Source organism: Sus scrofa, chromosome 6, assembly GCF_000003025.6.
Source record: "Sus scrofa isolate TJ Tabasco breed Duroc chromosome 6, Sscrofa11.1, whole genome shotgun sequence".
Lineage (NCBI taxonomy): Eukaryota > Metazoa > Chordata > Mammalia > Artiodactyla > Suidae > Sus > Sus scrofa.
Window position 1 is genome coordinate 113,675,683 of NC_010448.4, and position 72,089 is coordinate 113,747,771.

Here is a 72,089-nt window from a genome sequence, read left to right on the forward strand (position 1 = left end):
AGACACCATCAAACTCCTGAAAGAGAACATAGGCAAAACATTCTCTGACATCAACCTCATGAATATTTTCTCAGATCAGTCTCCTGAAGCAACAGAAATAAAATAAAAAATAAACCCATGGGACCTAATCAACCTGAAAATCTTTTGCACAGCAAAGGAAACCAAAAAGAAACCAAACAAACAACTTACAGAATGGGAGAAAATAGTTTCAAATGATGCAATTGACAAGGGCTTAATCTCTAGAATATACAAGCAACTTATACAACTCAACAGCAAAAAAGCCAACAACCCAATGGAAAAATGGGCAAAAGACCTGAAGAGACATTTCTCCAAGGAAAATATACAGATGGCCAACAAGCACATGAAAAAATGCTCAACATCCCTGATTATTAGAGAAATGCAAATCAAAACTACCATGAGATACCACCTCACACCAATCAGAATGGCCATCATTAATAAGTCCACAAACAACAAATGCTGGAAGGAGTATGGAGAAAACGGAACCCTCTTGCACTGTTGGTGGGAATGTAAGCTGGTACAACCACTATGGAGATCAGTATGGAGATACCTTAGAAATGTATACATAGAACTACCATGTGACCCAGCAATCCCACTCTTGGGCATAGATCCAGATGAAACTTTCCTTAAAAAAGACACATGCACCCGCATGTTCATTGCAGCACTATTCACAATAGCCAGGACATGGAAACAACCCAAATGTCCATCACGGACAACTGGATTAGGAAGATGTGGTACATATACACAACGGAATACTACTCAGCCATAAAAAAGAATGAAATAATGCCATTTGCAGCAACATGGATGGAACTAGAGACTCTCATCCTGAGTGAAGTAAGTCAGAAAGAGAAAGACAAATACCATATGATATCACTTATATGTGGAATCTAATATAAGGCACAAATGAGCCTTTCCATGGAAATGAAATTTTGGACTTGCAGAATAGACTTCTGGTTGCCAAGGGGAAAGTGGAAGGAGTAGGGTGGTTGAGGAGCTTGGGGTTAATAGAAACAAACTATTGCTTTTGGAGTGGATTAGCAATGAGGTCCTGCTAGGTAGCACTGGGAACTATGTGTAGTCACTTATGATGGAGCATGATAATGTGTGAAAACAGAATGTGTACATGTATGTGTACCCAGGTCACCATGCTGTACAGTAGGAAAAAAATTGTATTGTGGAAATAACTATTAAAAAAACAAACAAAAAAACTGTAAGACAAACACCATCAAACACCTAGAAGAGAACATAGGCAAAACATTCTCTGATATCAACCTTACAAATGTTTTCTTAGGTCAGTCTCCCAAGGCAACAGAAATAAAAGCAAAAATAAACCAGTGGGACCTAATCAAACTGACAAGCTTTTGCACTGCAAAGGAAACCATAAAAAAGAAAAAAAAAAGACAACCTATGGAGTGGGAGAAAATAATTTCAAACTATGCAACTGACAAGGGCTTAATTTCTAAAATATACAAACGACTTCTACAACTCAACAGCAAAAAAGCCAACAACCCAACTGAAAAATGGTCAAAAAACCTGAATATCATTCTCCAAATATGATATACAGATGGCCAACAATCACATAAAATAATGCTCAACATCACTAATTATTAGAGGAATGCAAATCAAGACTACTATTAGGTACCACTTCGCACCTGTCAGAATGGTCGTCATTAACAAGTCAACAACTAAAAAATGCTGGAGAGGGTGTGGAGAGAAGGGAACTTTCATGCACTGTTGGTGGGAATGTAAACTGGCACAACCACTATGGAAAACAGTATGGACGTACCTCAGAAAACTAAATATAGAACTACCGTATGACCCAGCAATCCCACTCTTGGGGATATATCTGGACAAAAATGTCATTGAATAAGATACATACACCTGTATGTTCATTGCAGCACTATTCACAATAGCCAAAACATGTAAACAACCTAAATGTCCATCGACAGATGAATGGATTAAGATGTGGTGTATATATACACAATGGAATAGTACTCAGCCATAAAAAGAACAAAATAATGCCATCTGCAGCAACATGGAAGGAACTAGAGACTCTCATACTAAGTGAAGTAAGTCAGAAAGAGAAAGAAAAAACCATATAATATCACTTAAATCTGGAATATAATATACGGCACAAATGAAACTTTCCAAAGAAACTCATGGACTTGGAGAACGGACTTGTGGTTGCCAAGGGAGTGGGAGAGTGAGTGGGATGGCCTGGGAGTCTGGGGTTAATAGATGCACACTATTGCATTTGGAGTGGATAAGCAATGAGATCTATATCTAGTCACTTATGATGGAGCATGATGGAGGATTATTTGAGAAAAAGAATATATGATGGGGTCAGTTTCCTTTACAGTAGAAATTGACAGAACACTGTAAACCAACTACAATGGAAAAAATTATTTAAAAAAGAATCCTGTTTCTTTAACACTGATGGGGATATTCAAAAGGTCTATTTCTTATTACTGGATTTGTAGCAGTTTTTGCTTTTTGAAGAATTGACTCATTTCATCTAAGGTCTCAAATTTTGTGTATATAATTATTCCTATCATTCCTTTTTTTTTTTCACTTGCTGTCCACAGAGTCCATGGTGACAGTCCTTGTTTCCTTCCCAACATTTATGACATAATTTGTTGAGAATTTCTTTAGGTTTATCATGTTTGTGGCTCACTTAATTTCCTCAATCTTTTGCCAATCCTGAGATGTTTCAGTTTTTATTTTTGAAAACTTCTGTATCCCCATGCTTTTCCTCCTGGCCTTCAAGGATTCTGCAGACCTGAATGTTAGATCTTTTCTTATGTTCCAACTTAGCACTGCAGCATTGTCAACTGTTTACAATATGTTATTTTTATATTATTCCATTTTGATTTTCCTTTTTCTATTCATAATTTAATGATTTTATATCACCCCTATTTGTTTTCCTTTTACCTAGCTTTCAAGTATTGTGATGTGGTATATATTTTAATCTTCTTTCTAAAAGGAAAAGGACATAGTGTTTTATACTCATTGCATCTTTTTTCATTTTTCTTGGATAGAAATTAATGTAAAGAGAAAAAGGTACTATATGTTTTTTTCTTTTCCAGCTACCCCACGGCATATGTATTTCCTGGGCCAGGGATCAGATCATAGTCGCAGCTGGACTTATGCTGAAGCTGCAGCAACGCTGGTTCCTTAACCCACTGTGCCAAGCTCTGGATCAAACCTGAGCCCTAGCACTGCAGAGACACAACCAATCCCACTGTGCCACAGTGAGGACTCCACTACATATTTTCTAATATATTGCCTAAATAATTTCCAGAGAGTAAGTTCAAATATATCACAGTTGTCCAGCTAGGCTGTAGATTAATTCACCTGGAATAAAGCAAAAAGCCTTGATTCCAGAAAGGAAAAAACAAACAGGAATCTGACCTCTCAAAAAAAGGTGATTTTTTCAATCACTGAGTGATTTGTCAAGCCTTAAACAATGTGAAATTAGGGTGCACCTACATCATGAAGAAAAAAATGAATCAGAAATTCCAAGAAAATCAAGAGAAAGAGTATTAAAAATTTGGGTTTCAAAATTGTTTTAACTTTACTGTTGAGTTTAAAAATAAAAAAAAAATATTGAAAAATTTACTTTGAACACTGAATTATATATAAAGTATAAAATATTGCTTATGTGCAGAAGAATTGTAATGGTAGTTGTTTATTCTTTAGAGATCTAAATATTTAAGTAAAATATCAATTAATCATATATAGTATTTTTGTGTTGCAAAATATACACTTTAATGAAGCATAATCTTGCTTTTTTCTATTATTTTTAATTTGCTGGGAATAGCAAATGCAAATTTTACAGAATACTTATAAAGAGAAAGAAATTCATAGATGGTGGTAAAATAATTTGTATCTGCTTTCCTCATATAGCAACATTAAATTCCACTGTTGGTTGTGCAAGATGGCTCAGCATAGCAAAACTATGAAACACCTTTAGGTCAGTGATGTGCTGACAGGTACAATTAATTATGGCACATCTACTACAAAGAGCAATAAAGATACCTTGCTGTCTTTTGAAATCCTGTGTAGAGATACATATATATACACAGTATTTTAGAATTATGTACCCTATAGATATTGTCACAGTACATACATAAAATATAAAATACATTGTGCAATTTAAAATACATACATATATTTAACTATATATATAGATATATATATATATATACTATTACACACACTTGAATAATGGACACATTAAACAATGTCACATTGAAAAAACTCTGTCAGTATGCCAAAAATTGGTATTAGCTAGGTTACAGAATTACCAATGGTTTGCATTAATTATTTTTTGCTCAGTTCTAATAGAATGGAATATGAAAATAATAAACACTCATGTAAATTTTCCCAAGAGAAAAAAAGTCAATGTGACTGACTGATATTTGTGAAACATAAACATAAATAAGCAGTCAATTCAAAAGTAAAGCAGGAGTTCCCGTCATGGCGCAGTGGTTAACGAATCCGACTAGGAACCATGAGGTTGCGGGTTCGATCCCTGGCCTTGCTCAGTGGGTTAAGGATCCGGCGCTGCCCTGAGCTGTGGTGTAGTTTGCAGACGCGGCTCGGATCCCGCGTTGCTGTGGCTCCGGGGTAGGCCGGTGGCTACAGCTCTGATTAGACCCCTAGCCTGGGAACCTCCATATGCTGTGGGAGCAGCCCTAGAAAAGGCAAAAAAAAAGAAAAGACAAAAATAAAGCAGCATTTGGTGGTCCATTTCCAATGTTACTATACCTACTATTTGAATTATTTGATTTCAGTTTCTTTCTTAAAGTAGTGACAATAACTTTGGGCAGTTTGATAATTCTCAACCCTTCCATTTCATCTTCCCTGAAAATTCCCATTACATTAGATTCTAAATTCTCAGTGTCTGGGAGAAAAAGATTTGGAAGGAGTTAGTGGGAGAAGTTTAGAAATCACATAAAATATATTTTAATATAACTCCATTTGTCATCACCACTGTCAATTCCTAATATTCAGAAAATTGGAAGAACTGCTTTGCCACACTGTATACATTTAATTGAAAACCCTAAAACTAAAAATTTTTTTGGCTTCATTGTATGTAAGAATCACCTGTGCTGCCTGTTAAAACTAAAAAGAGAGTCTCTGCCCTGGAGATTTTGTTTATATAGATCAAGGTTCAGCTCTAAGGATATGCGTTTTTAACAATTAAAGGATTCTCATGTGAGTTCCTGGCTGAAAACATTATAGTATCATCCTTCATTTGTAAATGAAAGACAGATTAAAGAATAGTTGGAGAAATGAACTGCTTCTCTAAAATATTTGGTTAGAAATATGCTTTCTGGAGTTCCCGTCGTGGCGCAGTGGTTGACGAATCTGACTAGGAACCATGAGGTTGCTGGTTCGATACCTGCCCTTGCTCAGTGGGTTAATGATCCGTCGTTGCCGTGAGCTGTGGTGTAGGTCACAGACGTGGCTCAAATCCCGCATTGCTGTGGCTCTGGCATAGGCTGGCAGCTGCAGCTCCGATTAGACCCCTAGCCTGGGAACCTCCATATGCCGCGGGAGTGGCCCTAGAAAAGGCAAAAAGACAAAAAGAAAAAAAAAAAGAAATATGCTTTCTTCCCCCTGTTTGCATAGTCTTATACTACTGATGCTTACTAATATTTTAAATGAGTTGGTAAAAAAATAACAAGCAACTGAAATGGAGAAGTGATTTTTTTCAACATTTCTGTCAAGTAAATTAATTTTGATTATATTCCCAATTTATTTTCCAGATCATGAATCAATAAATTCATGTGGTCATTTTTTCCTCTTAAAATCATCTGATTCATAAACAGTTGTTTTTAAGTTTGAGAATGCAAGATGCGCATTAGTTTTATGCCGGGAAGACAAGAGGAAAAACACAAAATATGAATATTTTTCAATCAGGCTTGATCACAAAAGTAAGTTTAGCAAGACCACGTATTTGCTCTTTAGTGCCATTTAAAAATGGGTACTTTAGCCTCCAAAAAAAAATGGTTATAATGTTGGCAGTGAACATAGTAATTATTCAAGGGAATGAGAAGATGAGAGTGGTTTGCCTCAAAACTTTAAGGGAAAGAAAGCCCTGCAATTAAAGAACATGCTTTTAACAGAAAGGTGTATTTATTTCGTTTTTTTTTTTTTTTTTTAAATCATAACCTTTGAACAATGATTTGCTCCTGAATGTTCTTAGCACAGGTGTTCAGGTGTTCTGTATAAATGATTTGTCAAGAGTAATTGGTGGGTTACATTACCTTAAAATAGTTATTTCACTGGTGAATAGAAGAGGAGGTGTGCAGGGGAAGTTTTATATTCTTCTCAGTATGTTAGATTTTAAAAAGTCATCCATAGATTACACAATTTCCCAGTATATTCGTCACTGTAATTTAATATAAAATAGGTAACATTATTTGATTTTGCAGTTTCTATATGAGAAAGTTTTCTTAGGTTTTTAAGGATATAAAGAAGCCTTTAAATTAAATACAAAGCTGATATAAAGTAAATAAGGAGTTTTTCATAGTGACTGCTATTTTATCTTAGTGCTATGCATTCAATAAACCCCATTTGCATTTAGGAAAAAGTCTAAAATAAAGGAGGTGTCTCTGTGTGCTTTGTCATACTAGCTTGATCAAATTGCATTCTTATGTAATGAATTTGTAAGTCATAAGCATCTTTTCATTTGCCATGTGTGGACCTTATGAACTAGCCTTATGCCATTTAAACTGGAAGACTTCTAAGTCATGTGATATGTTTTTTATTTCCAATCGCGCTTCCGTACATCTATGTACATTTGAAATGTGATAGAATAGGGCAAGGTATTTTTTAGAGGGGAGCAAACTAAACTCTATTTTATACTTCATATGTACCCAAAATCAACTCTAGTGTCCAAAACAGTACTCCAAGTTTATATCATCTTTTTTTTTTTTTTTTTTTTTTTTTTTTTTTTGTCTTTTTAGGGCTACATCCACTGCGTAAGAGGTTCCCAGGTAAGGAGTACAATCAGAGCTGCAGCTGCCAGCCTACACCACAGCCACAACAACGCAGGATTCGAATTGCATCTGCTACCTACACCACAGCTCAGGGCAACGCCAGATCCTTAACCCACCTAGCGAGGCCAGGGACTGAACCGCATTCTCATGGATGCTAGCAGGGTTCATTAACTGCTGAGCCACAACAGGAACTCCCACCGCATATTTTTACATATATAGAAGGTGAATTATTATTAATTCAGTTCTACGTGAAAAATAAAAGGGCTTAACATACAATAGGCTTCTACATGAACAAATATTGTACCATTATTTTATTTAGGAACAATGTTGTATGGTGTTTCCTTTTCAGTATATAGTACAAATTCCAAACTACTTGTCTAAATTCATGTTTTTATTTGTATTCTGTTCTCTTCAAATTCTGAAATCAGCTAGCGAATTTTTTTGTAAGTGACCTGACATATTAATCCAGTTATAATCACTTAAAGTGAAAAATGTGCCCAAACCTTCCTCTCATCCAGTCATATTCATGAAATCCAGTCTTACAGATATGCATTCTAGTAATATTAAATCTTCAATTATCTGAACAACGAGAATTAAATCTCTTCATTTATAAATTTACTCAAAAGAAATGATTTCTCTTTTTCTCTACCCTCTTCTCTCTCTCCTCACTGTCTCTCTTTTTCTTTCAACTTAGGACCCTTCATTCAAATGTAAGGTTTATTTACAACAGTATGTGAAAAATAAAAAAGTGGAACCAGTGAGCTGGTTGAAACATGCTTAGAAACCCAATTCCCTTCTTCTCCCTTTTCTCCACACCTCCAGGTCACCTCCAGAGGAAGGTCTCTTTTGCACAGTTCAAATTCCCTGATCTAAGACTAATGAAAAAAAATAGTGAGGAAAAAAGTTAACACACTTGCTTCACACTTTATTTTCCTTTCAGAAATTTGAAGCCCGAAGTGATATGGAATTACCATAATTTTAAAATAATCTTTAAAAATATAGATAAATAAATGTAGAGTTTGAAAATACTAAAACAAAAATAAATTCTCTACATAAGTAATCAATAGAGGAATTTTTCTGTTTAAAAAAATATATGATCACATTCATTGCTATTTTCTTACCAAAAGGGGGTGCTATTTGACTATTTGGGATATGTGTGCATACAACTATATATATGTGTATATATACACACACTACACTGACAGTTGTATATATTTATATATATATATACACACACGTATATAAACTATATAAATATATGTATATATTTAAATAAACATTTATGTAGCCAAACTGATAATGCAATCTACTTTTGCTATTTGTGTTCACACAAATACAATCTAGAAAAAAAGTGACTTAAATTTTAACAAGCAATATTAACTGTCAGTAGTATAGAAATCCCTTAAGTAAATCCACACATACGTGGTCAATAAATTAAAGGAGGCAAGACTATACAATGGGAAAAGCATAGTTCATTCAACCATGTTGAGAAAACTGGACAGCCACATGCAAAAGAATGAAATTAGACCACTATCTTACACCATACACAAAAATTAAGCCAAAATGGATTAGACATAAATGTAACATCTGAAACATAAAACTCTTAGAAGAAAACATAAGTGGTAAACTCCCTGACATTGGTCTTGGCAGTACATTTTTTGGATATGACTCCAAAAGAGAAAATAAACAAATGGGACCCACCCAAAATCATTTGCAGAGCAAAATAAACCACTCACAAAACTAAAATGCAATGTACTGAATGGGAGAAAATATTTGCAAATAGTATGTCTGGTAAGAAATTAATATCTAAAATATATAAATAACTCATAAAACTCAAAAACAAAAATTAAAAAAAAAACACGATTAAAAATGGGCAGAGCCTCTGAATAGACATTTTATTCCAAAAAAGAATGCATGTAGCCAACAGGCACATGAAAAGATGATCAACACACTAATCAGAGGAAAATGCAAATCAAAACCACAAGGAGATATCTCACACCTGTTAGAAATGCTATTATCAAAAAAACAAGTAAATATTGGCAAGGATGTGGAGAAAAGGGAATCCTTTTGATCACTGTTGGTGGGAATGTAAATTGGTGTAGTCATTATGGAAACAATATGGAGTTTCCTTAAAAAAATTAAAAATAGAACTACCATAATATCCAGCAATTCTACTTTTGGGTAAAGAAAATAAAACACTAATTTAAAATTATATGTGTACCTCAATGTTCACTGAAGCATTATTTGAAATAATAAAGATATGGACACTTATGCTAAGTGAAATAAATCAAAGTCAAATATATGATTTCACTTTCACATGGAATTTAAAAAACAAAACAAACAAACAAAATGAAACTAAACTCAGATATGGAGAACAGATTTGTAGTTATCAGAAGGGATGGGTGTAGAAATGGGTGTCCAGAGGTACATACTCCCAATTACAAAATAAATACGTCAAAAGGGAGAAAGCACATCTGTCAGTAATGTACCTTCTTTGTGGTGATGAGGACAGAAGGCAGTCTTTATAGTTAATTCCCTATAAATTAAAAACTGAATAAAAACACGTTTATTTTAGACTTAAATAATTGTTGACAAGTTGAACTTTGTATCAATGTACTTTGTTAGTAAAAGTGTATGATAGGTACTGTACATAAGTTCCTCGATTTTCTATTACATTATTGACCTTACGGTTTATTGAAGTTCTGCATAATTTGTGGATATGAAACAAGCTATGATGCAAATATTTTCTCCCATTCTATCTTTTATCTTTTTCTCTATGTGTGGTATATTTTAAAAATATACATGATTTTAAAAATAATATGCTTCAATTTATTAACATTTTAATTTTGGCTTTTGCATATTGTTTCATATTTTTAAAGATTTTTACTTTCTAAATGCCGTAAGAGTATTGTTCTATCTCAATTTTTTCAATTACTAACAATCCTATATTTTTCTGATACTTTGTAGTTTGGCTTTTATATAGTTCTTTATTTGAAATATTTGGATTTTAATTTTTATGATTATCTGATTAGGAAATTAAATTATAGTTACTCTTTTCAATGCAATTTCCAATTTTTCTACCATATTAAAAGTTTCTTCATTTTCTCAAAGGATTAAAATACCACCTTTGTCATATACTATAACTAAACAGATTTAGTTCTGATCTTGTAGTCTATATTTTCATCAATTTATTTATTAAACCACAGTTTTATAATATATTTTACCATCTGATAAAGTTATCTTGTTTTAAAAATTTGTAATGTCAGGCACATACCACAAATAACTTAAAATACGTTAAAACAAATACACAAACATGGATGTTCATTAGCCAAAAAGGGAAAACAACTCAACTATCCATCAATACATAAACAGCCAAACAAATTCCAAAAAAATAAATGAAATAATAGTATACACTGCAATGTGTATACATTAATGCTGCTGAGTGAAATTATTCTGCTAGGTGAAAGAAGTAAGGCACAAAAATTCATATATTCATAGAAATATAGTAAATCCATAGAGGCAGAAAGCAGACTGGTAGTTGACAGGGGCTGGGGAGGAATGAGGAGGACATGTTTAGTGGGTATGAGGTTTTATTTTGGAGTGATAAAAATGTTTTGGAACTAGATAGAGGTAGTGGTTGCACACATTGTAAATGCAGTAAATGCTGAAGTGTTCACTTTAAATGGTTCACTTCATCTTGTGTGAATTTTACTTAAAATATTAGGTATAAAATAAGCTATAAGGATGTATTACACAACCTGTGGAATATAGCCAATATTTTATAATAAATAGAAGTAGGGTATAATCTTTAAAAAAAAAAACTTTTAATGCCAAAATTCGTATATAGTGTTTTCCAGATTTATTTTGCATTTTCCTTGATGATTTGCATTCAAATTGTACATGATCATATTATCTTTGAATAATAATAATTTTATATCTAATTATTATTTTTACCTTTTTTGTCATATTTTGTTGGCAAAACCTTCTAATTAATGTTGGCAAAAGTAGTGATATTGGGAAGTCCTTTTCCTGATTTTAAAGGGAAAAGGCACTGCACATTTTGTATATGTACTGTTTAGTGTCCCAGTCCCCTGGGACAAGTATTACTTTAGATACTATTATTATTAGTTATCTAATAAAAAAGTATTACTTTAAATACTAGAAGTTTAAATGGAGGGACTTTGGTTAGAGGATTAGTTATAAAATGCTATGAGAATAGGAGGAGCCAAAGTAAAATACAAGATGTTGCTTAAATGTCTGAAATGACCTTAGAGTATGAGGAACAGAGGAAGAAAGTTATGTTACATAAAGCTGAATAAATACACTCATGACTGAGCCAACTTTTAATTTATGCCTTTAGAACTGCCACTTCACACCTGAGCAGAAATCTCAGAGGCAGTATTTATAGTATATAATACTGTCCATTAAGTGTACTATCCAATACAGTCCTGAAAATTAGAGAGAAGGCATATGGAAAAATTTGGATTAAGAGCCAACAGACAAATCAACAGCAAACTTCATGTCTTCAGTTACTAAGCAATCTTATGCATGCTTCTACCCATATTTAAACCTCCATAAAATAACATCAGTGATAATTTCCTTAATTTGCATGATGAAAGTATTCCTCAGGCAAAGATGCACAAACACTTCTGAACAGAGGCTAATTACAGGTGTACTGGTCACTAAATGCATTTCTGGGTAATGTTAATTCCTATTTTAATTAAATATTCAGATATTCTGGACCTAAAAATACACTGTAAAATTAACCATGAAAAACACTCCTTATATACAGTAGTAGGAAAAATGGTAAGTCAGAAGAATTATGAATGTCTACAAATAAATACCAAATAGCAAGGAAGCCAATATGCATTAAATGCCAGTCTTCATTTCTGTAACTAGAAATGAGTGAACAGTTGACATTTATAAGTTCAAGTCTAACATTCTTCTCTTGTCCTCTTTGCCCTCAGACAGTACCTAAAACTTATCATAGTTCTTAACCTGGTGAAGTGACCAAACCTTGATTTTGAAGGATCTGCATCTTTGGTGGTCCTGATCTTATTAGGTTGATGGCATCTTGCACTTATTTGTTACTAAACATGGAAATAATAAGAGAACCTCCCCCCAAAAAAATTTTTAAGTTCCAGGTATAGGCCTCTCAGAGTCTACTGGATAGAGCCAATCCTATTTTTCCTCTTTAGGATTTAACCTTTTCTGGGCCTGTTGATTCAGTCTTATATGGAGCCCAATGGAACCATTAGGAGCTGGAATAGCTCCTCTGGAAGGAGCATTGAGATATAAAACCTCTGAATTAACATCAGAGGCCAGAGTTAAAATATTAGGCACCAAGTATTTTGTGAGTAGCTTATTAGGTGTAAGTGAAACCAAGTAGGGCTCTGCGGGGGCCCTCCAATTTCTCGTTTGTAGGAAAAAGGCTTTCAGCCTCCTTGACTTTCTCAGAGTTACAAAGGGAAGATTCAAATAGTTACTAATTAGAAGAGTGAGAGAATGAAGAAACAATAGTGCAGCATGGGCCCTGGTCCTGCTTCCTCCTCAGGGGATGTGCATAACAATTTGATACATATCTCAGAGTTCTTCTGCAGACATTAAGGCTTCCAGATGGTGGAGATGGTAACTTCAGGTTGAGCACAAGCATGTAGACTCCACATTGGTTGGAACCAGAAGAAGGCTGATGATTGAGATTTCTAGAATACCAACATGTTACCTCTCCACTGAGCAATCAGATGAAGGTTCCATACTCTGCAGCTCTCCCTCTAAATTTTGTCTATAAATCTTCTTCCATGAAACCCATGGGAGAGTTCAGGTCTTTTGAGCAGAAAACAACAATCTTCCTTGCATGGCTCTTGCAATAACCTTTTCGCTGCTCCAAACGCCAATGTTTTGGTTTGTTTGGCCTCACAGTATGTTGAGTACACTAATTTGAGTTCGACAGCATACATAAGACATTATTACTTTGTTTTAATTAGGTGGCTAAGACACTATGGGAAAACAATGGCACCCCAAGTGTCACTGTTTTTGAGCAATGTATACTTATTTTTCCCTTTAAATTTTACAAATTAGTTACTTATTTAATTATTGTGTGGCTTAGGGCTCTATTTCATGCTGATGTCATTCTGGAATCCAGATTCACAGAGTAACTACTCTGTTATATTAATATATGCAATGACAGAAGGGACAAAAGGAAGCTATGATAAATGACAGTTTGAATCCTAAAGAAGTGACATGTGTAACTTTAGCTCACATTTCATTGATCAAAGCAAATCACATGCCTGCTCATAAATTCTAAGGGGTCAGGGAAGGGTAACCATGCCAGATAAATAAAAAATGAACTGGAAATGCCTGGTGAACACAACTGACTACCATAACCTGCCCTCCTGATAAACAAACATTTGTTTCATTTTTCCTTTCACTGTAAAATACACTTACTGTTTCCACAAATTCATGGTATCAAGCTCAAAATCTAGCATTTCAAGCCAATTTGGAGTAATCTATCACAGGCTGATTTAGAAAAGTATATGCACCATATTTCCACTAGGTTGCCTTTTAGATTCAGAAAACTAATCAGAAGATGAGCTACATTCCCACACACTTCTTCCACGGAGAGATAGGGTGTACTCTTGCCATAACTGATATAGGAGAATCAACTTTTTCCACGTTTCCCCATGATTTCTTTTGGTGCTGAGCCCACATCTCATTCTACTTCCTGCTTAGAGAACTTTATCAGCTAATAGTTCATGTTAAGTTTCAAACACTGTTTCTTTTAATCCAAGCTTATAGACTTTTTGGCACTAAACACTAAGACATTTAACTGGCCTCAAATATTTATTTTGGCATAGTCAGTTCTATGTACTAGTGATCATGGCTAAGCCTTGTTTTTAAGATAAACTTGGTCATCCCTTCCTCCTTCCTTCCTTTCTCCCTCTCTCCCTCCCTTTCTTCCTCCCCTTCTGATATTTTTTTATTTTCTGTCTTCCTCTCTTCCTTTCTTTCTTTAGTTTCTTTCTTGCTCTCTTGACTTAATTGAATACATTTGTCTTCTCAGGTTTTGGCAGCAGAACTACATCTTTCATCTTTTTCCCTAAACAATTTGGCCAATTCAAAGGATTTAATTAGTAGTATACCCTTAAATAGCCCTTTAATCTAGAACGTATTAATGTATATTAATACATGCAGAAATTTAACAGCAAGAGTGATACTCTTGTGTGATACAGAGAGAGATACTCTTGATTTGATCTTTTAGTTTCAATTTGAATTTTTTTTTTTTTGGTCATTGCTGTTCAAGACATTCTTAAATTTATCTTTTAGCAGCTTATTTTTTTTAGGTTTTCTCTTCTAGAAGTGAAGGTTCCTGGATTTCTGATTTCTACTCTATTACCACACACACACACACACACACACACACACAAAGGCTTTTCTAAGATTATCTCTTTCATGAACCACCTTGTCAAATTTAGCCAAGAACAACCAACACACAATACCAAAACTCAGGATTATGGCCTCTAGACTTAGAGTATAAGTTCATTATGCACATAATCCAATTCCAAAATCCATAGGGAACATTTTCCAAATGATTCACTGCTACATTAAAAGGGACACGATCCTTCTAGTCGCTGACTCCTTGCTTAACAACCATACACTACAGTGTTGGCTACTATTTTATATATACATATATATAATATTAAATATATATTAAATATATATATTTAGTACATAATGAAATGAAATAACATGATACTTTAATTTGTCAGTGCCCACTTATTATAATGTATTTCAATCTCTCAGAATGTTGTTCAAACTGAAAGATATCATTGGCCTAAAACAAAAAAAGCTGTTTATTTCTCCTCATTCTATACATATATAACACACTGGCTGAATCTCCATTCTGCAACATTCCTCTGGGAAACAGTCTGAAGAAGCAGCCATCATCTCAATTACTGCTGGTCATAATAGGAAGAGAGAAAAAGTGCTATGAAAATCTGACTCTTATACACATGGTTTCCATTTTTAGTTCATTGTTAATGCAAATAACAAGTTGAAAAGTGGTTCAATGTGCATCTGACATTGTGCTTACATGCTATGAAGTATTTCATACATATCCATGTCTTGATTTCTAGTCCTATGTATTCTGGCAACAAAAGAAACAGAACCAAGAAATGGTCAATGTTTCAAAGTCTATGTATCATCTCATAGAACAGTATACCAAACTTATGGTGTGGTCTCTTAGCTAGAGCCTAAGCTGAATATTCAATAGATAATCCCCACAATTTATGAGACCAATTGTTTCTAAGTGATGTAATATATCTCAAGAGCAGTAAACTTCATGGATGTGAGGCCATCAATATAGTTATTTTACTAAAAATGAATATTTTTTGATAGAAGAAAGACTATGATATTATAACAATGAATACTTCTAGACATTCTAAATTTTGGCTGGCATAGCATTACAGGAAGAAAGATATTCAGAATGAAAGTCTTTTCTATTAAGGATAAATCACTATGACTTAAGGGTCATAATGAATGCAAGCACTCTGCCTCTATGCAACTTGATGGTCTCTTTGGTTAACTGTGCTATAGCACAAACTTAGGCTGATCTCTGCACTTAGGAGATTTGACGCACATGGAGGTGGTAGTCCTATCAGTGTTAGAGAAGAAATTCCTAAACTGTTAAACACACTTGCAACCTCCACTCCTGCTATTGTCTCTTTGTACATGATTACATGATAAAAGCACTGATATTAAGGAAAGAAGCTGACTGACAGCCAAGCAATGGGTCATCATGTCCTGCTAACTACTTCTAGCCTCCTCTGGCAGTGAGCACTCTCTGCGTGCCTTCAAATTGTGCATAAATATCCACATATTCTGTACCCATTCCAAAAAGTCAACTAACATTATTCTTGCTCAGATTTCCTTTTAATCAATTTTTCAGTTTTGTTCTTTTCAAATTCCTGACCTCTTGGCCAAAATGTTGGCCACTCTCTATACAGTTGTGCAGGATCTTTGGCTATAGCAACTCTAGTCAGAGTGAAAAAACAAACATACTTTATAATAGCTTGCTACTAAGAAAATTTTCCTTCCTTATTGTCTTCAGGCACATTCCTGAGTGGGATTTTGATGCTACAGCAATATCCAGATGATGTCAACATAACATGAAGAACCATCCAAAAATTAAGTGTAGGCTTTGTTTTTTTTGTTTATTTATTTCCTCAGACTAGTTACAAGGAACAATTCATAAGGCTGTAGGTGTGAGGTGTCTATTGAACTAATCTTAAAAAATGGTTTATGTACAATCTGAAAATTCAGAACTGGCAGCCTAATGATCATTGTCCAAGAGCCACTGAGAATTTAACACTTAGAATCTCTAGAAACTCTTACTATTAAAATTAATGAAATTGAAGAACATAAGAATGTAATACATTTTAACAGCAAGAGAAGATGAATCAAAAGAATAAAAAATACACAGAAGTAAACTGTGACATAAATAAGAGGCATGATCCACAAGGAATGAGATTCAACAACAAAATATAATGCCATAAACTGGAAAATAAATCAAATTTATTGTTCAAAATTTGAAATGCTCCATTGAATAATAGTGTAGAAGAGAAAGTATCCTATCAATATATACCTATAACTTTATATTTAATTTTGTAAAACCCTTTCTTGAAGTCAGTTCTCTTCAACTCACTTTCAAAAGAATAATAATTAAGAAGAAAGGCATGCTCCCTGCAGGGTTTGTTACTGTGTGCTTGCTAGTTCTCCTTAACTGTTAAATTGGAGCTTTATTAAAATTTCAAAATGCACTATAATGTTTTTAGTCAAAACAGTAATATGACAAACAAATTTTTAAAATTATTTTAAGAACATTTATGTCTTTTCCAGTAGTAAAATTACATGTTTTAAATGGACAGTAATATTCTTCATAAAAGTTCCTTAAAACTGGCATGGACTGTCTACAGGATCCAGAACTAGACTTTCTGGACATTTTTGTAACTTACTGACTGTGTGTATTTGCCAAGTTAAGTGACTTCTCTATACTTCAGTTTCTTAATTTTAAAATACAGACATAATAATATCTACTTTTGTGAATTATAAATGATAATATTTTATAGTAACTGTCAAAAGATTCATATAGCGAGTAGCACTGATGATTGATCATAGGCAGTCTCATGGATTTATGAAATGGATTCTATTGGTAATATTTATCAAATTCAATACAATTGCACCTGCTGGAGGAAGAAACTACTAACTGATATCTCACATTATTTTTATCTTCTCCAGGGGTCAAAATATTTTCTACATATATTTGCCTGGTCAAGAATTCTCTAATTGATGGGGAAATGCAAATCAAAATCCCAATGAGGTATCACCTCACACACACCTGTAAGAATGGTTAAGTAATAAATAACAAGTGTGAGAGAGGATACAGAGAAAGAGAACCTTACTGCACTGTTGGGTGGAATGTAAATTGGTGGTGGAACCACTGTGGAAAACAGTATGACATTTCCTCAAAAAATAAGGAATAAGGGTAGAACTACACATCATCCAGCAATCCTACCATTGAGCATTTATCTGAAGGAAAAGAAAACACTAATTTGAAAAGATATATCCACCCCAATGTTCAGAGAAACATTATTTACAATAAGTAAACTACGGAAGCAACCTAGGTGTTCATCAATAGATAAATGGATAAAGAATATGTGTGTGCAGGTAAAATATTGATTAGACATAAAAAAGAATAAAAATTTGCTATTTGCAACAACATGGATGGACCTAGAAGATATGCTTAGTGAGATAAGTCAGACAGATAATGACAAGTACAGTGTGTTTTCACTTATATGTGAAATCTAAAAAATAAGATAAATGTAACAAAATAGAAACAAATTCACAGATACAAAGAACAGATTGGTAGTTGCCACAGGGAGAAGGGAGGAAATAGGTGAGGGTGATTAAGAGGTATAAACTATTAGGTGTAAAATCGATGTCATAAGGATGTAATGTACAGCACAAGGAACATAGCCAATATTATATTCTACTATAACTATATAGAGTATAATTTATAAAAGTATCTTATACTGTATTGTACATCTGAGACTAATAAGTCAACTATATTTCAATTTATATCTTTATCAGATAAGCACATTTTAATTTGTATTGCCTTTGAAAGCTCATAGTCATCTGTTTTACTTGTTCATATATGAAACACAGATCAGAAAAATACCTGCAGTTAGGCTGCTTATAACTTATTAAGGTATTTTAGTGTGTTTAATAAGGTGAATAGTTGTATAATAAGTGAAGAGCTAGCTCTCAAATCAATTTTAGAAACCTAAATAATATTGTATCAAATTAAAATGTCTTTTTTTCTAGGCAACTTGTATTTTTAATATCTCAATTACAAGTGAAAATGGCTGTTTTATTTAAGTCTATAATTATTTGGGACGACATAAACATGATTTAATATTAACACGTAATTTGTTCCACTAATTATTTGGAAGTGCATTTACACACTCAGTTGTGCCCAAGGAATCCCAGGCAATATTTCTAAATGTCTGAAATTTGTAAATAAATGCTTTGCCACCCATTTTTCAATAATATGTAAAGGTAGCTATTTTAATGAATTTAACAAATAATTTAGTTTTGTAAAATGTAAGTCTTTGTTATCATTATCTTCAGCATTAACATTTCCTGTATCATGTTCACGAATAAAGAAAGGTCTGGCTAATGGGATGATAATCTGTGTTTATATAATAGGGACTTCAGATTTTATAATATAATGAAAGACGATTTGTATCAGGTTTCCAATTTCAAGTACATAATTGCTTGTTCCATTCATTTTTACATAGGCAATTTTTTCAAAGTATTTCTTTATGAAAGGTATTTCAATTGATATAATTATTTTGAGACAGTGCAGAATTCTTCAAATATGATTATGGTGAACAGATTCTAAGGTGGCTTCAACTGAGGGGAAATTTATAACTCAATTTTGTTTCTCTCTTAGAACATAATGATCTTCATATCTATACCAGAAAAAATTACTATCAATTTAATTTGGTATGAAGAGCCAAATTTTTCATGAGATTTTTATATTTTTACACTTACATTTTTACAGGTACAGAATTTAACTTTGTTTGGCTATTTTTATCTTTGGCTATTTTTGCCATTACATTGAGATTCGATTGTGGACATATTGATCCCCTTGGGAAATTTTGTTCCATCCTGACAATTCAAGTCACAATTTAACTGAAGAAACAATGAGTGAAAGAAAAGAAAGGATGTCAATTAAATCTATTGAGAAGAGTGAGGAGATACAGTTGGACCTATAAATACATTTCCACAATGCGAACTATTTTTAGCAAGTATTTTTCAAACTGTTTCACAATTACATTTTTAGGGAGACATGTCTGTATATCCTTTATTTTTATATTGTATGAGCACTTGCTTTCAGGGAGAAATAACCCATAACATATATTAACATATATTGTATATTAATATATACAATTATATATATATATAGTAGTACATTACTTGGTAACTCTACTGCTTCTTTGCAGACTAAATATCTTGTCTCAAACTGGCTGAGTAAACTTTATTTTGCCTTTATATTGCAGAAAGACTAATGAGAGAAACAAATATGTTAATATAAATTCCGTTTTACCCTAAGAGCTCCTCCATGTTTTGTCCCTTGTAGTATTTGTTAAAACAGCTTAGAATGGAAACATCTAAAATTATCAACTGTAGAGTAAAAAGTAACAAAATAATGGAAGGCAAGGATAAATGTTTTAATTTTTAGATAAAATATTTAGCTTATTAATCTAAGATTAAAAAAACTCATATGTGTAAAAGTACCTGAAACCTTTACATCAAGTATCAAAAGCAAGCTATCAGCTGCTTTCATGAACTTCCATTAAAAATTTTACTTTGAAACCTTTATTGATGTAATGTAGTATATATGTGACAAACATTAAAGTTTATAAAGAGTTTATAATGAACAGCAGCAACTCTTCACACTCGCTTTGTTTTCATTCACACTTTCTAGAGAGAGATTTTAACTGTTTCTCATTTTAGTTTCAACAGCAGTTTCTTCTAAAACTACAAAACAAAGCTTATTATATTATTAGTTTTTCAAGTTCAGATATTGATATCCAATTTAGAAAGGCAAAGATTTAATTCACATTTCCTACCTAACCTCCGGCACAATTGACTTTAATTCTTTTACTGCTTTTACATGTAACTTTAGATAATATCCTTTAATCAATACTTTTTATTCGGTCTTCATTCCCACAACATTAAGTGAACATTTTAATGTTAACATTCTTTCCTTAATAGATGCTCTTTCACCTCCTAGTTCTTTCAGCTCTACCTTTACATTTATATTTTCAAGGCTGATTGAATTTGCATTCTGCTCACTATCATAAATTGTCATGCATTACTTTTCTTCTGTCTTTGAAGGAATAAACTCTGTCTTCTTTACTATATCCCTAATATATCCCAAATTTAAACTCTTTTAAGATGATGAATGAAATCTATTTTTTTTTTTTTTTTGAAGGCCACACCTAGGGCACATGGAAGTTCCCAGGCAAGGGACTGAATCCCAGCTGCATCTATGACCTACAATGAAGTTGTAGCCACACCAGATCCTTTACCCCACTGTACTGGGCTAGGGACCAACCTCACGCTTCAGCAGTGATCTCAGCCACTGCAGCCAAATTCTTAACCCACTGTACCCCAATGTGAATTCCCTAATGTATTTTTCTTGAAGACAGCATTTTTATTTTGAGCAGATGGTTCAAATTAGTACCTCACTTATATTTCTTTTCACTGAAACTCTCGCTTATGGCCACCATTTCTTATATTTCACTGTTTCCTCTTTACTGTTTTTTTACGCATATTATTAAAATAGATTCTCAGGTTATTTTCCCAGAAAGATCCTGGACATCTGATTGATTTTCTTAATTCTTTTTTTTTTTTTCTTTTGGTCTTTTTAAGGCCGCTCCCACGGCATATGGAGGTTTCCAGGCTAGGGGTTGAATTGGAGCTATAGTCGCTGTCCTATGCCACAGCAATGCCAGATCTGAGCTGCATCTGTGATTTACACCACAGCTCACGGCAATGCCAGGTCCTCAACCCACCGAGCAAGGCCAGGGATCAAACCTGAATCCCCTGTATACTAGTCAGTTTCATTTCCACTGAGCCATGACTAGGAACTCCTCATTTTCTTAATTCTAGCAAAAGTGAAATATCTTATTTTTTTATAGCTAGGTAAAGGATTTCTGTTCAAATAAGTTCTCCTCAGAATATGAAAGCATTTGACTTAGCGTGTTAGCTATCCTTTCTTGGCAGTGAAGTGTGTTTTTATCCTAATTCTTTTCCTTTAGTTGCTATTTATTTGCTTTTGTATTTTCCCACTGATATATGAAGAGCAAATTTTTTATGGAAAATTTTCATCTATGATTTGTATTATAATTAAATTCAATATTTCATTTTTTTAATCTCTAAAGCTCATTTTTGATTTGGATAGATTTGGATACCGGGTTTCAAAACGTCCCCTTTGATTTTTTTTTACATCCAATTTTTTTTATCTCTATCTTTTTCATTTCGTCATTATTCTAAGCAGATTAAATAGCTTTTTCCCTTTCAAAAATCTCAATCCCACCTGTGCATTCCCTTAAACTGTTTCACTTGATAACATAGTTTGCTTTTTCTTTGGGTTATGAAATGTTTAATGTGCACACAGAGCTAATTTGCAATCACTGATCACAGTATGGCAGTACTGTGATTGGCTATAGCAATATCCATGCTGACGGGTAAAGTATTGATTCAATTATTCTGTACCAGTGCCATATTGGTTGTAAATAGTTTCAATATTCTCCATGTACACACATATTATAATGATTGAAGAATAAAATAGCAGAGAACAAAATAATAAAATTATAAAAGAAAAATCACTTCTAAAATAATAGATTCTTCATAACATTTTAATATTCTAGCATTAATATCGTTAACAAAATTAAGTTATTGACAAAGATTTATACCCTACTACATTTTTATGTTTTAAATAAATTATGACCAGCAGTTTTCTATAACTATTTTTTATTTATTGTCATTATTATTTTTTTTATGGCGGCATCTGTGGCATATGGAATTTCTCAGGCTAGGGGTCAAAGTGGAACTACAGCTGCAGGCCTATGCCACAGCCACAGCAACACCAGATCTGAGCCACATCTGTGATTTATGCTGCACCTTGCAGCAATGCCAGATTCTTAACCAACTGAGCAAGGTTAGAAATCAAAACTGCATCCTCATGGACACTACCCCATGAGCCACAATGGGAACCCCTTCTGCCACTTTAAATATTTTCAATGTAAATTTTATTTTATTTTATTTTATTTTGTATTTTAGGGTCACACCTACAGTACAAGGAAGTTCCCAGGCTAGGGGTCAGATCAGAACTGCAGCTGCCAGCCGACACCTCTGCCACAGCAATGTAGGATCTGAGCCATGCCTGTGACCTACACCACAGCTCAAGTTAATGCTGGGTACTTAACCCACTTTTGAGGCCAGGGCTCAAACTCACATCCTCATGGATACATTAGTCAGGTTCATTACCACTGCACCACAGTGGGAACTCCTCAGTGTAAATTTTAATGATTGAACAGTAATATTTTGTCTCAAAGCATACTCATTTGTTTATTTAACCTTATTTTTGAGACATATAAGTTATGTATTGCTTTTCTTTATAAATTACATTATGACGAATCTCATCATACATAAAAATTTTAAGTCTATCATGTTTCTTGTTGCAAGGTGAAAAAAAGGAGGATATTAGCATATCTTTTAAAATTGTGTTTAAGAAAAGTAGACCATTTTAATCACCCATCAGCTTTTTCTGCTACTGATGTAATCTAGCTCTTTCTAGTACTGATAATTCTAATACCTTCTGTAGTTTTCCAAAATTCATATCTGAAGTGGAAACCTAATTTTATTTTGCATTCCTTTGATTGCTAATTAGGTTACTTATTTCTAAGATAAGCATGTGACTAAATCTATTACTATTTATACAAATCACTCAGTTGGTTTTATTCTTTAAAAAGGTCTTTTCTATAGTGAAACCTAAAGTTATTCCCTTATATTTTCTTTTACTTGTTTAAAATGTATTGGAATTAATGTTGATATTGTATATGAATAAAATTATGTTTTTTAAAACACTGAATAACTGTGATTGACAAATTATTGAACATTATCAAATAATCATATATTTCTCCACTCTTCCAAAAGATATCTTAATTATACGTGGGTTTTTTTTTTTTTTTTTTTATTTTGAAGAATCTACTTCTAGGCTTTCTTGGATTCCCCTGAGCAATCTGTCTACACTTCTAAGAGTGATACATTCATTTAATTAAGGTAGCATTTTGGTTCATTTTATTACTTGTAGGGCAAAGTTTACTGAATATTTTTTCGTTTTAAACATTTTTGAGATTTTTTTTCATGGGTTATTCTTCTCAAGTGAAATACAGACTAACTCACCATCTTAAAAAAAAAAAAGATATACCCATATTTCTCACAGAACTAGAATGAACAATCCAAAAATTTGTATGGAACCATAAAAGACCCAGAATTTCCAAAGCAATTTTGAGGAAAATAAACCAAGGAGGAGGCATAACTCTCCCAGATGTCAAACAATATTACAAAGCTATTGTAATCAAGACAGTATGGTACTTGCACAAAAACAGATATACAGAGCAATGGAACACAGTAGGGAACTCAAAAATAAATTCACACATCTGTGATCAATTAATCTTTGACAAAAGATGCAAGAATATAAAATGGGTAAAAAGATACTCTCTTCAGCAAGTGGTGCTGGGAAAATTGGATAGCTGCATATTAATCAATGAAGATAGAACACACCCTCACACCATGCACAAAAATAAAGTCAAAATGGCTTAAAGACTTAAATTAAGACAACATAAAACTCCTAGCAGAGAACATAAGCAAAACATTCTCTGACATTAACTGAACAAACATTTTCTTAGGTCGGCCTCCCAAGGCAACAGAGATAAAAATGAAAATAAACTAATGGGACCTAATCACACTGATGATTGTGCACAGCAATGGAAACCATAAAAAAAAAAAAAAGACAACTTACGAAATGGAAGAAAATAGTTTCACATGATGCAACTGACAAGGGATTAAACTCTAAAATACACAAACAACTCATATAACTCAAAACTAAAACAAACACACAAACAAAAAACAAACAAACAAACAAAAAAACAAGCCAATTGAAAAATGGGGAGAAGACCTGAGTAGACATTTCTCCAAAGAAGACATATGGATGGCCAAAAGGCACATGTAAAAATGCTCAACATCATTAATTATTAGAGAAATGCAAATCAAAACTACAATGAGGTACCACTTACACCAGTCAGAATGGCCATCATTAATAAGTCCACAAATAGCAAATGCTGGAGAGGTTGTAGAGAAAACCAAACCCTCCTCCACTGTTGATGGGAATGTAAATTGGTACAAGAACTATGGAAAACAGTATGGAGGTACCTCAGAAAGCTAAATATAGAACTATTATATGACCCAGCAATCCCACTCTTGGGTATATATCCAGACAAAACTTTCCTTGAACAAGACACATGCACCTGCATGTTCATTGCAGCACTATTCACAATAGCCAAGACATGGAAACAACCTAAATGTCCAATGACAGATGAATGGATTAAGAAGATGTGGTATATATACACAACGGAATACTACTCAGCCATAAAAAGGAACAAAATAATGCCATTTGCAGCAACATGGATGGAACTAGAGACTATCATACTAAGTGAGATCAGAAATAGAAAGACAAATACCATATGATATAACTTATATCTGGAATCTAAAATATGGCACAGATGAACATATCTACAGAAAAGCAACAAACTCAAATACATAGAGAACAGAATTTTGGTTGTCATGGGGGAGGAGGAGGGAGTGGGATGGATTGGGAGTTTGGAGTTAGTAGATGCAAACTATTTCATTTGGAGTGGATAAGCAATGAAATCCTAATACTAACTTTTTTTTTAAAAAAAGATACATGAACAAATAAAATCCATGAGAATCTGGAATTTCAATAAATCTATTAAGATATTTGGTGACTGTAGAATAATCTTTAACATCAAGCCTTTGTAATCACAGAGACAGGAGTTTGAAGCAGAGTTCCTCTGTTTACTAATTTCCAGGTTTAATATTTCACAACCTTAAGGGGAGGATAACAATATGGACTGAAAAGGGATGTTGTGAATTTTAAAGCAGATAATTATTTTAAGTGCATACCTGAGAACCTAGCTCTAAATAACCATTCAGTAAATGGTAGCAATATTAATGTAATTTTGTCAAATGACTTAGTAGGAGTGATTTACTGATCACCCTTAGCCCCTTTCTCATTGACAACATTGGCTAATTTCATCTGCAAAGTATTTTTGAAAATTAAAACCATAAACCCAGCCTTCTTTGTCAGAATGAGAGGATAACTGAATACAGAAAAACTGTTTTGATACAATATTAAAGTTATAATTATGTGTGGTGTTGAATAAGCCTGTTAGTAATTTTCTGGGTTTGCCTTATGTTATATTAATGACCTTCAATGAATCATGACTCCCTGAGTCCATGATTTTCTACCCTGTGACAGCACCAGTGTTACCATTAAAAGGTGAAATTTATCCACCCTTTCTAGTCTGTTAAGGTTGCTAAAATTAAATATCACAGACTTAGCAATGACTAAAATTATTTCTCATATTTCTGGAGGCTGAATATCTATGATCGTGGCACCAACATGATTAAATGAGGGACCTCTTCCTGGTTCATAGACCACACTATGTTCTCGCATGGTGAAAGGGGCTCATGATATCTCTGGAGCCTCTTTTATAAGGCATTAATCCCAATCATAATGATTTCACTTCCATGACCTAAGCACCTCCCAAGGTCTCCATCTATATTACCATAACTTTTGATGGCTAGGATTCAACATATGAATTTCAGTAGGGAGCATAGACACTCAGCCCACAGCAACCCCCCTGACTGCAAGCTTTGCTTAATATTGCTTAGACCAATAGAACATGGCAGACATAACATGCAAGTTCTAGAGCCTAAGCCTTGAGAGGTCATACGGTTTTCATTTTCACCTGCTTCTGAGAATACCGTGTTGTGAAAGTCCAATCCAGCCTACTGGAGGATCAGAAGGCAGTATGTGGTGAATAAAAGTGCTCCACTGACATTTTGCACCAACTGCAAAGCATGTAACCCTTGAACTTTCCAGTCCTAGCAGAGGATTGTAGTCACATGAGTGATCCCAGTGAGACTAGCAGAAGACTACCAAGATTGCTGAACACAGATTTCAGGAAATAATGAAGCACTGTGTTAAGCCATGCACTTTTAGGGGGATATGCTTCACAGTAGTAGAAAAATAAGACAATATAGAACAAACATGCTGGGAGAGGTGAGTGCTTTGTCGTTCTAAACTCATTCTGTAAATAAACTGCCTTTTCTGGGGATGTGGTCTGAATACAAGGAGACAGAGTTTCTGTCTTAGTAATATACACTAAAGACTAACACTTCTTATAGGATAAATAAAAATGAAGTTCTTTCAATCTCATTTTCAATCTCTAACTATAATAAAAAAAATCTCATACATATTTGCATAAATATAATACAGTGAAAAGTCAATGTCTCTCTCTCTCTCTATCTCTTTTTTCTGTGACCATACTAAAAAGAAAAAGAAAATGAAAAATGGAAAGTAAACTCCATATCTGTGCTTGGAAATAAACCCAATCCCAAACAATGATTTTTGCAAAATGGCTCTCAAATGCAGTGACATTTGAAACAAATCTGGGAAATATGGATGGTGGACATATTTTGTCCCAGATCTTAAATAAACATCATCCAGATGAAACATACATGAACAAAAGTAAATTTTTTTAAAGTAAAAGTAAATATAATAAGTATTTTATACATCTCAGGATAAAATATTCTTTCCTAAGCATAACAACAACAAAAACTAATATATTACAATATTTGATTTCATAAACATCTAACAACCTATACACAAAATAAAAAGAAAGCGAAAATTATGAGGCAAATGATGAATTGAGAATGACCCACAATATTTATTACACAGATTTACATACCCAATAAGCAAGGAAATTACAAACAAATAGATACCAATAAAATAATGGAATGAGAAAACTGATGGTTCTTTTAGGAAATAGGAAATATAAATGTCCCACAAAAATATGAATACATATGTAACCACACTATATAAGCATAAATCAATAAAGCAACTATGAACTTGTTAAAAGTGATAGAGAAGATGGGGTGAATGAAACCCCACAAGTACATTACATTTTTTTAAAAACAGCAATTTTAAGTCAACTATACTCCAATAATTTTTTTTTAAATGAAATTTATGGGGACTTGGTGGAGAGGTTGAGGAGTGGAGGGTGGCAATTAGGTAAGTGGTTACTGATCTGGGCAAGAGAAATTATATGGACACAATCATATATGAACAATTTATACTCTACATAGCTTTATGCAGAATATAAAACTCTGATAGCTCAACAATGAGAAATCCAGATTGCTGAGAGCAAAGAGTGACACTATAGAGATTGAGAATAAATATCAATTTTTATATATTGAATTTCAAACTGTTGCTTCCTTCACTCACTCCCTAACTATTCCCATCCTATGAATTTTATTAAACAGGTGGTATAAATAATAATCCCCCAAAGGAACAGTTATTATTATAAATTAATCAATGTGGTGCCAATGCATACGTACTCAACATTTTTTTTAAACAGGAAAGGGCAATTTTATATACACACACCTATATACACATGTGCTTTCACTCCTGATTTAGAAACAAACCAGTACCTTGATAAACGGAAAATGAAAGAAAAAAAAATAAAATAAAACAAGAAACTGAGAAGGATCTGGTAAACCCTCAAAAATTGAATTAAGAGTAAATTATAAGCAACAGAAAGGAGAAAAATACTGTTAAAAACACCGTCACACATATAGAAAACATATGAAAGGAAAGGAATTACAAGACAATGGAAAAGGCAAAGAACTCTGAATAATTAACTCAAAACTAATAGATATATATGGCTAAGGTAACCAAACACTTATATGACAGAAGTAACTAGAGAAGAGGAAATACGACAAAATCTAATTAAATTTTGTCCTTTCACTGCTGCATTTGTGGTAAAAGGAGACTAATTCAACCTGTAGCAAATGCACTGTCTTAAAACAACGTTCCTCTTTAAATTATGTGACAAAGAAGAGCAAGAATGCATTTTCTGAACCCTTCTAAATTTGCCCTTCTCTTGTACCACTTCCTGTTCATTACCTCAAAGTATTTTTTTTTTAATTCCCCACATTTTTGGCTGCTGCAGCATACATAACACATAATTTCATTGACTTTACCTTAAAATATGACTAAATTCTATTGCAATAATTTGACAATAGGAATTTCCTTATTCTTTTTCTTCCCTAATTAAAGATTTTGCTTAACAATTCATCTGTTTCTTTGAGCTACACCTTTTTCAATGCAGCCAGCACAGTATTCTTCAGCAACCTTGTCAGATCACACTAAATTCACATTTAAATTCTAATATTGTTTGTATCTTAGAAAATTTAGATTCCTCAGTATCAGTGTTTTGTTTGCAAAAACATAATTATTACATTATGCGGTGTTTTGAAAATAGAACTAGATAATAATATTGTACGTGTAATGGCATATAATAAGCACCTGAAATAAATATGCTACTATTAACTATAAATTTGGTAGAGAAAAGGTATATTTGATAAACAGTTTGTCATTATTTCCAACTTTTTGCATCAGACATTACAGAAATTAAAAGGTCACATACCTGTCACTCTCCAACCCAGGAACAAGGATCTGAATTGTAAACGGCATATTCCTGGGTAGAAAGAAAAGGTAAACTTCTCTGAATATAGAATGTTTTGTAGATTTAACTTTGGATATATAAAAATATTTTACATAATGTAAAACAAAATTACACATTTAAAAAAATGAGTTCTAAAAAAACTAAAGCAAAATGAAGCAAAATAACCTGTCTTAAATGTACACATACATAAATAGTAATATACTTATGCATTTATACACATACAGACACACATGCAGAGGTGAGAAGACACAAATGTCTGCTGGGGGAGGTAGTGAGATAGTTTCAGAAGAAACAATCTCCACCTTGAGCTGACCACAGCCATATTCATGCTCTTGACCACTCACAAAGAGTATTTTTGCAACAAAACTACAAAAATGAGAGTAACTGCAAAAAAAAAAAAAAAAAAAATCCTTTGAAAAACTGTGCTGCTTAGGGAACTATATTCAATCTCCCGAAATAGCCCATGATGGAAAATAACATAAAAAAAAAAAGAATGTAGGACTTCCCTTGTGGCATAGTAGGCTAAGGATCCAGCACTAGTATTGCAGCAGCTCAGGTTGCTGCTGTGACAGACTAAATCCCTGACTCTGGAACTTCCACATGCCATGAGTGCAGCAACAACAACAACAACAACAACAAAAACAACAACAACAGCAACAAAATATATATATTATATACATATTTTTTAAAAAAAGAATATATGAAAATGTATGACTGAGACACGTTGCTGTACAGCATAAATTGGCATAACATTGTTAAGTACAAATCAATAAAAAATTAATTTTTTTAAATGGTGGTAATATTACCTTTCTGTTCCCAATGGTTTCTTTTGCTATGTTATGAGATATTAATGTAATTTTAAATTTTGGTTTAATGGATCAGCATTCATGGCCATTCTCTCCTGCTGCCTCTTCTTTTTCTTTTCTGTCTCTCAGAAATATTCCATACAGTTGGAAAGGTTTATGCTATTTCTCATGGATTATCTATCTCCTGGATCTTTGTTTCTGAGTGATAGTTCTGTAAGTGGCTCCTGTGTGGAGAAATTCCTTTGTTGTAGTTTATAGTTGGTTCCCTAGCCACAGTTTTACTCCAGAGTATTTTCCAAAGTGTTGTGGATTTTTTAGCTTCTTTCTCTGGTTTTATCTGGATCTTACTTTTTTATCCTTTCCTTTTACTGTCTTACAAAATAAAGTAATGAAAGAAAACTATCCCCAAGGCATCATAAAGTTTTTTATCTTGAGAACACTTATCTAGGCTGTTTTCATTTTTTGGTTTTTGTTTTTTTTTTTTAAGTAGAAGACAGGTCTCATGGCCATTCTGAATTCATGTTGGGTTTTCATTTGTTTCATGAAAGATTTAACTTAAATTGTACTTCTACATATGCATTTATTGCTCAGAGTTTTGATATGGATATTTTGTATTAAAAGCTATCATTTTTTATGATCTGTACAACTAAAGAGAACTCACAGCAGGGTCATAGTTAATTTCATAATTTATTGATAAATAATATAACAATTTATTTGATCAGTTGTGTCACACACATCTTTTGTTTCATTTTGACATTCATAACCTTCCAAGATATAGAAAATACTTCACTTCTGAGTATATTTTTAAACATTTTTTTCTCATTTAACTAAGTGTGTTTGCACTAGTCTCAGAGTACTTGGCAGCTAACTTAAAAAGTGAAAATATTATGATTTGTAAAATGAAGAATGCGAGCCACTTACTATACAAAGATGAACCCTTTTGTGCTACCCATTTCAACTTAGACAATGCTTGAATACATTCTTAACATACTAGCTTTCAGGGAAAATATAGTTTCAAGCCAGTGTGTGTGAAAATGTGATCTTGGCACCTGTGGCCATGTCATCGTAAGCCCCATGCAACTGAAGAAGTATCTGTAGGGAATGGAGTTCTGGGATCTGCATCTTGAGCACCTCTGACAACACACAAACCCATTTGTGAACCATGTAGATGTTCAGTATTGAAGCGATTATTCTCAATATTTTCAAATCAAGGAAATCTTGTGCATTCAATTTTCTTAAGCAAAAAAATTTCTTATGTTCTATGTCATCTTTTTTTTTTACCCTATTGGCTTTTTTTAAATATTTGAAATGCCATATTCTCCTACCTCTATCAAAGCAGTTTATGATCCCTTCAAACTATCTTACATCCATAGTATGCATTTTGTTTTGATTATCAAATTTCATCTTTCAGAACATTTGAAAAATGGAGCAAAGTGTATACAAAACTAAAAAAAACTAAAGAAAAATGCTAAGAATATTATTTTTTCTTCAGACTCTTCAATCTATGCATATTTATCTGCATAAAAATTTACAAAACAATCTATATCACACATTGTACAATTTACAACTTTAATATTATAAATTTATTTAATTAATATTTCAGCAGAAAATACTGTCATACGGTTTTAAAATAAAATCATAAAATTATATAGTGAGTATTCTCTCTTAGCACTGCTCCCTATTGTCTCCAATTCCCATAATATCCCCAGAGTAGATTATGAGTGCATAGCTTTCCAAAACTTGTATGTTCATAAAAGCAAATGGATATATATTAGTTTCATTCTTGGTTTGCACAAATATTTGCTTACTATAAACACTACTCTGGGCTTCACTATTGGGGTGTCTGTTTGTGTTTTCTCCCCCATATACTTATTATCATGTAGAATACTTAGAGTTTATTTTTGGTTGCCAATTTTTAAGAAAAAGTAGGATATTATACATTCAGTATATATTTTGATATATAAATATATATACACATATATGTATAAATACATATATGTGTATATATATATATATACATATATGTATATTTTTTTTGCTTTTTATAGCCGCACCTTAGGAATATGGAAGTTTCCAGTTCCCAGGTTAGGGGTCTAACTAGAGCTGCAACTGTTGGCCGCCTCCACAGCCACAGCAACACAGCTCACAGCAATGCCAGATTCTTAACCCACTGAGTGAGGCCAGGGATTGAACCTGCGTCCTCATGGATACTAGTCAGGTTTGTAACCCACTGAGCACAATGGGAACTCCCCCTTTTCTTTACTTATTTCTTGTACTTGGGTTTTTATTAGAGTGTTTATTATATAATCTGTTTGACCTATTTACCATATAAAACAATAATGTTTTCTGTCATCTCTCTTATGTAGTACAGTATACCAGTACTTTCTTTATACTTTATATTAGTAGATAAAATTTTAAAAAATAGTTTTTCAGGAGTTCCCGTTGTGGCTTAGTGGTTAACAAATCCAACTAGGAACCATGAGGTTGTAGGTTCGATCCCTGGCCTTGCTCAGTGGGTTAAGGATCTGGCATTGCCATGAGCTGTGGTGTAGGTCGCAGACGCAGCTGGGATCCCACATTGCTGTGGCTGTGGCGTAGGCGGTGGCTACAGCTCCAATTAGACTGCTAGCCTGGGAACCTCAACATGCAGTGGGAGCGGCCCTAGAAAAGGCAAAAAGACAAAAAAAAAAAAAAAAAAAAAAAAAAAAAGTTTTCCAGTCAAATATCAATTCCCTTATATTTTATGTTCTTAATTTTTCTCATCTGTAGGCCCTAAAATTAGTCATCAAACTCACTGTAAACAATTACACACACACAATAATATGCCAATAATGTTTAATAACCAGCTCTCTCCAGAAAAAAATAAAGAAGTTCTTGATTCGTGCATTTGTCATTTTTTCTCATAGTGTAAAGCACTATAAAATCTACTTCTTGCTCATGAGAAACCCACATCAGACAACCAACGTGACATTTCCCAGCTCACAAAATTCTGCAGTTCACTCAGTTCTCACCTACCAGAATAAGCTCTAAATAACTGCTTCATATTGTTGTTTTGTATTGCCTAATAATTTTATGGCTGTGTTTTTTTCACTGAAGTTTTTAATTCAATTTGAAATTTATTTTGATGTAAGTTGAAAATGAGGCTCTAAACTGTTATTTCCAGAAATAATGTTTCAATTTTTTTTTAGAATATAATCCACTAATTCACCATTGGTTTGTGATCACTATTTATGTGCATCCACAGGCCATTTTTTAAGTAGCAAGAGATATGAAAATTAATGGGAGTCATCTAATTTATGAAGCTATCAAATAGGTTATAGTCCAAAGACTGTTCAACATTTAAAACTTGTAAAAATTCTTAATGATTCTTTATTACACATACCCATTTAGTAATAAAGAGACTGAGGACAAAACTTTATATTGAACAAAGACCTACAACTAATTATACAGTTGTTTATTGAGTTTCTTATTTCCTAGTATAGCATGTTCCACCTATAACACAGTTTCACTGTGAATTTGGGGGCTAAATCAAATGTTTTACAATGACATTTATGATGACTTTTATAGGTATGCAACTGATGAAAATAAAGTAATAGAGAATAAAAATAATATCTCTGCCTGGTGTATACTAATAGATTTCAATGGGTATATTCCAAAATTCAGTTTACCTTTGTATTGTATCAACCTTCTATTGAAGAAGATATGACTTCTAACTACTGAAAATTTTATAGGCTTAAATTTAGGAACTCTATGGTGACAGTTATTGGGCCAAAATTTGAATTTCACCAGTCTCTTCTTAAAAATAACATGTCCTCTGTCTTCTATTTTGTTATGTTTACTATCTAGTCATTAGATCCAGATGGCACTACATAAAAATTCAGGTTGGTAATTATTTGAAAATACGAGCAATATCATAAAATCAACATAAAGATGCTAAAATTAAAAACTCATTATTAATTTTCCATTGAGGAACCTGAAATTCAAGTAAACTTAACCCTAGATTGTTAGTTATATAGTCATTTTGGCAGAATATAGTAGGATGTAGTTTTTTAAGAGTTTGTTCCAAGTTAACAGGTTTCTTGTATTATAAACATTACTAATTAATTCCTAATAGTTATTAACAGGGGCCTTTTATGAAGCCATTATAATCTCATTGGCTAGAGATTGATTTTTTTAATGATTTTTATTTTTTCCATTATACTTGATTTACACTGTAAATGTCAATTTCTACTGTACAGCAAAGTGACCCAGTCTTTTTCTCACATTGTCCTCCATCATGTTCCATCACAAGCAATTCTATATAGTTCCCTGTGCTATAGAGAGCATCTCATTGCTTATCCACTCCAAATGCAATTGTTTGCACCTATTAACCCCAGACTCCCAGTCCATCCCACTCCCTCCCCCTCCCCCTTGGCAACCACAAGTCTGTTCTCCAAGTCCATGAGCTTTTTTTCTATGGAAAGATTCATTAGTGCAATATATTAGATTCCAGATATAACTGATATCATATGGTATTTGTTTTTCTCTTTTTGACTTACTTCACTTAGTAGGAGAAGTCACTAGTTACATCCATGTTGCTGCAAATAGCATTATTTTCTTCTTTTTTATGGCTGAGTAGTATTCCATTGTGTATATGTACCACATCTTCTTAATCCATTCAGCTGTCGATGGACATTTAGGTTGTTTCCATGTCTTGGCTATTGTGAATAGTGCTGCAATGAACATATGGGTCCATGTATTTTTCAAGGAAAGTTCTGTCAGGATATACGACTAAGAGTGGGATTGCTTGGTATATGGTTCTATATTTTGTTCTATATTTAGTTTTCTGAGGTACCTCCATACTGTTTTCAATATTGATTTCACCAATTTATATTCCCACCAACATTGCAGAAGGGTTCCCTTTTCTCTATACCCTTTCCAGCATTTGTTATTTGTGGACTTGTTAATGATGGCCACTCTGACTGGTGTGAGGTGGTACCTCATATTAGTGTTGATTTGCATTTCTCTAATAATCAGTGATTTTGAGCTTTTTTTTATGTTCTTGTTGGCCATCTGTATATCTTCCTTGGAGAAATGTCTATTCAGGCCTTTTGTCCATTTTACAGTTGGGTTGTTGGAATTTTTGCTGTTGAGTTTGATAAATTATTTGTATATTTTAGAGATTAAGCCCTTGTCAGATGCATTCTTTGAAACAATTTTCTTCCATTCCATGGAAAGTTGTCTTTTTTTTTTTTTAATGGTTTCTGTTGCTGTGCAACAGCTTGTCGGTTTGATTAGGTCCCATGGGTTTATTTTTCCTTTTATTTATGTTGTCTTGGAAGGCTGACCTAAGAAATCATTTGTAAGGTTGATGTCAGAGAATATTTTGTCTATGTTCTCTTCTAGGAGTTTGATGGTGTCTTGTCTTAATTTAAGTCTTTAAGCTATTTTGAGTTTATTTTTTGTGCACAGTGTGAGGGTGGGTTCTGGTTTCATTGATTTACATGTAGCTGTAGAGTTTTCCAGCACTCCTTGCTGAAAAAACTGTCGTTTCCCCATTTTATATTCTTGCCCCCTTTGTCGAAGAGTAATTGACCACAGGTGTCTGTTTATTTCTGGGTTCTCTGTTCTGTTCCCTTGGTCTATATGTCTGTTTTGGTACCAGTACCAAACTGTCTTGATTACTGAAGCTTGTTAATATTGCCTGAAGTCTGGGAGAGTTATGCCTCCTGCTTGCTTTTTGTTCCTGAGGATTGCTTTGGCAATTCTAGGTATTTTATGGTTCCATATACATTTTTGGATCATTTGTTGTAGTTCTGTGAAAAATGTCATGGGTAATTTTATATGGATTGCATTGAATCTGTAGATTGATTTGGTAGTATGACCATTTTTACAATATTAATTCTTTCAATCCAGGAGCATGGACTATCTTTCCATTTATTTAAATCCTCTTTAATTTCCTTGATTAATATTTTATAGTTCTCAGCATATAAGTCTTTTGCCTCCTTGGTCAGGTTTGTTCCTAGGTATTTATTTTTTGGGGGGGGGTTCTATTTTAAAAAGTATTGTATTTTTATATTCTTTTTCTAATATTTCATTAATTAGAAATGCAACTGATTTCTGAATATTAATCTTGTATCCTGCTACTATGCTGAATTCATTGTTCAGTACAAGTAGTTTTTGTGTGGAGTCCTTAGGGTTTTCTCTGTATAGTATCATGTCATCTGCATACAGTGACAGTTTTACCTCTTATCTTCCAGTTTGGATACCTTTTATTTCTTCTGTTTGTCTGATTGCTATGGCTATGACTTCTAGTACTATGTTGAATAAAAGTGGTGAGAGTGGGCATTCTTGTCTTGTTCCAGATTTTAGTGGGAGGGCTTTCAGCTTTTCTCCATTGAGTATTATATTGGTTCTGGGATTGTCATAAATGGCTTTTATTATGTTATGTTCCCTCTATACCCACTTTGGTAAGAGTTTTGACCATGAATGGATGTTGGACTTTCTCAAATGCTTTTTCTGCATCTATTGAGATGATCATGTGGTTTTTGACTTTTCTGTTGTTAATGCGGTATATGACATTGCTTGATTTGTGCATACTGAACCATCTTTGTGAACCTGGGATGAATCCCACTGGGTCGTGGTGTATGATCATTTTTATATGTTGTTGGATTTGGTTGGCTAAAATTTTGTTGAGAATTTTGCATCTATATTCATCAGAGATATCGGTCTATAGTTTTCCTTTTTGGTAGTATCTTTGTCTGGTTTGGTATTACGATGATGGTGGCTTCATAGAATGTCTTTGGGAGTGTTCTTTCTTCTTCAACCTTTTGGAAAAGTTTAAGAAGGATGTATGTATACAAGTTCTTCTTTGTATGTTTGGTAGAATTTGCCAATGAAGTCAACTGGTCCTGGACTTTTGTTTGCGGGGTGTGTTTTTATTACATGTTCAATTTTGTTTCTAGGAGATTGATTTGTGAATATTCCTAAATCTATTTAAGATGTTGCTATTAAATACTTTAGAACTGTGATGCTAAATGAGATTAACAAAATATTGCCCTTTTGGTTAAGGTAATTTTTTTATGAGGAGACCATTTCTAGCTAATGCATTAAGCCGTGCATAAACCTATTGTCCACCGGATAGTTCAAATATTCCTGAGATGATGTAATTTCATCTCTTGGAAATATTCCTAGATGATATAAAGTTCAGAAAACTCTCATATTGCCTCAAAATGTCCGTGGGATCAATATTCTTTAGGAAAAGTCTATGTCCTTGGCTGAATAAACGATCCTTATTTTACAAAGTCAACCCATTAGGTGAGATCTGAATTTATGATATCACACATAATTTATTTCAGAGATATTTTGCTTCATTTTTTATTTAAGTATTGGCATTTATAATGTGGTTATATTCAAATATGGAATTATACAACTAGATATATAATCAAATAATTACATGTTTTATAAACATATAAGTTCCTATGCTTAAACATCTTATAAAAATTATCTTTCAACACATTTACCTTATTCAAAGTTAATTAGAGGTATTAAAATTTAAAATAACCACAACACAAAGTTAAATATTATAATTATGCTCTGTGTAGGACTTTAGGCACATACATAAAAAATCTTACAACTAATATATATTTGGAAAATATAAACACCATAAATAAAGGGAAAAACCTGGCTATACAAAAATCAGGAAATAAGTGATTAAATTGATTAAGGAATTATCTTCCAAACAGCTTCAAGTCACACAATAGCAACATTATTTTGCTCACAGGGAAATTTTCATTAGTATATAGAATTCCCAAGTTCTCATGAAGCAGAAATAAAAAAATATTGCAAATAAATGGCCCAAAATATCTACTTATAATGTAAAGAGATTAATGACTCGAATATAATAAATATGCAAAAAAATACCAAGGTCAAATCCATATAAGAATATGAGATGATTTAACATTATAAAATAAAATTATTTCTTCACTTGATGAAGTCAAAGGAATTAGATATTTGAGCATTTCAATATGTGAAAATGTCAATCCAAATTAAACAATTATTAATAACAATTTTTTCAAAATACCTCCTTTGCATTGATTGGCTTCTTTAGCTAGAAGCTATACATACCCACTCACACATTCATTTAGGTTTACATAACATATATGTATTTTATATATGTGTATATATATATATATGTGAAGATATATATATACATGAGAACATATATATACACACACACACATATATTTTTAATTTAAATTAGGGTAAAGAAAACGTAAACCACTGTCTTCACAATTCCTTAAAATGTTCATATCATTACAATAAGCATTGAGGTAGAAATATGAAATATAAATATTCAAAAAGAGAAGAAAATGTTAATTTGTTTACCTAAATTTAATAAAGAACCAAATGAAATATAGTTAGGAGAGTTCCCGTCAAGGCTCAGCAGTAACGAACCTGACTATATCTATGAGTACTCATGTTAGATCCCTGGCCTCACTCAGTGGGTTAAGGATCCGGCATTGTGGTGACCATGGTGTAGGTGGCAAATGCAGCTCAGACCTTGTGCTGCTGTAGCTGTGGTGTAGGCCGGCAGCTGCAGCTCTGATTTGCAGCCTGGGAACTTCCATAAGCTGCAGGTGTGGCCCTAAAGAGACCAAAAAAAAAAAACAAACAAAACAACAACAACAACAACAACAAAACAACCAAAAAAAAAAAAAAAGAAAAAGAGGAAAAAAATACAGTTAGGATTAAAAATAAGTCAAATAATTTGCCTGAATGAGGAACAATTATAAAACAATATATAATAATTGCAACCAAGTTTTTTAGATATTTTCAGAAGTTTCACATCTACAATTGCCATTAAATTGGTAAAGGAATAGAGTAACCTTAGTAAGACATGAGGAAACCTATATTAACACTGCAATGTTTAACACTGTATTATTTATTATTAATAAATTAATATTTTTAAATTGTTTAAGTTGACCTTCCCCGTTGAATAAATGGAAAGACATAATATGACCCTCAATGAGAAAACCAAATACTAGTACATAATACCATATCTGCCATACAAAAAGCTCTGAAATACTGATCTTTTTTGAAAGTTACTTTATGACAAACCCTAACGTGTCATGAACATTTTTACATCTCTCTTCTCCTTCTTAAAGCAAAAACACTGTGTCTGAAGCACATTCCTAGACAAAGGTGAAGTGAATGGAAATTTCATTCTGTTCTTTCACAAAGTTTATGTAGTGTAAGTCCCATATCAGCATTATGAAATTTGAAAAATTCTGGCTTGGACAGTTTTAGATGAGATTTTTAAGATGGCTCTCTTTTGCTGATTAGTTTACAAATTTAAATTAAGTGAAAATTGCAGTCCAAAAGTGATTATTTTGAAGCACCTGTCAAGACACATAGGTTTAATTTTCAAGAACCCATAGGAGATAATAATATAGATAATTTTCAAAAGATAATTATTAAGGAGGAAATTACTCTAACAGGTACTAAACCACTAAGATGCCATTTCATATTAGAAAGGATTCAGGTCCTCATAGGAGAGGAAGTTTGTGAAATAAACCCTCATTTCAAGTTAGTTTCCAAGACCTTGCCAGAAAGAATGACTTTGCTTCTGTTTCTGATAGGTAAGCAAACCTATTTGTAGGGTCAAATATTGCAGATGACAAATTTATTTTATCTTGCTTTCCCAAACTCTAGAATATCTGAGTATTTTTTAGTCAAAAACCACTTTCTGAAAGGCTGAGCAAAATAATTTCGGGTCAAGCAGAAGTTCAAGTTTTTAAAGGTAGTAACTGCAGATAAGTGTAGTCCAAGGGATAGCAAGTGATGAAACTAAGGAAAAAAAAAACAAAACAACAACAACAACAACAAAAAAAAAACAGTAGGATATACATTTGGTGAATAAGAAAATCAGCTCTTAAAAATTCTCTAATATTCATGAGTGCCTCCAAGAAGAAATTGTTTCTCCATTGCATCTATTTATTCATGAGATTTCTTAAGCCACGTCAATTGAATTCTCAAGACAAAGGGATGGTATTACCTCAAAACTACCTAATGCTCCTGAATGTGGCATGGTTTGAGGGCCGGGTTACTTGTGAGGTGAACGTGATAACCACTACACTACGGAAACCTGATTTACTTGTGTGTTTATATAAATGGGGCAAAATGCCAGTGAGATAAGGTGGGGATTTCAGTCCTGTAATTAGCAAACTGGGGGATTTTCTGAGTATTAGATCTGTTGCTGCTTAGGTGAGGAATATCTGGTTAAAGACGTCCTACCAATCCATAATTGCAAACTATCATTTTCCTGCCTGGAAATGTTCATTTCACTGGGACCAGCAAATATCAGTGCATTTAATCAACTATTTTTATGGTTCTCCTTACCTTACTCCTGAAGGGTCCTAACATTGCTGCCAAGAGGAGGTATGGATAGGCTTATTTGCTCCATACTTTGTATATATCTGATAATTCCACAATACCTGCAGTCTGGAACATGATATAGCTCTCTTCATGACACCACCTTTCTACTGCATGCAAGATGAGGGGTTATCCAAGCCCAATCATTTGCTGGCTTATGGAACTCTGTGACATATTGATCGATCGTATTAAATATTTAAAAGGGCATTCTAACTATAGTGAAAATTAACTTTGGAGGAAGCCATGTGATTATAGTAGATTACTGTATGACACCCTCTGATTATTGGGTTGCTTGAAGTATGGCTCCTTTAACTCTTCCTTATGTAGGAAACTACTGACTATGTTTCTGGAAGTACAATAGGAGGATTCATTTGATAGGTTTTATTGAATATGCCTGCATAGTTTTCTCTCAAATGGAAAGGCAAAACTACTTATGCTGAGGCAGTTTAAAATGATTTGCTTGAGATTTCAAACTTAGTAGCTACAAACTTGTCATTGCTTTTTTAGAAACAATAAGTATTTGTCTACTCTTGCATTCTGCTATCTTTCATTGCTTTATATTCCCAGCATCCATGGTCTGGAAAACAATGAAGACATCATCATCTTGCCAAGGTAATGACAGAAAGAAATCTGGAACAACAGGGTCATATATATTAATCCCCATACTAATTTTGTGTTAAATGTAAATTTCTAAGATCTCAGTGGGGATATTATATCAGAAGCTCCAGACAAAGCAGGAATGAATAGCTGATTGTAGGCCTAATTCATTGGGATACAGGGTGGTCCACTATACCTATGTTTATAAACAATTAATGTTCTAACCCATCACAGATTCCAAATTTTCATATCAACCTAACATGGAGATCAGAACAAGAGCAGGGTCATCTTATTAAAATCCTTATTCAAAAAGTCCTTAGAGTATCTAAGTCTCATCTCTCTCAGGCGTGTGGGTAAGCCAGGCTAGTTTACAGGTTAAGGGACAGAAAATAGAATCAGTGCTCATGACTTTCATTCAGATCCATGCGTGTTTCTCACCAGCCCATCAATTCATCATCTTTGTGTCATGTTGCCCTCGCAATTTATCAGTTGAGCTAAGTTCTGATTCGGATCTTCCTGTTTTGGCATTTGTGTTGACCTAAATTTCCAGCTCTTGAACTCTGTTCATTTTTTGTTTCATAGCTTGTGTTCCCCTGGGTAGGATATTTTTAGGTTGCCTTCCTAATAACTGACCTTTTGGCTTAGTCCTAGAAATATACCTCCCACTATAGCTCCAGAGAGACACTTCTCCAACATTGAGTAGTGTAACGAGATATCCTTGACAGCAATGTTAGGAGACATTTAAAATTATAGCTGTTCCAACCATGAGTGTTTTGTATATCACACTGCAGAAAAGTCAAGGAGCTAGTATTAGTTTGTAGCTCAAGAAGCCAACACTGCTGAGGTCAGAGAGATAATGGAACAGGTGTATAGCTTTGTAATAATTCAACTAGTACGTGTATAATCCGAGGTAAATATCGAGGGATACTCACATTTCCTTCAAACTCTCCTTACCAAATATCTATCAGTTCCCATTGCTGGACTTCTGCATAAACAGTATATTAAACAATTAAATATTGGTTTATGTGAAATTTCTTAAATTTACTTCATTCTGATTGAAAAGCAGTCCATATGATCATAATACCAAATGTGTAAATGGAAATATATTGCTTTTAATTATCAAAAATATCAGCAATCGAGGAACTATAGTTGAAGAAAGAAACAGATGTACACAGAAATTGCCAAGTTGTTGCAATTGAAATTTCCTCTCAACAGTATCACTGAAACATTATCACAGCTCCTTTGCATGAGGAGAAGTAGATCTACTAACACATAATTATACACAATCTTCAGTTCTCAGTAATTCACAATCTGGAAAAGATGGATTTATGTTTTTCCCAAATATCTAAATGTTAAAAAATATACTACATCTTCTCTAATATAGACCACTGTCTTTTAATATGCTAAACTTTTTACTCTAAAATTAGTTCTAGTTTTTTTTAGGCTACCTTTCTTTCTCTTCCTTTCTTTCTTTTTTTCTTTCTTTCTTTCAGCCACGCCTGTGGTAGAATCTACAAACTAGGGGTAGATTCTGAGCTGCAGCTGCTGGCCTACCACACAGCCACAGCAACACAGGATCTGAGCAGCATCTGCAACCTACACCACAGCTTGTGGCAACACCAGATCTTTAAACCACTGAGTGAGGCCAGAGATTGAACAACATCCTCACAGACACTATGTCGGGTTTTAACCCACTGATCCACAAGGGTAACTTACATTACATTACATTACATTGTGAGGTGCTTCCAAATTTGTGACATTCCACTCCCCCAAACACTTCAAATTTTAATTTGTAAAAATGTGGGGGATTATTTTGCTAAGTAAATATTTAAATTTATCATTGTTGTGGCATATTCTCATAGGTGATTCTTATAGTTTCCAAATTCATGAAGGTGAAGAACTGAGCTATTTCAATAGTTCCTGAGCTATCTTTGGAGGAGCACTTATTATTCACTTAAGGGAGATTTTTAAACAGAAGTCTTACCTGATTCTTAGCACAGTAATAACATTATTGTTATTGTTGTCATTGTCGTTGTTATTTGGCTGTGCCCAAAGCATATGGAAGTTCCTAGGCCAGGGATCGAACCCACACCATAGCTGCAACCTGAGCAGTTTCAGTGACAATGCTAGAATCTTAACTTGCTGTGCCACATGGGAACTCCAAGTATAGTCATTTTTAAGTATGGTTCTGTCAGCCTTCTTAAGAAAAAAACTCAGAGTTCCCATCGTGTCTCAGTGGTTAACAAATCCAACTAGGAATCATAAGGTTGTGGGTTCAATCCCTGGCCTTGCTCAGTGGGTTAAGAGTCCGGCATTGCTGTGAGCTCTGGTGTAGGCCGGTGGCTAAAGCTCCGATTAGACCCCTTGCCTGGGAACCTCCATATGCCGTAGGTGCAGCCCTGAAAAGACAAAAAAAGAAAAGAAAAAGAAAAAAACCTCTAAAGGTAGGCCAGAATTTTTTAGAGAAAAGAAAATTTTGGGGTATTGAAATGGCCTTCAAGGAGTGAAGGAGGAAGACATCTAATCTCAGTTGTTTCAGTGTACAGTCTATCCATTGTGTCCTTATGTTGATTTCCACTAGTTATCATATTAAATAAGTACAACAAAAATAACTGTATAAACACTAGTATTCTTATATAATAGTATATGCTACTGAAAGCTAAACAAAGCTTAATTTCTAGGACAAAAAAAGCAAAAGTCAAGGAAAAATGCCAGATCAACTTTTTTAGATATTACTGAATAACTTCCAAAATATGCATTTTTATTGTTGTTTTATCCTTGTGGCAACCAGAAAATGGCCTGAAAAAAACTTGAAGACCTAATATAACTTAAATAACTAGTATTAGATTTTCTTAATCCTGAGAATTTTGGCCACAAACTGGTGAATTTACTTTAGCAGCAGATGGTAGTTTTTAAACTCTAGCAATCCCTAAAGAAAGGAACATATTGTTGATTTTAAGACTAATATTAAAGTGACACTCAGCCTTTTGTCTCCCTGTCCTGCTGTGCTCAGAGCTTTCAAGCTTCCACTACTGAACTCTGGTTAGTTATCACTGGAATCTTAGCTTTACCTAGACCTCAGCTTGCTCTCTCTCTAATCCATGGCTCCTTCAGACATCCACTGCCTTTAATGTCACTTCTGAAGTTCGGCTTCTTGCTGAACTGCCACAATATAGTTCTCAATTTATCCTCCCCATTTTCTCATACCTTATCCACCACTATCATCTAAAATACACTGATTTTTGTTTTAACCCTTTGTATCTCTGGTTTAATTCAACTATTACTATTTACTATGCTCTCAAATGTTCTAATGATTGAGTTATCTCTAATCAAAGCTGATTATCGCCATCACTGCTCTTCAGTGATCAACCTACATTTTAGAGAGGTTTCAAAATGAGCCATTTTTTTAAAGACTTTTTTCCTCCTTTGGGAAGTGAAGGACCACATCAGAATAAAGCTGGTATATGAAATATGTCAACTTTTTACAAAAATAGATAATATGGTAGAAAGAGGAATGTGTTCTAAACAGAATGAACAGTGGGGAATAAAGTACAGAAGTTAGGAAAACATAGGTTGACTTACTTGAGTTTATTTAAACAACTCTAAATACAATGTTTCCCTTTACACACATCACTTTCTGAGCTTGTATTTGTGTGTGTGCAGGCATGTTGGAACAAAAGCTGTCTCATTACTAAGATATAGTTTGAGAAATACACTTATCTATTTTATTTAACAAATATTCAATGAGCACCTAATCATTGGTGAAAGGTAGAAATGCTAGAAATAACTGGTCATTTGGTGAGATTTCATAGAGAAGACAGATTTCATCAAGTCAATTTGAGACAATTTCCAGAAAGGATTTTGGAAACAGAAAGAGAGGTAAATGTTTGAGATAGTAAGATAAGAGCGAGGTTGTTGCTATCTTTTATAGGCATTTGTCACTTGATCCAGCTTCTTAGAAACATGATTGGGACTTAAAATGAACTATGATTAGAACCTGGAGGAACTGCCTTCACACTAGAATTTGTGCAGCACTCATTTTAGGTCCAGACAACAAAGTGTGACATGAAGTCAGGGATGACAGCTACATTTTATTTACTCTTGCATAGAAGAAACTATGGCTTTTGTGCTTTGAATTCTCTATAAAAAGCAATGATACCTTAGAAACTTGAAGGTTTGTAGCTTTTGGAGTCAAAGATCTTGACACAAACATTGACTCCATTAGGAGTGACAACACAAGGCTATCTGAAATGGTGAAATAAATATCAGGCTTCCAAAAGACATCCTAAAAGGTCTGGGTGAGGTTTTTATGGGGAACGGTTATCTTAAATCTACTGCTGCTAAGAGACCGCTTTTGTTTTCATAGAAAGCTGGATTTGAGTTCAACTCTTTCTCTTATTTTTGAGCTTTAAAATATTTTTAAAATGTTTTAAACTGAGTTTCATGGAGTTCCCGTCGTGGCGCAGTGGTTAACGAATCCGACTAGGAACCATGAGATTGCGGTTTCGGTCCCTGCCCTTGCTCAGTGGGTTAAGGATCCGGCGTTGCCCTGAGCTGTGGTGTAGTTTGCAGACGCGGCTCGGATCCCTCGTTGCTGTGGCTCCGGCGTAGGCCGGTGGCTACAGCTCTGATTTGACCCCTAGCCTGGGAACCTCCATATGCCGCTGGAGTGACCCAAAGAAATAGCAAAAAGACAAAAAAATAAAAAGATAAATAAACTGAGTTTCGTTTTATTATCTCTATCATGGAGATAATTAACAGAAGTCATCTTAAGGGACTGATTCCCAGATTACATTAGATAAAGCAGGTAAAGTAATTAGCATGGTGATAAGAATAGTACAAATGCTACTAAAATTAAAAAAAATTATTACAGAGCATTATTTTTAAAAATATTCATTAAAATATTAACAATCATTGTATTTATAAATTCATATTAAACAAACATATCAAAAAACAAAAAGCACTAGAATATATATTATATATAACTCCATTCACTTATTTATTCATTTATTCAATAAGGTGATGTCTTGAAGATACAAACATGAAATTTTCTCCTTCTTTTGAAGAGCTTATGGAAAATAATATTTATAATAAAATATAATTTAAAATGCATTATGATTAATTACATGAGAGATGTTTATGCAGAATGATTAAAAAATTACATCAGGGGAAAAACAAATTCCATTATATGCCATTTGTTCTGCTGAGTACTGAGGGCAAAATTTAAGACTGAACTGGATGAAAAATTTTATGAGTGGTTCAGGCAGAGAGAACAACATACGTGGAAGAAGGAAGAATAAATATGATAGTATACTTAAAACTCTGCTAGTAAGTGACTCCATTGGGGCAGAAGTTGAGACAAGAGATGTAAGTTGGGACAATGACTCTCCCTGCTCAGAACCCAGAATAACCTAAAAGTCCAAAGGACTCGGAGAAATAGAGTATTGCCTTATAGTGAAATAATTTGCCGTTCAGAGTATCTTTATTATGGTATGTGCTTATTATAGTAGTATTTGGAGTCCTATAATTCCTGCCTAGGACATTAACTAGCATTTATGGTACGCTGGAAATTCTTTGTGTTCTTACTATGTTACACAATGAGAATTGACATCAGTAAGTAAGGATAGGAAGTACTTTCAGCCCAGTAGTTAAACTGATGTATATTTATGAGTGCTGAAATTTAGGAAATTTTAAAATAAATATTAGTCTTCACTTTTATTTTGGCCTCTAGCCTGTCTTTCTTTTTGTTCATTAGCATGGCAATTTCATGATCCAGTGTCAAGGAGATTGGAGATTTATTTTCAGGCTATATTTCTCATAGACTCTCTGCCTTTGTCAACATACATAAACCATAGTGGCCATTACTTTGTATATTTGATAAATGTAGATAGCAAATGTAAATAATTTATAGGAACAAAAATGACATTTTTTCCAACAACAGCAACCAATTTTGCCTTATAAACCTACGGCTACTTTTTCAATTTCTTAGTTTAGGATGCTATATACTTATATATAAATAAGTATAAAATATACTTATTTTATATTAATTTTATTTATGTATCCTAAATTATGGATCTCTGTATTTAAACTTATCCTATTAGAAATTCAACAGCTCACATATCTGGCAAATACCTTCCCAGGGACAGCCAGGTAAACATTATTTACATTTTTTTTGAAAACTAAAATACTGCTTATGTATTAGAAGGGCTAAATATAAACTTTTCAGAATGGTACATGTGATAATGGCTCTAATAATGGCAAAAACTTGATCTACTTTATTGAAAAATCCACTTTATTATTGACACATGAGTTACAAACATTGCACTGGGAGTTAGATAAAAGTAGAATCCACAAGAAATTATCTATGGAGGTTTAGCACAACTTGCTCTTTACCTTTCTTGTTACAGGCAAAGTACGTGGAATGGTTCTCAGAGTTACAACAAAGATGATTGATTGTGTGATATATTAAGAAACAATATAATATCAAATTACATAACTGTGTAGCTAATGTTTCATCTTATTTAAATGGCAGTAGAACTCCTATTTATTTATGTTTTCCTTTCTGTTTCAATTTTAAGACTGTAGAGAAAGAGAAGAAAACCTACAAATATAACTAAATAAAATTAAAGATTAATTTTCAATCAATAAACCTTCACTTTATGGTCTTATGTGGCCTTAATACTTAATGTTTTGAACAAAAAATTTTTTCAGAGGTAGCAGTATCATTCTTAGGTAGGTATATATATGATCTTTGTTCATAGCCTATCTCTTACATATAATTTCTATAATCTATATATCTATACAAATATATTACAAATATACACACACAGACATAGAAACACAGAAAGAGAGGGAGAAAGAGAGAGAGAAGGAAGAGACATGGGAAGAAGAAGAGAGGAGAAACAATAATTCTAATGTGAGATATTTTCTACTTATTCTGCTAAAAGAGAAACTATCATAATTGACTATATGTAATAGAACCTTTATATAAGGAAATATTTTTGAATTTCTGTCTTCAGTGATGGAGACAAATATTGTGGTAAATTAGAAGAGAATTAGCATAATGTTTTCAGTTTCATAGCTGTGGTTTATTTTTAAGGTTCCCTTAAAAATTGAAATGGGAAGTTCAAAGAAATATGTTTTCCAAGATATGACTTTGGAAATTGTCTTGGCAGATACCCTTTGGTAAACTCTAATTCTCCATCCACAGTATAGACTACTCAGAAGATATATTCCACAGTGAATATTTTCACTATAGGTTCTAATTAACGAACATTATTAAAAAATTAATCTTGAAGACTCACAGTAAGGTAATTCAGATGTACTCTGGGTCATATATAGTACAAGTTTTATCATTTTTATGAAAGTGTATCTGTTAATTACAAATATAGGCATTTAAACCTTGATCCATATATATATATATGAATTAAGGACCAACTTATAGTATCTTTAAAGTATCAGTAAGGGTCTGGGTCTGTGTAAAAGAAACTGGCATGATATGGAACATCTCTTTTCTCCATTTGAGACAAGAACTATATCCACATAAATTCCTATTTATCACTTTTTAATACTCATTTAAAGTAATTAATGTTTGATAGATAAATATAAAATGTAAAATGTTAATGTATTAAAAGAAAATAAAAAGTAATAAAAGTAGTAAGAAAAAAATTATGAATGGAAATAGATAACAGACTTTAAGGTAATCCAAAATTTAGATAGGTAGGTTTCTAATAGATTAAATGTATAAATATGTAATTATTTTCATAATGTTACATGAAATTAAGTTTTAAATATGTAACATGAACTGAAGGTGCCTATTAATAAATGAATTACATAAAAGCAAGTCATTATATTAGATCATTATTGTTAGGGGTCTACTACTATGTCATGCCATAATGACACATGGAAGTTATGTTGATCAATTAAACACCAGATAAGATAAATGTATAAATTTCATTAATATAGCAACATATTGGGTCTATAATTTTGAAGGTTTTCTAAGAGACATGTTTTTCTTTACTATTTCGCTGTAAGAAAATTATGATACAGTTTTCAATATTTAGCCTGGAGCAAAGGAAACTTGGTATTTCCTGGCCTTTGGGGTATACCGAATTGCTAATATATTGAAGAAAGTAAGATTCAGGTTTTCACTCAGGCACTTGTATATCTACTACATGTATTCAGAGGTTTCAGTGACAGGTACCATTGGAAAGTTGATCAATAGAGAATTAATGAGTTTCCTTTCAGTTATTAGAGTGAAATGTTTGGTGTCATCAAAGACTGCTATTTGACTTCGTATATACTCTTGCTTGTAGTTAAATCATTCTGAATTTACACATCAGGTTCTCTTGCAATTTTCTTCTCTTTTTAATCCTTCCTGGGCACTAATCCATGGCTTCCTGGATATAATAAACTAACCTCCTGCTCAGTTTCTCATTTTGCCCCCCTGTATTCTACCTGCCACCATTGCATTTTTCCACTATATTCTTGCACTATTTATCCATATGCCTCCTGTGGTATGATAACTTTTGATTTCCCTCCTCTCTCTCTCTCTCTCTCTCTCTCTCTATCGATCTATCATCTCTCTCTCTCTCTCTCTATCTATCGATCTATCATCTATCTATCATCTATCTCATAGTCGTACTTTCACGTAGAAAATATTCTCTCTCAAATATACCTATCACAGTTCTTCTCATTCATCAAGGCAGACTCCTAAATAACTCTGAGCAGCCCGTTTTTGTTTTCCTATCTCAAAGTAATCTTTTTATCCTCCATAGAGTCATAGTGCTCTAAAGCTAAGTTATGTCTTATTTCAACAGTTATCACATATTTATGACATAATGAGCTACAGAGTACTATGGCTCTGTGTCATTTCATTTTGTGAACAAGTCCCAACATATCCTACAGTAACTGCATGGGGTGGCTATCAGCCATTGCCAAGCAGTAAACAAAGGAGGAATGGAGCTCATCTTAAGGGACCTCTAAAAAATAAGAAAATGTCACGCATTCGAATAGTCTCTCATATACTGAGAAACAGCTGACACAAATTGCTCAAGTATGAAGCATGTGACCTGGACATAAGGAACAGTTCCATATAATTATCATATGACAGATCTTGGTCTAAAACATAAAGTTATACCCAAGGGCAAAATCATAGGAAAGAATACTACAGTCACTACATTATCATCTTTTTCCCCTAATCTGGAGAACAGATGCATTTAGACAGAATTTTTTAATGTCTTAAATTTTCTGTTAATTTTTATGCATTGGTGGGCAGTCTTTTTTTTTTTTTTTTTTTGTCTTTTGTCTTTCTAGGACCACACCTGTGGCATATGGAAGTTCCCAAGCTAGGGGTCAAATCAGAGCTGTAGCTGCTGGCCACAGCCACAGCCACAGCAACATGAGATCTGGGCCATGTCTGTGCTATACTGCAGCTTGTAGAAATGCCAGATCCTTAACCCAGTGAGCAGGGCCAGGGATCGAACCCACATCCTCACTGATACTGGTTAGGTTTGTTAACCACTGAGCCACAACAGGAGCTCCAATTCCTTTTTTTTACTTTTAAAATTAGTTTTATTGAAGTAAATATGCATATAATACAATGTACCATTTTAATATCTACAGTTTTACTTATTTATTTTTTATTGAAATATAGTTGATTTACAAAATTATATTAGTTTCAGGAGTACAAATAGTGATTCAGTATTTTTATAGATTGTACTCATTTGAAGTTATTATAAAATATTGGCTATATTTTCTGTGCTGTACAATATATACTTGTAGCTTATTTTATACATGGCACTTCCTACCTCTTAAACTCCTACTGTATCTGTTTCCTCCCCTCTTCCCTCTCTCCTCAGGTAACCACTAGTTTGTTCTCTATGTCTGTGAGTCTGTTTTGTTGTATTCATGTGCTCATGTTAGTTTTTAGACTCAACATATAAGTGATTGCATACAGTATTTGCCTTTATCTGTTTGACTTATTTTACTTAGCATACTACTATCCATGTCCATCCATGTTGTTGCATTAGCAACATATCATTAATTTTTATGGCTGAGTAATATTCCATTATACATATATGAGCAACATGTTCTTTATCCACTCAACCACTTATATGCTTCCATATCTTGACTCTTATAAATAATGCAATCTTGGGGGAAAAAGTACAAAACTGTAAGTATCATGTTCCATGACTTCAGACTATGCTATAAAGCTACATTAACCAAAATACTACGCTAATGGCACAAAAACAAATCAAGGGAACAGAATAGAAGGCCCATAAATAAACCCAGACACTTAAGGGAAATTAAGCTACTACAAAGGCAGCAAAATTAGACTATGGGGAAAAGACTGTGTCTTCAATAAATGGTGCTGGGAAAACTGGATAGCTACATGGAAAATAATGGAATTAGAATATTTTCTTATACCATATACAAAAATAAACTCAAAATGCCTATATATAATACCTAAAACCATAAAACCTCTAGAAGAAAACATAGGTAGAACACTCCTTGACATAAATTATAGCAATATTTTTTGGATCTGTTTCTCTCAGGCAAGGGAAACAAAAGCAAAAGTCAACAAATATGACTTGATTAAGGTTAAAGCTTTTTGTCAGCAGAAGCAACCACCAACAAACTTAAGACAACATTTTGAGTAGAAGAAAGTATTACAAATGATATTACAGATAAGGAGTTAATACCAAAAATATATAAGCAATCAAATTACCAAGGACATTTTTCACAGAACTAGAACAAAATATTTTAAATTTGTTTGAAAGCATGAAAGACCCAGAATAGCCAAAGACATCCTGAAAAAGAAAAATGGAGCTGAAGGAATCAGGCTCCCTGACTTCAGACTATACTACAAAGCTACAGTCATCAAAATCATATGGTACTGCACAAAGACAGAAATGTGTCAGAGCAACAGGATAGAAAGACCTGAATTAAACCCACACAGCTATAGTCAACTAATCTATGAAAAAGGAGGCAAGAATATGCAATTGAGAAAAGACAGCCCCTTCAATAAGTGGTGCTAGAAAAACTGGACAGCCACATGTAAAAGAATGAAATAGAACACTTCCTAGCATCATACACAAAAATAAACTCAAAATGGATTAAAGATCTAAATATAAGGCCAGACATTATAAAACTCTTAGCGGAAAACATAGGCCAAATACTCTTGGAAATAAACCACAGCAATATCCTCTCAGATCGACCTCCTAGAGTAATGGCAATAAAAACAAAAATAAACGAATGTGACTTAACTAAACTTAAAACTTTCTGCACAGCAAAGGAAACCCTAAACGAAATGAGAAGACAACCCAGAAAATGGGAGAAAATATTTGCAAATGGAGTGATCTCCAAAATTTATAAACTCCTCCTACAGCTCAATACCAAAGAACAAACAACCCCATCAAAAAATGGGCAGAAGATCTAAACAGACAATTCTCCAAAGAAGACATATAGATGGCCAAAAAATCACATGAAAAGATGTTCAACATCACTCATTATTAGAGAAATGTAAATCAAAACACTATGAGGTACCACCTTACACTGGCCAGAATGGCCATCATCAAAAGGTCTACAAACAATAATGCTGGGGAGGGTATGGAGAAAAGGGAACCCTATTACACTGTTGGTGGGAGTGTAAATTGGTGCAACCACTGTGGAAATGGAAATTCCTCAGAAAACTAAAAATAGAATTACCATTTGATCCAGCAATCCCACTCCTGGGTATCTATCCAGAGAAAACGACTCAAAAAGATACATGCACTCCAGTGTTCATTGGAGCACTATTTGCAATAGCCAAGACATGGCAAAAACCTAAATGTCCATCAACAGAGAAGTGGATCGAGAAGATGTGGTACATATATACATAGGATATCACTCAGCCATTAGAAGGAAAGTAATAACAGCATTTGCAGCAACATGGATAGACCTAGAAATTATCATGCTAAGCGAAGTCAATCAGACAGAGAGACACCAACATCATATGCTATCACTTACATGTGGAATCTAAAAAAAGGACACAATGAACTTCTTTGCAGAACAGATACTGACTCGCAGACTTTGAAAAACTTAAGGTTTCCAAATGAGACAGGTTGGGGGTGGGAGGATGCGCTGGTGGTTTTGGATGGAAATGCTATAAAATTTGGTTATAATGATTGTTGTACAACTATAAATGTAATAAAATTCAAAAAAAATCACACAAAAATATATAAATAGCTCATACAAATCAATATAAGAAAATCAAACAACTCAAAAATAGTGAATGTCTTAATCATATTCATGATTCATAAAAATTCATAAGAATTGAATGAAAAAAAATAATTTTCTTCCAAGTCATGTTGTGTCTATTGGACACTTTTAAAGTGACTTATGGTGTCAAATGAAGGAATATGATTAGTATGCCCATCCTACTAATTTTCTATCATTTTAAATAAGGTACATAATAGGCTATACTGCTAGCTTGGCATATATAACTGGCAGAAATATTTGTCAAAAGAAAAATGTGAGAGAAACATAAAGATGAAAAGTCAGTTTTGGATACCTGCTGTTCTCTTTTGAGCAGGATAAGCACAGTTCAAGTTTTAAACATTGTTAAGGAAAAAAATTAACGCATTATATAGTTTAGTATTTTTGAAATTCACATATTTATTTAAAGATCATGATTGCATTTTGACACTATTATTATTTATTTTTTTTTTGGTCTTTTGTCTTTTTAGGGCTGTACCCACAGCATATGGAGGTTCCCAGGCTAGGGGTCTAATCAGTGCTGTTGCTGCCGGCCTACACCATGGTCACAACAACACCAGATCTGAGCTGCGTCTGTGACCTACACCACAGCTCATGGCAATGCCAGATCCTTAACCCACTGAGCAAGGCCAGGGATCGAACCCACACCCTCATGGTTCCTAGTTGGATTCGTTTCTGCTGCGCCACAATGGGAACTCTGACATTAAATATTATACTGGAAAAATAAACATTAATTTTTCCAAGTACATAATTTTCTCACCTAGATTTCACCACAGTATAAAGAAGGCAAAGTTGCTTGACAACTGATAAATAATTTTTCTTTGAACTTGTATTCTTATGATGGTAGTAAAATGAAGACTTGAGTGTACTGAGAATCTTCTATGTCCTTGTTCTTCTTCCTTTGTATAACTTATCTTACTTAATTTTCACACAATTCTTATAGAGTTGTTATCGTTGCCATTTTACAGATGTGGAATTGAGGTTCCTTAATTTTGCAGCTAAATGACCAAGCTGGATTCAAAACTAGGTTTGCAGGACTTTGAAACCAATGGTTTTCCTTACCTTATGCTGATACTTAGATTAATTTGGAAATAAAATTTAGAGTTGGAAAACTACAATTTTTGCAGAGACACTTTTTTGTTTTTTGTTTGTTTGTTTTGCTTTTTAGGGCCACACCCGAGTCATATGGAAGTTCCCAGGCTAAGGTCAATTGGAGCTACAGCTGCTGACCTATGCCACAGCCACAGCAATGGAGGATCCAAGCCACGTCTATGACCTACTCCACAGCTCACCGGATCGGATAGATCCTTAACCCACTGAGTGAGGGCAGGGATTGACCAGCAGCCTCATGGATACTAGTCAGATTTGTTTCTGCTGAGCCACGATGGGAACTCAGAGACACTCTTTTTTAGTGAAGTAACCTTAAGGTATAATATAATGGGATATAAAGAGATATTTTAAACAACATCAAGAGGTCAGAGGTATAATTTTCAGGGAGCCGATAGGCCTTAGACAGTCACCTAATTGAAAAGGTGTGGCTTTAAGCGGGGAGAAAAAAAAAAACAAAACATTTATTCTTAAGTAGAAATTATTATTAAATGTTTATTATTAAAAGTTATTAAGCATTAACTATGACCAGTTAATTGTGGACTTTTTTAAATGATACAATAATTATAAAAAACTGTTAGCTTAGTAATACTACCTTGTTAGGTAAAACATCTTAGAATCGGTAATTTGCCTAAATTCACTGAATGAGCAAATGATAAAGCAAAGATAAGAATTGTTTTAATGTATCTACTTCTTTAATGTTTCCAACAATATAATTTTAATCCTACTGATTAATCAACTTGATGCCCTTCTCCCTCTTGTTGCTCTCCCAACTGCCCTGAGAATGAATGTCTTCGCTCACTTACTACCTACAGGCTTCGCATTGCTCATTTGTCCTGGGAGAATTCATCACAGCTACCCATGCCTTTGTTTTTACATGAACACCACTTTGCAGCTGTATCTATCCCTTTGACATGTGCACATTCCCCTGTGGTTTTTGTACAGGTCTTGTTATACATTCATGCACTTTCTATTTTTGGATGTTTATTTTTCCACAGGGCTTTTTGTGCTTTATTGGATCTGCCTGGAGATAATTGAAATCAGTAGGAAAAGCAGTAGAAGCATAAGTTCTAATTAGCTCATTGATAGCTACAAATCTTTTCTGGCAATTTATGATAATCTATATCTTCCTACCTCTATACCTCTATTCAAATGAATTTATAGAGTTTGAAACATTTTCAGGTCACTCTGTGGCCAGTAGCAGTAAAGAAAAATAAAGCATCCATTTAATTTTTGTCTCTGTTCAAATTTTCTATACCAAATCCATATGTAAACTGAATGGCATTTAATATTGCAAATTTTATCACCTTTTGTGCAAAGTGATCTTTATGTTATCAACATTGTCCTTTAGCCATTTCAGATACATACAGGGTATAGAAAATGAAAATTAATTTGTTTTGGAGTGAACATTTCTTTACCTAGTGCCTTATAACTCTTACACTTGAAGAAAGCTCTACAGGTTTCCATTGTTTGTCATTACAATAGATTCTATAGCATTGCTTAAAGCATTTTCTAAGTTCAGTAATAGCGGAGCCGATCTCATTTGAAATGTAAGGCATAACTCTGAAAATGACAGCAGCATTATCAAAACATCTAGGATGTGAGAGGAATATCACAAAGTTGCTTCTAGAGCTTGTTTGACACTTGGGTATATATTTCAAGTCCTCAGATGGCTCTAAGCAACTGCCAAGGAGTTTTATATGAATGCAAAACAACTAAAAGGAGCAAGATATGCAGTCAAGAGGCTACCTCTAAGGGCACATGGCTATTATTTCTCTTTGATGGGGAGGCTGACTTGTTGGCTTTGGAGGTGACTCACATTGAAGCTATTGTTTATACATAAAAATGTCATTTGTACAAAAACAATACAAATGTTGTTTATACAATATTTTAAACAAATGAGAATCTTCTTACAACTTACTTGACAAATACAACAGGTTTAAGCTACGCCTTATTACAGCTATGAAAGCTTTTGTACTTACAGAACACATTTTGATGGTTAGCCCCCACATCTAAATATCCACAGATGCACCTTATATTTGTTATATTTTTGACATATTCTATATCTATAAATATCAAAAAAGAACAGAGAGTGAGAAAGCATTTGTGATAAATAGAAGGTATTAGGAGGTTTTTACTGAATTGAATGAAGTTTCAAAAATTTCAAGTCTTTGTTTCATTATCCTTAGTGAAAAAAACAGTATGAAAATGTTCAATAATTAATGAAAATAAGCTGTAGAGCCATAAAACTATTGCACATCATTCATTCAGAAATATTAAACTGAATAAGCAATAAATTATGGTAGGCACTAAGAAAAGAAAGACAAATGAGACATAGTCTTTAATTTCCAGGAGCACATAATCTAAGAGGAAGTACAAACAAATAATTAAAACACTTTATAAAAAACTGCATGACATATGACTTGGACTTGAAGACAAGTTTGAGTTTCTGTGAAGGGAGAAGAAAGATGAGGAATCCAGGCAGCAGGAATATTTACAGAGGCACTGAGGTAGAATACAGAATCTTAAGTTTCTTGAACAACTGAACCTGAGTTTTGTACAGACTGTTTGGAGCGATCGATCTTGTTGGATATATAGAAAAACAGCTAGGTAGACTGCATGCAAGTGTTGAGGGATTTTGTATGCCATGCTAACTGATTTGGATTTTGGAAATAAAATGCTGACTTGTTAGGATTAGAGCATCTGAAGAGAAAAAGAGAGACATTTAACAAAATGTGTAGATTGATATTTGCAAATAGTAACAAGTCTGTAAGAAATTTTCCATTTGATCTTCAAAATTTGAATATAAATGTATTTAAACTGTTTGAAAAGAACTAACCATCATAGCCAAAATACTAAACATCACATATTTCTTAAGTAAAATTAGATATACAGATTTTTGATGTATTTTCTAGTTTTAGATTTTACTATCAGAGATATAACATGTGACAGCTTACTTAACCAAGAAACAGATACTGAGTTTTTCTAGAATAGAATTAAAAGTAAAACCTATACCAGCAAATATAAGAAAAAATATTACAAAATTAAATAGCAAAAAGCATTTACTATCGCTGTTCAAGGGAGGTTATAACCTAACATAGGCATATCTTGGAGATATTGTTTCAGACCACCAGAATAAAGCAGATATAACAATAAAGTGATTCATAAAAACTTTTTTGGTTTCCTAGTACATATAAAAGTTTTATATATATATATGTTTTATATGTAAAGGAGAGTTAGTACTGGTTCATCTATATATATCACATGTATAACACACACACACACACACATATATAAACATATATATATATATGTATATATATATATATAAAATTTCCAGGCTGCAAATAAGAAAAAAAAAGTATACAGGAAGATAATGTAAGAACAAAATATATGGAAATGCACTTTCAGTTAAAAATCTCTGGAAAGCATCCAGATTTTATAAGAGGTAATCTCTCACACTATTAAAACACACCAGAGAAGCAGGACAAGCAGTAAAAATACGTTGGTTTTTTTTTTGTCTTTTTGCTATTTCTTTGGGGCCACTCCCACGGCACATGGAGGTTCCCAGGCTAGGGGTCGAATCAGAGCTGTAGCCACTAGCCCACACCAGAGCCACAGCAACGCGGGATCCGAGCCGCGTCTGCAATCTACACCACAGCTCACGGCAACGCTGGATCGTTAACCCACTGAGCAAGGGCAGGGACCGAACCTGCAACCTCATGGTTCCTAGTCGGATTCGTTAACCACTGCGGCACGACGGGAACTCCTAAAAATATGTTTTTAAAGAGGTGCATCAGATCTTCTGGTCAGAGCACTCTCCTGATTGTACTAGGCCCCTCCCCCTATTGCAATAATCTCTTTTATCAGCTTTGCTATAATTCCTTTAAATAAGATCTCTCCCAATGAAAACAACGCAACAACAACAAAAAAACTCTAAAGAAAACACTAGAGAGCTGAAAATGTAAAACTTACGTAAACCGAATTTCAGAAAGTCACAAGCCCCTCATAGGAGAGAAAGGAGACACTCTTCTTATGCCTGGAGGAGCATCAGGAGAAGGGAATCTCATACAAAAGGGGTTGAAAAAATGCCAAGTTTTAATCTTATGGTCAATATTCTGATTTTGAAAAAAATCAGTCTAAAGAAGCCATACAAGAATAGTGCAAGCATCTTTTTTAGAGATCTGTTTTGAATAAATTTTCAAAACAGAATACATTTTCTCCATACTCAAAAATTTAATACAAGATATTTTATGGAACTAAAAACAAAACCCATAAAGCCTCTGGAAGAAAACAGAGGGTAATACCTTTGCAATCTTGGAATAGGTATAGATGCATGGACAAGATACAAAAAAAAAAAAAAAAATTACCATAAAGGAAAACCATAAATGTGTCTCCTCAAAACTAAAACTTTCTTTTGATCAAAAATAATTAATAGAAAATATATTGATTAGGGAAAATTAGTTCTGGTAATGCAATCTGACAAAGTATATGCATCTGTTTTTTTATAGACTCATAACTAAAATAAAGATGAACTATTCAAAATTAAATAGGCCAATCAGACTTTCTTGAGAATTCAAGAATTACATACAGATAAACATAAACTAAGGAGAATTAGTACTGGTTCATCTAATGGCAATCTACTACAGAAACATCCACTCCTCCTGTTGATTCCTTTGTTTGATACTCAAATTTTTGGTTGCTTCCACTTATGAAGTCTAAGTGATTCATCCACAAGTTCTACAAATTATTTTGGTGGGAATATAGTCTCTCAGATATGGGATATTAGAATATGGGTATTAGGTTAAGATGTGGTTAAAGGCAGAGTGATTTACATATCACTAAATTGAATGGAGCCATGTACACTGAGGAAACAACTAATCCAGATGCCATATCACCTGGGACAATGTGATGGGGAAACTCAGGTGATTATGGAAATTTTGCCTTATTCTTTTAAAATAGCAGATAAATAAGGAATAAACTATAGCAAAGTTTTCCTGAAGGCTATAAAATGTTAACTTATCAAGAGAAAAATGTGCTGAATAAAGGTAATTATGTAATTATGATGGATACTATTATTACATATTTTCTCCCTTTTTGTCTTAACTGATTTGAAAAGCATTGTATAAAATACATAGAAGTTATCATTCAGGCTAAAACAAATATATGTAACGTGTAATATATTTGTCAATAACAATACAAAGCAGCTGGGCAGGAGCAAAGCTGTAATGGAAAATGATGATAGGATAGATGGGGAAATAATAATTATAACAGTGTTGTTGGGTTTTTAACAATAAATATTATATGTATAACAAAAATACCAAGAAAGAACACTAGTTTGAAAAGAACTCAAAAAAGCTGTAACAATAATATCTGACATTTGGACTGGGAGACTCTCAGGCCATGAAAGCATCAAATGTTCATGACGCCCACTGTATCTTTCCGGCCTGGGGAAGCTGTAACTCTCTGTTAACCATTATTCAAATTCAACCTTGCTGGGGATGCAGAGAGGGGCAGGGTGTGGAGAAATTGCAGAGTCAGAACAACACAATTTTCACAATTTTCAGAATAGTTTTGGAAAATACACTGGCTCAAGCTGAATTAAGAATTCTTTTTTTTTTTTTTTTTTTTTTTTTTTTTTTTTTTTTTGTCTTTTTAGGGCCACACTATCGGCATATAGAGGTTCCCAGGCTAGGGGTCTAATTGCAGCTGTAGCTGCCAGCCTACACCACAGCCACAGAAATTCCAGATCTGAGCCGCATCTGTGATCTATACCACAGCTCAAGGCAGCGCCCGACCCGTAACCCATTGAGTGAGGCCAGAGATCGAACCCTCAACCTCATGGTTCCTAGTCAGATTCGTTTCTGCTGCGCCATGACATGGGAACTTGTGAATTAATCAAGAATTCTATATCCACAAAACATACATTCAATTCTCCCACTGAAGGGACCAACGAATTTATGATTTTATTTTATTAAGTAATGTTAATTTGCACCCAATGGTATATAAGATCCTGATGCTTTTGGTATAATATTCATGAAGGAATGGACAGAGGGCAGTCTGGACTGCATCACTTAGTAAATGTGTGTAGGGCACATCTTATCACTCACTATACCTTTATAAGAATCAGAGGATTTTATGAACCTGGATGGAGAATAACTGTTCTCTCCAGACTAGAAATGCTGAAGAAAAAGTTTCTTTTCCTGATCTCATTGACACTGAGAGAAAATTCAGCACTGATCAGTTTATGGGACCCTGATCATCTGACCACAGGAGTGATAATACATATGATGCTAGGTCAACATGTAAAACTGAAATTGAGTTGAGACAACAGGAATGGAAAGATTACAGAGCAGAGAAACTGATGCTGTGCCATAAAATACTAAGACCATGTACCAGAAAAACTTACCAAGATTTTGGGATCTTATCCTTCTCTGTGGATAATAATTTTCCTTTGATATATGGGCTAATAATTTCCTTTTGCCAAAGTTTGGCAGAGTTGGTTTATTTTGTTGTTGTTGTTTTTAAGTGTTTTGGAAAGCTAATTTCTGTACAATTCTATTGTGTGTAATCTTTATGCTCTTTTCAGTAGAATTCAATAAGACAAATACCTAAACCTATACTGATAAATATGCAATATCTTGCACTTCAACAAGGTCAGTCAGAATGTATGCAATAAATGTGTCTGCCTGAATTATCTTTGTCTTTAAATTTTACATTGTCTTTGAGTGGTAGTTTCCTATTTTTTCCCTACATGGGAATGTCAGTGAAAAAAGAAAAAAGAATTCCTGAACTATTTAGGCACAGAAGTGGCTGTTTATTTGACCTTGAGCAGTCTTTTTAAAGAGTAAATGCTTATAATTTATTATACTGAAAAACTAACAGATTTTACATTTGTCTTAAAGTCAAAATCAAAATACAATATAAACATATGTTAAAAAACAAAATTTATCCTGTCAGTAATGTCTATTACAACTCTAATCTCTCAGGATAACTGTGATGAGTTACATGAGTGTAAAATAATGTCTAATCACAATAACAGTTATTAAAATTTTTCATTTTTAAGTAGTGGTAGATTTTTATCACCTGTTTAGGAATAGCCTATTCACTGAAGTTATTATATTATTATAAATTTTAACAGTAGACAATGAAAAATGTATGGAACACTTTTAAGCAATTCTGGATAAAAGTGAAGAAAGCTAATGTATGTGATTTAGTTTTTGGCATTGCCCATTTGGGGAAAAAAAATGCATCGAGTAGATTATTTCATCCTAATATTCTTTATTTGTAAACTGTCTTAGTTCACACACTTTGTATAAATGTGAAACTGTTTTCAAAAATGAAACAATAATGAAGTTGCCTTTGGAACAAGAACTGCCAAACCCCCCCAAAAAAATCAAACCAAACCAAACAAAAATACATTGTCTTTCTTTAAGTGTAATGAGAATACTGACAAAATTTGTCCTAATCAACATTTTCAGATCTCTGGATGTTAACCAAAGATTTATGAAAGTCAAAGAAGCATTTGTTCAAGAAAAAATAGCTGAATATTAGTAAGAATACTGAACTTTAGGGTGTTTTGACATAACCCAATTCTCAACCTCTTTCACCAGTTCCACGATAACACTACAACCAACAACCTCAAAACCACAGTCAGCATCCTAGCAGCCCCTTTAGGGGTCAGAAGATTGGGATCCTCCCCAAAGTGTTGTCCCCAGAGATTTATCACTATTTGATCCATCTGTACTCATTTGGTAGCAGTCTGATAACTGTACTTCAGGGCTTATAATTATTTTACTTGACTTAGAGCTCTGTGCAAACAGCTCCATCCCTAAAATATTTGTCAAAAATAATCAGCAGAAATTGTTTAACATTGTAGCTGAGTGAAGAGGCAATAAGAGTTAGGAGGGTGACCAAAATACTTAAAAGAAAAACCTGGGAATGAGGGATCTTGGGAAAGCTCCAATATATTTGTGTGAATCTAGAAGGTCATGGCATATGCACAGGAGCAGTTATTTCCAGAAAAGATATGAAAGGGCTTAATCTTTCACCTCTGAAGATCTACACAAGCAGGCAGTGAAGCTGAAGGCAGAGATATACCTGCTAGGGCATTGAAGACCTACCCCCAGAAAACACAGAATTATCAGCAAAGCCAGGGGGACTTACTAGTTCAAGACAACTAATGAAATATTTGTTCAATGATTAGCTGACTACTAGGCTAATTGAGCACAGACTTTAGTGGCCAAACATGACAAAGAATGCAGACTTTAGAGATTAGACCAGGAAAGCCATTAATTAAGCAACTGACAATTACAGCAGGCTGCAACAAAATATTCTGAGTAGAAAAGAGAACCTGATTTTCAGAGTGGGCACATTTTATTATTTAAAATCCAATTTTCAACAAAAGTATATGAAAATGCAATGAAACAGAAATATATCTTGTACATAGAAAATACACATATATATACATATAGTCAATATAAAACATTTCTAGGAAAGCCCAGATGTTGGACTTACCAGACAAAGCTTTAAATCAGCAATTCTAAGGATGTTCCAAGGACTTGAACTCTGGATTTAAAAAAATGAGAACGACACCTTGCCATGTAGAGAATATCAATAAAGCAATGAAGGTTATCTTGAAAAAAAATAGTAATTATGGAGTTAAAAACACAACAACTGAAATAAAACATTTGTTAGAGTGCTTTAAGAGCACATTTGAACTAGCAGCAGAAAAAAAGGTGTTAATTTTAATGCCAAAGACAATAACTTTAAGAAAATATTTTAAAAATATAGAGTAAAAAAAAGAACAAGGAAAAAAAAAAAACTTTATACTTTCCTGGCCCTTGGAGTAAATCATTTGGGGAAAAAATTAAGTCCTATATAGCTGACCCCTTGAACAACACAAGAGTTAAAAGTGGCAACCTTCTGAGCAGTCGAAAATCTCCATCTAACTATCATAGACTTCATATCTGTGGTTCTGCATCCACAGATTCAACCAACAATGTATAGTTTAGTACTGTAGTAAGTATCTATTGAAAAAAAAAAAGTGGATTTATGCAGTTAAAACCGAAATTGTTCAGGAGTTCCCGTCATGGCGCAGTGGTTAACGAATCCAACTAGGAACCATGAGGTTGTGGGTTAGATCCCTGGCCTTGCTCAGTGGGTTAAGGATCCCGCATTGCCCCTGAGCTGTGGTGTGGGTGGCAGACGCGGTTCGGATCCCATGTTGCTGTGGCTCTGGCGTAGGCCGGTGGCTACAGCTCCGATTGGACCCCTTAGCCTGGGAACCTCCATATGCCACGGGAGTGGCTCAAGAAAAGGCAAAAAGACAAAAAAAAAAAAAAAATGAAATTGTTCAAAGGTCATCTGTATACTTTATATTTATGAGAAACTGTTTTAACAGTGAGGCAAGAATTTCAATGGGTAAATAACAGCCTTTTCAATAAATGGGGTTGGGATAACTAGATATCTAGATGACAGAGAATAACTTGAGTCCCTCCTCATACTGTATACAAAAAAAAATTTTTTTAATTGATTATTGTTCAAACTGTAGAGCTAAAATTGTAACATCTTAGAAGAAAATATAGGGGTAAATATTCTCCACTCATATTTGGTAAAAGATTCTTAGAAATAATTGCAAAGAGCCACAAGCAGCAAACAAAAAAATAAATCTGTCTTCATTAAAATTACAATTATTTTGTGCTTCAAAGAACACAATCAAGAAAGTAAAATTCAATCTACGAAATTGGAAAAAAAATATTTGTTAAGTCTTATATCTAAGGGACTTTTATGCAGAATATATAAATATAAAATATATACTTATGTGCAGAATGTATTAATATATACAATAAAGACAAAAAAAAAACCCAATTTAAAAATGTGCTAAGGACACTAATACAATTTTCTATAAGATATACTAAAAACAAAAAGCACATGGAAAAGGTCATTAGGGAAATCCAATAAAAAACTCAAGATGTATCACTTCATACCCACTACAGGAAAAGCTGTTTAATAGTAAAGTTTCTTAGTGTGTTTTATGATTTATGAATTTATTTTATTTATTTATTTATTTATTTACTGTCTTTTCGTCTTTTTTTAGGGCTGCACCTGCGGCATATGGAGGTTCCCAGGCTAAGGGTCTAATTGGAGTTGTAGCCACCAGCCTATGCCACAGCCACAGCAACACAGGATCTGAGCCACGTCTGCGACCTACACCACAGCTCACGGAAATGCCGGATCCTTAACCCACTGAGCAAGGCCAGGGATTGAACCTGCAAACTCATGGTTCCTAGTCAGATTCGTTTCTGCTGCACCATGACAGGAATTTCTATGAATTATATTTTAATAAAGCTGTTAACATAAAATTATAAAGAGCTTCTTGTCAAGTTTTTTTGGGGAAAGTGAATTCCTAATTTCAAGTAATTGAAATAAATGAATTTAAGATTGAAAATACTGCAAGTGAAAAGAAACAATTAGAGCACATAGTTTCCAAGAGTAATGATTAAGCATCTGTGTGTAAAAATACTCCCTCAAATTAATATTGATATTCATTTATGTCAGCCAGTATTATCTCATAAGTTCTAGGGAGTATGTTTAGCACTTTGCTTGTTTTTTCTCTTTTGATTTTAATAATATTTTGAAATTCTTTTCATTTTATAGATAAGACCTTGAATGAAATTTTAACCTCATTGAATTGTCTAAACAATTCATAAACGGCATTTTCAAGACAGGAACCCAGATCAATTAACCGTAAAGCAAATATTCTTGCTTACTAATATACAGTTTATTTTTTTATTAAAGATTAAGTGAATAAGAAATATTTACTCACACCAATGTTATTTTTTATAGCTGTAAAATGTAAAGGAAGTAGATTTTTCAGAATTTTTTTTTTTTTAATCATGAACCCTCTTCAACACATCATCCTCACTCAAACTAACTGGGGTCACCTATCTCAAAAAGTTATCTCATTTTATTGTGTCTGCCTATATTGTAAAGGCTATAACAATAAGCATTATTCAAATGACAAATAGAAAGGAAATCCTCAAGTAAATATTCAGTGGGAAGTAGCTAAACAAATAAATGTAATTACAAATGGGAAGATGGCATTTTCATAGTGACTCAAGAGAAGGTAAAGAATTTACATGGAATCTAAGTTGTTTACAGTGGCTTTGCTCTAAGCTATCAATTAGGATCAAGGTTTTGACATTTTGTTTAAAATCCTTTCATCTGACTTTTAGACAATCTTACTTCTGGTGTGGTCTCTGATCTGCTTCTTTAATTCCCTTTGAATAATTTACTCAATGTCTCTTTTGTAAAGTCTCTCTTATTGCTGGTTACAAAATCTCTAGAATTTTAGACATAAATCTTAAAGGCCATCTAGTTTAATCTCATCATTTTACAGGGGAATTTGAAGCCAAGATAGGTTAAGACCAACTCAAATATTTATCCTGCAAAATATGAGAGATTTTTCTTCCATGGACTTCTTTATGGAAAAATGTGCCCAGTTTGATTATAAATCTATTTCAGCTATTAAGTTTGAACTGCTTAAATTAAATTACTCTTATTTTGCCTAACATGTTTCTTCTGTTCTTAAATTTAAGATTTTCTTCATTTAAATCTGAGCTATTTAAATAGGTCTTATGCTGTTGTATTCTCATTCTTAAATGATAAGTATCTATACAAACTCATTATCTGCCAGAACATAGGGTGCAAGTTTCTTTTTAGCTTCTGTACTCTTCAGTATTGAAAGATTCCAACCCTCCAATCTTAAGAAATCTTTGAAATATCAGCATTAAGGGATTTTTAAAATAATGTTGCTATGCTGGAATAGGAATGAATATCTGCTTCTGCCTTCTGTCTGGCCAATTGTACACAAAAAAAATAGTTTATCTGCAAAAATTGGAAGCAGTCTGAGGTCCTCCTAAGGTCAGAGAAAGTACACGCAAGGCTATGCCTACAACCTACAATGTGTATGGTGAAAATTTCTCAATACTCTATAACTTTGCCATTATTATTTGCCTTAAATTTGACTCAGAACAGTTTTAAGTAGGGCAGCCATTGTTTAAGCAGAAATTGTGCATAAATAAGAGGTCTGCCTTCTTTACCTATTTTATGTGTGATAAGCTAATTTATAACCTATATATGAAGGGTTTGAAAAAGTTAAATGGGAGTTCCCGTTGTGGCGCAGTGGTTAACGAATCCGACTAAGAACCATGAGGTTGCGGGTTCGGTCCCTGCCCTTGCTCAGTGGGTTAACGATCTGGCTTTGCTGTGAGCTGTGGTGTAGGTTGCAGACTCGGCTCGGATCCCGCGTTGTTGTGGCTCTGGCATAGGCTGGCAGCTACAGCTCCGATTCGACCCCTAGCCTCGGAACCTCCATATGCCGCGGGAGCGGCCCAAGAAATAGCAACAACAACAACAACAACAAAAAGACAAAAGACAAAAAAAAAAAAAAAAGAAAAAGTTAAATGAAAGCTTTTTACCAGTATTCAGCTCAAAAACCTCAACAGCATCAGTGAAAGGCAAAAACATATAGTATCCCATAAACATTTGTTCAATTGAAGTATAGAAACTTTACTCAATCTTGGAGATTTTTTTTCTATTTTCTCCTTTATCTAAACCAGTGAGATCAATCATAGCATAAACTCATTCACAAACATTCTACATTCTGGAATTTATGAAGTACACAGATTTAGAAAAAAACAGCTGCATCATTCTAAGTTGCTAGAAGCACAGTGTTTTCTGGGCTGATTTGGAGTCTTTATAGCCAGAGAAGGAGGATTCTCACAAATAGTAATTGAGCTTTATTTTCAGAAAGGAATCAAGAGTCACAAAGAGAAAAAAGGCAAATTGAAAACATACACTAGAAGAAGAGGAGAAACTCCTTGGGGAGCAAAAGAGCGCTTTGTTAGTCTATTAAGAACAAGGTGGTGGTTAGTTATGGACACAGACACACAGACATACACACCGAAATCAGACATAGCTTAAATGTAGTGATTACGTGTATTGTTTATAATTTATTGACTATACTTTTAAATATCATAACAAATGTTATTAAACTTATATATCCAGGGCTGGTCATTCAAGAAAGAACAGGTTTTCTTAAATCAGTAAAAATATCCCTGAATAAGAGAGAGGCCAATGAAGCTAATTATTTGAATGATAAGAACTATTTACTTCATTGCTGTCACTTCCTTGGCTAAATTCCCTAGTTTCAAAGTTTTATTTCTTGTTCTCCACTGTACCCTTAGTATTTCAACCTTCCTCCTCATGGCACTTATCTTTCTTATGTCTTATATCCTAGAGTGAACACAATGCTTATCCACAATGGTATATATTGATTTTTACCTAGGCTCTACTTGCAGCATTGGCAACCTACAAGCAAAATGTGTAGTTATTTCCATGACGTGTCTTTAGATCTTCGCAGTGCAGACATTTTTGTCCTAACAAAGTGCCATACTGAAGTAATTAATTGAAGTATTGTTAAGGAAGAAGGACTATAAACTGTTTGGCTTAATTTTCCTGAAATGGCAAAAAATAAGCCAGACGAGTATGCTTTCTAAAAGTTTAGATCAGAGAGAACTCTGGTTGCAGCAAATTATTTAGTAAGTCTCCACAGGTCATTATGTCAGCTACTTGGATAGGTCATTTTTATTTTTATTTATTTATTTTTATTTTAAGGGCCACATCTGCAGCATATGGAAGTTTCCAGGCTAGGGGTCTGGTTGGAGCTGCAGCTGCTGGTCTACACCACAGCCACAGCAACATGGGATCTGAGCAGCATCTGTGACCTATAGAACAGCTCATGTAAACGCCAGATCCTTAACCCACTGAGGGAGTCCAAGGACCAAACCCACAATCTCATGGACACTAGTCATTTTCGTAACCACTGAGCCACAATGGGAACTCCCTGGATAGGTCTTTTTTGAGAATAGATTTAAATTTTATTATCTATTGCAACGTACATCATCTAATTATCTTGGAACCACATAGATGTTTTCTCAATGGATTATTATTTGTTGTAAATTTTAATAAGTATTTGTAAAGATGGCTCTACTTTTCCCCTATATTTGGGGCTCATATGGAACTTTATACAAGCTAGTCTATATATAGCAGAAAACAAAACTTTCTAGATAAACACCAGCACCTAGTCCCCAACATTCACCCTTTAACTTCCCCATGTGGTCTGAATTTTGGTTCTTTCTCATACTTTGTGTTTCCTTAATTCCTTAATTGTTTGGCTCCCATGTCTTGTTAGACAAGACTTTCTTATTTTTACTAAGTGCTTGAATGTTTGTATGTCCCTTTTTAAACATCTATCTGTGGCCCACCCTAGCTATACAATTCCATCAATTTGTGGTCAGAAAAACTGACATCAGCCACAAACTCTCAGCTTCAAACCAGAAGGACCAGCTTTACAATATACCAGGATCTAGGGAGACAATGACTAAGACCATATATTATTTCACTGATAAGTTAAAATTTTACTTTGGAAATTAGTACTATTAGAAATCATATTTTAATCATTAATTAGTAAAGATTCTACTTTTTATAACTGTCAAGAATGAGTACATTCAGCTTAATATAATTAAAATTAAGAAATATTACAAAACATTAGCAGGAATATGATAGGGTATAGCATTATCTACAAATGTAGAAAGATTCTGATATTAACAATTAATATTTTGTGTGCTTATCCTGTGCCAGGTACTGTTTTAGTATCACTGGATATATTAACTTCTCTAAGAACTTAAACTAATAGCTTTAGATATATTAACCATTCATTCTTACAATAACCTTATGAGATAAGAACTGCTATTACTTCAATTTTATCCATGAGAAAACTAAAACAGAGAAGATATGAACCCTGTCAGATATTTAACCCAAACAATGAGTAATTTAGGTGGGATTAAAATTCAAGTAATATGACCCCATATTTCAGAAAAGTTAATCACAATGCAGATTTGAGGATTACATTTGAAACAATATTCCTATAGAATTTATGAAATCATTCCTATTCTTCATTAGGTTAATATTATGGACTATGAACAATGTGTCAAGATAATGGAACAGAAATGGTAGTAATGAAGTTGATTATTTTTGAATTTAAGTATAGAGAAGAGGTGTTAAAAATTTGCAAATGTTGAACAATTTTGATATCTCCTTCAAAAGCGATGTAGACAGAGTGAAGAGGGATATGAAAGATAATTGAAATAGTTGAAAAAAAAGGAGTGATCAAAGAAGTAACCCTAAGGAAGAGCTAAGGCATTACAAAGAGTAGAGGTGGTCTGGTGAGATGAGAAAACAGGAGGAAGACAGTGAGTAGGAAGGAGGTTGGAAACTTGCAAGTAGTATGAACTGGAGTTTGGCATTTGCCAACAGCCTCTACATGGATAAAATCATGAGGCACTGCAGCTGTAACCTGTAGCACCCCCCTGAAAAGAGCTCAGGGTGAAAATTAGGAGTGAAGCACTCTGTGCTCTGGGAAAAGTGGAAGAACAGGTCTTCAGATAGTCAGATATTTTTAGGAGAAGATTTTATGTACCCAATTCTTGCATCTCCTTATATCTAGAAAAACACTAAAATCCTTAATGTTGATGTCTGCTCCTTGTGACTAGGAATTACCTTCAGGTGATCAGCAACAAACTTTGGTAAAATGTGTGTTTGGCTGCACGGACCTCCCCCTCACCTGATATCTACCCTTTCCTCCTTGGGCAGTATTCAGAGCTATCTGAAATACTGCTCCCTGAGCTGTAATTAAGGATAAGACAAAGAATGCCATGGTCATCTGAGAATGCAGTCACCTCCAAGGGTGAGAGCTGGTGAATCCTGCAGGCTGTGAAAATTCAGGACACTGACCCTGATAGTGGAGGTGCAGATCAAAGAAATGATTTCAGTGAGCCCAGGCCTCTTCTGTTCCTGCTATCTGCCCTTTGTTGTAAAACTTCCTATATATCTTAGCTCCTCCCTTGCCTCCTAGGAGTGGTTCCTCAGGGCTACCTGAGATGCTGTCTCCCAAGCTTAAGTCCTAATTTTGCCCCAAATAAAACCTAACTCTCAACTTTCAGGTTGTGCATTATTTTCTTTTTTTAAGTTGAGAGTAGAAAGATTAGCAAGTATGAAATTCTGAGACAGGAAGGAATGGCATGGTTTTGATGAAACTGCAGAGAAAGTCTGGACACCATCATGCAGAACTCTGGATAAGCTGAAGACTTTGGGCTGCTTTGCAAGAGCAATGGGAAACAACTAAAGGTTTTTCACTAATAAGCAACTGATTTACTATAGCTGCACTAGGGAGGACAGAATTCAATAAAAAAGTTGTTTATAACTAAAAAGATTTAGACAAGTTTCTTTTTTTGTTCCTTTCTAGTACATGCGGATGTTTAGTAAAAGGAAATAAATTTGTTTGACTTGTTAATAAAAATTTTAGTTGCAACAGTGTAGGTAACACTCTAAGACCACACATAGCTTAATTTTCCTTGGCCTCAGGGATGCAGGGGGGTTTAAAAACATGAGTTTGGAATGAAATGCTAACTCTGGAACTTTACTGTTTGCAAATTATATAACCTTGGGCAAGAGGAGGAAGAATAGAGGTGAAGGAGGCAAAATACTACTGAAAAAGTCTTATTTAATAAAAGACACACATTTTCTCAAAAATAAAATGTGCTTGCTTTAAAGACCTTCAGTAAAAATATTAAATCCTATTTAATTTACTTCGTCAAATAGGGATCTGTTTCGGGAATATCAAATAAGTTTAAAATTGGCATTCAAAGATATAAATATCAGTTTATAGGAAATTTCCTTTTGAAGGATATTTTCTTTTTCAAAGGATGAAACACGACTTTACATCCATTCTGTGGTATGAAAACATTCAAGGAGTCACCACCTATTTATCAGCCTCTGTTCTGTGTTGTTCAGTAGATTTGAGACTTTGTAAATATGCATATTCTTGGTTGATAGAATAAAAATTCTCTGGTTTTATGTCTTAGTAATTTCCAATGCTGATGTTAATTATGTTGGAATTTATGGAGTAAGCATTTCTTGATGGGTTTATGAAAGTGATAAGTTTATGCTTCCCAAGAAAGATATTTATGGCCTTTCAAATAACAATAAAGTTTTTTTTGCTAGGAATATAACCGGTTTAACGAAAAGGACAAGAAAAACAACTCTATGCTTGCCTCAAGTAAATCTGATCTAGTTCTACTACTAAAAATGTTGTTATCGGTCCTGTATATTGACACACATATTTTTTTAACCAGTAGAGAAAGTTACTGTAGCTGGTATTTGATCGAAAAAGATGTTGCAGCTGTTAGAGTGAAAAGGAAAAGAGAATGAGACACAAGATGCTTGTTCCTCAGGCTAATTTGCTGCCTCTAACCTTGTATTTGTTGACCCTCACCTTTTGTCCACATTTTCCTCACACCACAAGAACGCACTCATAAATTTCAGTTCCCCAGCTTATTACATTTGAGATTGTAAAATGCCAGGAGCTATGGTGCTAAAAGTGCTGCCTCTCAAACAATTTTCTCCAATAATATTAACCTTGAATGCAAGGGATGTAAGTGAAGGAGAGTTTACAACACCAAAAGTTATAGTCTATATAGTCTAAACCCTTCATTTAAAGGAAAATGACTAGATTTTGAGATCAGAGGAAATCTGCAATCACATTATTATTCTTGCCCTGTTGATGACTATACTTAATTACCATGACAACAATAAAAAAATAAAATCGTTACCATTTTAGATGTCCTCATTTAAGAATATGCTGTAAAAAATAAAAGATAAGGTTGATCTAGTTAGATTAGGAATTTCAGATTACTCTGCATGAGGCAAAGTCCATACATATGACGGTAATTTACACTACGGATGTATAAGACACATTTTGGTCTGTATACATTGACTGCTTCAAGTTTGAT